The sequence below is a fragment of the Geotrypetes seraphini genome, chromosome 2 (genome assembly GCF_902459505.1).
Source record: "Geotrypetes seraphini chromosome 2, aGeoSer1.1, whole genome shotgun sequence".
Lineage (NCBI taxonomy): Eukaryota > Metazoa > Chordata > Amphibia > Gymnophiona > Dermophiidae > Geotrypetes > Geotrypetes seraphini.
In genome coordinates, this window is record NC_047085.1 from 42,807,541 (window position 1) to 42,879,629 (window position 72,089).

At 44.9% G+C, this 72,089-nt stretch overlaps 1 protein-coding gene across 1 annotated transcript; it reads left to right on the top strand.

The window, feature by feature from the left end:
- The first annotated feature begins 7,366 nt into the window (after positions 1-7,366).
- Positions 7,367-44,217, top strand: C2H8orf76 (chromosome 2 C8orf76 homolog). Its single transcript, XM_033929478.1, has 6 exons — positions 7,367-7,768; positions 15,520-15,615; positions 23,041-23,184; positions 36,926-37,398; positions 41,103-41,235; positions 43,132-44,217. Exons 1-6 carry the CDS (start codon positions 7,559-7,561, stop codon positions 43,348-43,350), a joined length of 1,275 nt encoding a protein of 424 aa, XP_033785369.1. The 5' UTR covers positions 7,367-7,558; the 3' UTR covers positions 43,351-44,217.
- The last annotated feature ends 27,872 nt before the right edge of the window (positions 44,218-72,089 follow it).

Genomic DNA, 72,089 nt, shown 5'->3' on the forward strand with positions numbered 1-72,089 from the left:
ATGTTCTTAAAATAAGCCATGCTATGTCATAGAAACATAGAAAGATGACGGCAGATAAGGGCTACAGCCCATCAAGTCTGCCCATACCATTGACCCCCTTTTAAGTCTACTGGCCCCCTTAACTCTACTGACCTGCTCTATTAAGTCTATATCCTAGCGACCCTATTCATTGGTATGACTCCCGCAGTGATCCCACATAGGTATCCCATTTATTCTTGAAGTCTGGGATACTGCGGGCCTCGATCACCTGTACTGGAAGCTTGTTCCAATGCTCTATCACTCGTTCCGTGAAGAAGTACTTCCTGACGTCTCCACGAAACTTCCCTCCCCTGAGTTTGAGCGGATGTCCTCTTGTGTTCGAGGGTCCTTTGAGAAGAAAGATATCATCTTCCACCTCGACCCGTCCCGTGATGTACTTAAATGTCTCAATCATGTCTCCCCTCTCCCTACGCTCCTCGAGAGTATAGAGCTGCAATTTGTTCAGTCTCTCTTCGTACGAGAAACCCTTTAGCCCCAAAACCATCCTGGTGGCCATCCGCTGAACCGACTCAATTCTGAGCACATCTTTACAGTAATGTGGCCTCCAAAATTGCACACAGTATTCTAGATGAGGTCTCACCATGTCTCTGTATAATGGCATCATGACCTCAGGCTTCCTGTTGACGAAACTTCTCTTGATACAACCCATCATCTGCCGTGCCTTAGATGAAGCCTTCTCCACTTGTCAAGCCAAGTTCCTTGGGCAGTCTGCATCATAAGTAGCTGGCAAATACCAAAGAGTAGATCATATTTTTCACAGTTGATCTGAAGCAATGTGATGGCTTTTACTGGTCTTTTCATTCAGCCATCTCCGTTCTGTTCTCCATACTCTCTCTCTTGTTTGTTCTCCTCTGCTTGGGTTATCGGTCCCAATCCTAACTCTTACCCCACTGGTTCAAATTGCCACCTTTCCAATCTTATTCCTCCTATTCCTCCTCTCTTTCTCATGTACCCTGTGAAAAGTCTTTTGTCTCCAACAAGTTTTCCTACATTCATCTTTCTCTCTCATACTTACCAACTTCCAGAGCAATGAACTACTTCTACTAAAAAGACAATGCAGAAAGAAAATGGAGGAAAAACAGTTAAGATTCCACAACCATGATAAAACAACTACAAACAATACAAAACACAGCCCTAAGACTGGTCTACTCACTGAAGAAATTCGACCACATCACAGAGGCATACCACGACTCACATTGGCTCCCAATGCAAGCGAGAATACACTTCAAATTTTCCTGCCTACTATTTAAAGCAATAAATGGAGACAGCCCAGCCTATTGGAACAATCGACTAGTTCAATCCACCTCAACCAGACAAAGGAGAACCCACACACCATTCACACACCCTCCAACCAAAAACATCAAAAGAAAAAAATTGTACGAGAACCTCCTAGCTACTCGAGCTGCAACACTTGACCCCCAACTCTACAACCTATTCACCTCGACCACAGACTACAAACCTTAAAAAAAGAAATAAAAACCCTTCTATTCAAAAAAAATACATAAAACCGAACTAAATCAGAAATGTCCTAAGGATCACCTGTAACTACTCCATATGTACTTCTAATGTCATGACATTTCAGACATAATTTATGTTATGTTATGTTTGGAATAATGGTTACATATATGAGGTTCAATAAAAGAAAATTTTCACTGCCTGTTTCTATTTATTCCGTTTCATGGTTATTACCAAAAATATTTGTTTACATGGGGGGGAGGTCAAAAAATGATGGGCCCCGGGTGCCACATACCCTAGGTATGCCACTGGTTATAAGGATTGCAATGCATCAGGGAAAGATCATTCTGGTTAATCCAGACTAGCCGCGCAGGCTGTGGTAAGCGGATCTGGTGTGTCTTCGGACGGGTCCTACTCTCAGGCTACAAGTGCAACTGGACCTACTTTCCCAGAGTCCAGTAGCTTGGAGTGTGCATAAGGTGATCCTAGGCATTTTATTTTTCCATAAAAATCTCTTTTGAGTTTTTATTTGGTGGGTTACAATATTCCTTTGCGCATAGACCACTCAAATCTGCCTCTTTCTCACCCTTCTTCTTTTTAAATTTTCAGCTACCCCTGAATTCTCCATCTTCTCTGTCCCTAGCTCTCCCATTTCCCATCTCACTCCTTTCCCAGCCTCCTATTTCCTTCTATCTACTCCCCATTATCACAGTCCTACCACTATACTCACTGTTCTCTCACTAATCATCTCCCTTTTGACCTCATCCACATGGCTCACCACTGGTCAGGCTAAATCATTACCTTTCTCTCATCCCCCATCCCCCATGCAGAACCTCGATGACCCATCCCTGCACAGCACCTTGCCATCTCTCCCTCCCATCCCCCACGTGCAGCAGAACCCTGATGACCCATCCCCCTGCACACCTTTCCATCTCTCCCTCCCATCCCCCACTTGTAGCAGAACCCCGAAGACCCTCTGATGAGGCCCCAACATACCTCTGTTCTGAAAAGCGCAGTGGCAGCAGCACTGAACAGGCTGCTTAACTGTCTTCTCCACCAGGGCCTTCCTTCTACCGCTGCATCACTAATGATGTTATCAGTGACATGGTGGCAGACAGAAGGTCCAGGGGAAGGCAGTGAAACAACCTGTTCAGTGCTGCCGCCACTGCGCTTTTCAGAACAGAGGTGGGATAGGAAGGAGGGATGGATACTGTTGCGGCCCAACTGTCAGACAGTCGTGGCTGGGAAGGAGGGATGGATACTCTCGTGGCCCAGCTCTCAGATGGCTACAGCCTGCTAGTGGGCTGCGGACTGGGGGTTGGGGACCCCTGCTCTAGAGTAGTGTATAGCAAACTGTGCCTCCTGAGATTCCAGGTGTGCCGCAGCACACTGAGGAGGAAGAGAGGCGCTGGCCAGCTGACTTGCCTACAGGACGTGTCTCACCACAAGAGGCACGTCCTGTAGGGCCAGAGGTTCTCAACACACAGTACATTGCCAGCGCTGCATGTCTAGCAACTTCCTGCTGCTATCACGTATCTCCCGAGACTCCTGCCTTCCTCATTTTCTCTTTCCATCCCCAGACCAGCAGCAGCTCGGTGTACATTTAATTTTGCTCCATGTCCAAACTAATGCTAGCGGCAACTGTGTGGGGAAGTTAAAAGCACAGTGAGCTGCCACTAGAGAGAGAGGTACTACTGGACATGGGAGGAGGGAAGGAGAAGGGGTATTGCTGGACATGGGAGGAGAGAAAGGGAAGAGAGGTACTGCTGGACTTTATTTTTCTGTGCTTTTAACTATGTTTCCATTGCCAACTTATCCATTGACTGCTTTTCTCTCCTCCTTCACTTTCTGCCTTGCATCCATCTTTTCATTATAGTTGTTTCATTATAGTCAGTTTGTTCTTGATCTATCCTTGCATCCATCTTTGGCATTAATTTAACATTCAATTTTTCTGCTTTCTTCTCAAAATCTACTTTTCCATGTCTTCCCTTCCCTCCCCGTTTCCATTGTCTGACTTCTCTCTCCTTCCCTCCTCCTCTCCCCCCAGTAGTCCAACATTTATTTATTTAAAAATTTATATATCATATATTAACTGTGTGATTTACAAATTACATACAAATTAACTTAAGTTCCATATACAAACAATAGTAAAACAGATGTGTAGCACAGGAAGGCATTAATAGATGCATTATTAACATGTTCTTGGAATTCATCCTCCCCACACTGTATCACAATATTCCAGGAAAGCACGAACAAACAATAGCAGGTCAGGTTTCAACAGGATTAAAACAGGAAGACATTAATAGTCGGATGCATTTTCAACATATTTTTGAAGTTCATCCTCCCAGCACAATATCATAAAATTCTCTCTCCTAATAGATCTCTCTCCTCCAAGTGGTCCAACCTCTCTGTCCTTCCTTTCTCCCCTTCCCAGTCTGGCATCTCCTCTCCTTCCCATAATTTGGCATCTCTCTCTTCTACTACTACTACTATTATTTCTATAGTGCTACCAGATTCCCCTCTTTCCCTTTCATTCCCTGGTCTGGTATCTCTCCTTTAGTCATCTTCCCCCCCCCCCTGTGTAACATTTCTCTCTCCCTCCTTTCTGCCCCTTGAAGTCTATCTCCCTTCCCTTCCTCCTTTCTGGCCCCCCTCTCAGTCCAACATTTCTCCCTCTCTTCCTTCTGCATGCTGATTCTCCTCTGGTTCTCCTTACCTCCCCCAACCAACTTATCTCCATGAGTCCAACTTTTTACTCTCTCCCTTTTCCCAGTGTGACATTTCTCCTTCCCTCCTGTCTGTTCTCCCCATCCATCTTGCCCTCTCCATGAGTCCAACACTTTATTCCTCCAGCATGCTTTCTCCTTGCCTCTTCCCTCGAGTGCCATTCCTCCTTCCCACCCACCCCAACATGCTCTCTCCCCATGCACCATTTAAGAACATAAGCCCATGGCCAAAACCCAAGGTGTAGCAATATCCCATGCTACCGATACAGGGCAAGCAGTGGCTTCCTCCGTGTCTTTCTCAATAACAGACTAATGGACTTTAACTCCAAGAGCTTGTCTAAACCTTTCTTAAAACCAGCTACACTATCCGCTATAACCACATCCTCTGTCAACGCGTTCCAGAGCTTAACTATTCTCAGAGTGAAAAAAAATTTCCTCCTATTGGTTTTAAAAGTATTTCTCTGCAACTTCGAGTGTCTCCTAGTCTTTGTAATTTTTGATGGAGTGAAAAATCGATCCACTTGTACCTGTGCTACTCCACTCAGGATTTTGTAGACTTCAATCATATCTTCTCTCAGCCGTCTCTTTTTTCCAGGCTGAAGAGCCCTAACCGTTTTAGTCTTTCCACAGTACAAATCCCCTTTACCATCTTGGTCGCTCTTCTTTGAACCTTTTCTAGCGCCACTATATCTCTCTTGAAATAAGGAGACCAGAATTGAATGCAATACTCCAGATGAGGTCGCACCATGGAGCGATACAGGGGTATGTCCATTTCTCTCATCACTCTCACTCCTGCAACAATTTTCTTCCCTTCCCCAACCCCTCACAACTAATATGATCTCACCCCTTGCACCATCTCACCCTCCCCTCCAGTGTGCAGCACCTTTCCTTTTCATCCCCTTCTGCTAGGTCCAGCAGTACCTCTTCTCCCTTCCCTTTCCCTCCCCCCTGTCTAGCAGTACCTCTCCCTCTCCCCATGTCCAGCAGCACCTCTCTTCCGTTTCTCTCCTCCCCTGTCCAGCAGTACCCATCCTCTTTCTAGTGGCAGCTGTGTGGGGAAGTTAAAAGCACAGTGAGCTGCTGCTAGCATTAGTTTAGACGTGGTTCCATCAGGCAGCATCAGGGCTTTTGCTAGGCCGGCCCGCCTCTGACAAGAGGAAGTTGCATCATCAAAGCAGACTGACCTAGCAAAGGCCCAGAAGCTTCCTGATGTAACTGCATCTAAATCAGTGGTCTCAAATTCAAACCCTTTGTGGGGCCACATTTTGGATTTGTAGGTACTTGGAGGGCCGCAGAAAAAATAGTTAATGCCTTATTAAAGAAATGACAATTTTGCATGAGGTAAAACTCTTTATAGTTTATAAAACTTTCCTTTAACAGTTAAAAGGAAAGATATATAAACTATAAAGAGTTTTACCTTATGCAAAATTGTCATTTCTTTAATAAGACATTAACTATTTTTTCTGCGGCCCTCCAAGTACTCTATTTTTTCTGCAGCCCTCACATTTAAAGTTTAATATCTTTTCTTTCTCAAAACTGACACATTTCAATCACTATATTGAAAATAAAATCATTTTCCCTACCTTTGTTGTCTGGTGACTTCATTTTTCTGTGCTTTCAACTATATTTCCAGGTCCTTCTTGTCCTTTGACTGTTTTTCTCTCCATCTTCACTTTCTGCCTTGCATCCATCTTTGTTATAGCAAATTACAGGGACTGTCTATAAACAATAGTCAGTAAAGGGCTTTGAACGGAACGATCGACTGAGCTGGCCAGACACGCTGCTGCTCCAAAAGGAAGGGAAGGGGGAAGAGAAATGCTGTTTTGATCGCGTCCAGACTGCGGGCCGCAAAATAGCACCTGGAGAGCTGCATGCGGCCCATGGGCCGCGTTTGAGACCGCTGATCTAAATTAATGCTAGCGGCAGCTTTGTAGCGAAGTTAAATGCACACTGAGCTGCCGCTGCTGGTCCGGGAGTGGGGAGAGAAGACGAGGAAGGAAGGACTCCCGAGAGATACACGATGGCAACAGGAAGGTGCTAGACATGCGTTGGCATCGTAACGCGTGCTGAGAACCTCTGGCCCTACACGACGATCTGTGAGTGGCACATCCTGTAGGCAAGTCAGCTAGCCGGCACCTCTCCCTCCTCAGTGTGCCGTGGCACAATTAGAATCTCAGGCAGCACAGTTTGCGATATCCTGCCCTAGGTTAGGGCTGTAGCTACAATGCAAATGACCTGCTTAAATAAATCTCCTTCCCTTGGGTTTATCTGGGGATGAAGTAGTTTTCCATACCACCACACAATGTCAGACAGCAACTTGGTTATCCCCTGTTGAATTGGGGGGGGGGGGGGGGGAGATGGACCACCCCGGGCACAGGCTTCCTAAAGGCACAGCCTTTCCCTGTACCTTTTTACTTCCTCAGCATAAGGTTGCTGCCATATGAGCATCAGCGCTCTATCTGACATCATTTCTGGGACCTGTGCCTAGGAAGTGATGTCAAGGGCCAGCTGACACCAACGTGGGCATGCTGTTCACACCAGAGAAGTTAAAAAGGTACAGGGAAAGAAAGGGGGGATGTGTTTGCGGCAGGAGGGGCACCACCGCCCCAGGTGCTGTTCACCCTTACTACGCCACTACCCCTATCCCAGTCTCAGGAAACTCCTGAATCCTTGTTCCAAAAACAAATGCCTTTGCTCTCCTGTGGCGGTACAGGCAGGCTGATACTTCAAAGCTGGCAGGTCAGAGGTGGAGTACCAAAGGCAATTTTGGGGTGCAAACCAGGAGCTTGTTACTTTGGAGTGTTCCTTCTGCCACTAGAGGAACATCACAAGCACAAGCACCCTCCTTCACTTCCAACAACTTCTGTAAGGGGTCTTTTCCAGATAAGCCCCGCCACTAATGCAAAAAGTGCACGGGCGAAAACTTAAGCCCCGCCACCTTATAAATTATTAAACTATTGAAGCCCTCCGAGGAAATTATTCACATGATTTTAATAATGACTCGGGGGGGGGGGGGGTCAAGGGGGGCTCCGCCCCCCCTTGTATATCACTTTCCCCAAGTATTCACTTAGCATGGTGTTAGCTAAAACTGTGTCGGGGGGTTAACTTTTTGGCGGGGCTTATCTGGAAAAGATCCTCTGTAAGTTTCCCCAACCCTTCAGAAGATTCTGGTGCTAGCAGCTTGCTTTTATTGGCAGAACCTATGACAAGATACAAGATAGACACATAGGCATTTAAAAAAAAACAAAACAACGACCCACTCCATATCTCAAATCTTTATTCAAATGCACAAAAAAAATAAAAAGCCGGCCATCTGATTACGGAATACGAACTGCAGAATGCGTAGCCAATGTGAACGGCGGAACCCCCGCGCCCGGCTCGCAGTTTCCGTGTGGAGCAGCTGCCGGCGTCCTCGTTTAGCCACCAGCACCATGGAGCCCCTGGGCTACGAGTTCGAGGAGTCGTTGTTTGCAGAAAGTGAGAAGAGAAGCCCTCCACTCACTCTTGCCCCCGCTGCCTCCTATACGGCCAAGGTCTGCGCGCCTCAGGTGAGTCGTACTCGCCGAGTTACACGAGGCGCGCCTGTCTCGAGCTAAGGCCTGTGTGGAATCCCGGGGTGTGCGCGTGCTGACTTATTTTTTTTCTTCTTCTTCTCATCTCTAGTTCACCGCAGCTAACTTTTTCAGGACGTCACAGTTTATTTGTAAGATGTCGTAATTTTTTTGCCGATGCACGTCAGCTTTATTACGGTTACACAGATGCACGTCTTCTTGATGCATTACGTTCAGGTGGAGCTGCGCTGCTGTGACGTATAGGGAAGGGGAAGGATGTTGGGTTTAGGTCCGGTGATGTGGTTGTTTTTTTCCTGGTCGTAGCTCAAGTCCACTCGCTTTTAGGTTCAGTAAGTATTTCCCTGTCCCTGGAAAGTTTACAATCTACGTTTTTGTACTTGAGGAAAAATTACTTGCTCTAAATGATACAGGAAGATAAGAAGTGGTGCGTTAGAATGGTACAAAGTAGAGAATGACACAGGAACAGATTACAAGGCTTTAGAGACTGTGGGGACAGGATTTGTCCCCATGGGTAACTGTGAGAAACCATCCTGTGTTATGAAGTTTCAACCTCAGTTCTTCTACACCAGCATTCTTCAATGCAAGGCTTGAGGGTCAGTGGCTGTGCCCAATCATACTTTGATTCTTTCCTCTCCTTGAAGAAAGGCACAGATGGTTTCTCGTGGGGACAAAGACAAATTCTGACCCCATGTCAGTCTCTAGTACAAAGTCTCCTAATCCATGTACTAAAACCCTCCAACCAAAATAAAACTTTTTTGGTGACATCTAAATTTATTTTTGTTTTAGGGGAAGGAACCAAAACCCACCCCTTTGCTCTTTAATCTCTCTGCTCCTCCATCTTCACCTTTTCCTACATATCCTTGCTTCTCCCACAGTCCTTGCATCTGACTACAGTCCCTTTATCAGTCACCAGCCCTTGTATCTAATCTCAGACCCTGTGTTCTGTGAGCCTTCTGCCTACCCCAACATCGGACCCCTTCTGCCACACCTACCTTCTGCCTTTGTAGTCGTCCTTTCCATAGCCTATGCCCTTTTTATCCCAATAACAAATGGTATGTAAGTTGCAGGATTTTTAAAACTTGCACTGACAAAAAAACTGCACATTGGCTCCATGAGTAAAATATCTCCCTTTGTTGGTTAAGGAGATCACTTAGTTTAGGAAATATTCAATATCTTCACAAACCATCTGAATATCCCACAAACTCCATAATCAATCTTGTCAATTATACCTTCTTAGGCAAATCATTTAGCTTAGGAAATATTCAATATCTTCACAGATCATCCGAATATCCTTTCTTAGTGCACGAGTGAGGATTGTTTTTGCATTGACAAGGAGGGATATGTTTAAACAAGAACTGGACTAACTGATCTCTGCCCTGTCCCTTAATTGCACCCTGCAAACATTCCAACCCCCTCTCCCCGGGATCCTCAACACACTCCTCAAAAATTCCTTAGTGGCATAGTGGACCTTAACACTCTCAAATCCCCCTTGGACCTCCCCCTGGTCCAAGGCACCTTGGGTTAGGGCACTCCAGGCATAGGACTGCCCAGCGAGCCTTTGTAATAATGGACCAGGCCCCACCAGACCAATTATGCTTACCAGGTCTGTGGGAGCATCCATTGGCATCCCTTCACTCTGCTATCTTGGAAAATATCAGAATGCTACCCCTAGTACTGCATCAAGATGCCTTTCTGGGAGCAGCCTGCTAAATAAGGGAAGCGCTCCCTTATTTGGAAAACTGATTCTTGAAGGTGAGTCCTGAAGCATTTTGGAAAATGGCAGTACCAGAGAAAGGGTGTCAGCAGATCCACTTGGCCCACAAGGTTTCTGTATATGGGGGTCAGGACGAGTGTGAGGTGCAAGTTGCCTTCTGGGCCACCAAGGTTTTTTTGTGGGAGAGGGCAAGGGGGTAGGAAGTGCAAGGAAGAGACTTTGGCCTCCAGGGAGATTTTGGAGGGTGGGAGTGGTCCATCCTGGAGTTTTTTTGTGGGGGGTCCAAAAGTGTACTTGAGCCACCAGAGATATTGATTCATCTGAAGTGAAGGGCTGCACTTCACCTCAGATGACCCTTTTGATATAATGCTGCATCTTTTCCTCCAACTCTGAGCCAGAGTAAAGAATCATGCTACAATAAAAACTTGTTAAATTTTGGTAGTTTTTATGTTGGGATCAATTTGACATTCAGTTTTGGATATATTCTACATGACCACTGCAATAACCTGTAAAAATCACATGATTTTTTTGAATTTAGATATACACGGTCGAGTCACATTATTATGACCACCTCTGACATCAGAGATGCACAGCCAATGAACAAATTCACATGTCATACACAGACTTCATATGTATGTATATAAGGTGGGATGTCAGCAATTGCCAAAATAGCAACCATGGCTGTCATGGGGAAAAAGCGCAATTTATTAGACATTGAAAAGGCATGATCATTGGCTACTGGGCCAAGGGCTGATACCAAACGCACAATCCAATCCCTGAACCCCAAGGGCTCAAAATCTGATACTATCTCCCCATTCATATTAAAATAATACTTCCATATATTTGGCCCTCTCATTCACATAGTGATTACCACAAGCCTTACCTCAGGTACATTGCCTAGGGACTGGAAACATTCAACAATCCATCCAAAAATCAAGGGCTTTAAGGAAAAAAAAAATAACAGAAAAATCCAATTACTGACCAATTGCAAACTTCCTAGCAAAATTAACTGAAAAAATTAGTTTTCAACCTGGTCTCTGATTTCATTGAAAAAATGAATGTCTTACATCCAAACCAAATGGAATTTAGGTAACACCACTCTACAGAACACTCTCTAATAGGACTCACAACGACTATCCTATACCGCCTAGACCAGTGGTTTCCAACGGGCACGCTACCGCCCACCAGTGAGCGCTGAGAATTATAAGGGGGCGTTTTGTGTCCAAATCATAATGAAGGAGCATTGAGGACCAGCCGCCGCACCCTTGAGCAATTGGCGAATCCAATGGCCACTGATGGCAGCACTATCGTCTTTGTTTTGATTCTTCAACTTTTGACGCTTTAACTTTTTGCCGCCACGGCATCATTCTCACCAAGTCCCGTGCGACTGCCCCAAAGCTTCTTCTCTGATGCAAGCTGCCCAGGCGGAAACAGGAAGTGCATCAGAGGAGAAGCTTTAGGACAGTCGCGCGGAACTTGGTGAGAATATTGCCGCATCCAGAGACATCAGAAAGCGAAAACTGTGAAGAGCATTCACAAAGGTGAGGGGAAGGAAGGAAGGTGGCCTGATGAAGGGAAGAGGTTGAGTGGTACTGAAGGGAAGTGAGGGAGGAGAGAGAGGGAAGCAGACGCTGAAGGGAAGTGGAGAGAGAGGAAGGAGCAGAAGCTGGATGGAATTTTTGTATTGAGACTGCCCCATACGCCAGAAATGAAGCATTTAGTAAACATCATATGTTGCTATGACACAGGGAATGGGGGAAAGAAATTAAAATGCAAAAAAAAGAAGCAGGGGTTGTGCCCTCCCAGACAGAGAGATGCTAGATTGGGTGGAAGGGGGATGGACAGAGAAAGGAACATAGAAAAAAGAGAAAGCTGGCATTTCAGGTTTGCATGTAATCTCCTGTCACCAGGCTAGGATGGTTGATGTCAGGCTTCACTTTGTTCTGCTTCCACTGGTCCCTCTTTCTGGCAGCACTAGTGGTGACAGCTCTAAATGCAAGCCGGCACTCCAGCATGATGACGTTCTTGAGGAAGACCATCATGCCAAGGGGCTGGCATATCTTGGGTGGAGGATAGGAGGACAGTGCTTTATTGGGGAGAAGCCACAGATTTTTGTTTTATTATTTTACTTAATATACTGCTTTTGGGGGGATACAATTCTACCAAGTTACAAATAAGTAATACTATACTATAAACCAATAAAAACAGGGCAAAGGAGTACAGAAATTAAACAGATTACCATTAGGTGGCACTATGAATCAAAAGGACAGGACAAAAAGGGAAACCTGGAAGCAGAATTAAATAAAAAGTAACAAAAGATTCATCAGTAGCAACAACTAAGGGCCTCTTCTATTAAACTGCGCTAGTAGTTTTCTAGCACGGGGAGCCATAATGAATGGCCCGCTCTGCTCTGCTCTGCTCCTGACGTTCATAGAGTTCCTATGAGTGTCGGGAGCAGTGCGGGCCATTCAGCGCGGCTCTCTGAGCTATAAACTGCTAGCGCAGTTTAATAGAAGAGGGGGCAACTGTCCATCCTTAGATCCATAGCGCTAGTCGGCCAGAAAGGCTGATGAGGATAGTCTTTAATCTCATCTTGAAGTTCTTAAAATTAGTCTCTTGTCTAAGGTATAAAGACAGAATATTCAAAAGAGGCAAGGAAGAAAAAAGGCTGTGTTTCTAGTGGAGTCAAATCCAACCATAGCTAAGCAGTGACAGAATAGCAAGAGGATGTTGCTCATGAGAACGCAGACATCTTTTTGGAACATACAGAATCAAATGGCCAAACAAGTAGTGGGAGAGACCTGTATAGAAGGCTTTATGTACTTTTCATTCACATCTTATGGGGCGGGAGGGGGGATCAGTGATCACAGGGGGAGTAAGGTGGGATCATGCCTTCATCCCTCCAGTGGTCATCTGGTTAATCTGGCCACCTTCTAGGCACTTACTTGTTATGAAAAATGTCTAGCCTCGTATGTCCAAATTGTGCCCTGGACAATGTTTCATTATTGCAGAAAAATGTCCAGATCATAAGCCCGCCCTAGTCCCACCCAAAACACGCCTCTAGCATGCACCCTTGAGATTTCAAATGGGTTTTGAAAATAGTGATTTGGAAGGTTTGGTGAGAAAAACATCCGCCTGCCAATTTATGCTACTTTATGGACATTTTTCTTTTTTGAAAATAAGCCCCATAGTTACTTAGACCATGCTTTTCTTCTTACACAGTTTGCTTCATTGTAGCAGTTCTCTGTCTCCTAAGAACAGGGGTGTCAAACTCAACTACATAAGGGGCCAAAATCTAAAACATAGGCTAAGTTGCGGGCTGAATTTTTTATAAAGATACTTAAGCGTCCTTTTATTAAGGTACAATAACTGATTTAGCGTGCTCTAAATGCGCACCTTAATAAAAGGACCCCTTAGTCTTAGTAGAAGAATAGGGTTGCAACCTCTCCAACCCCACGCCGGCTCAGTGAGGTAAACAAAATAAATAAAAAAAGACTTTTCCTGTCTCTTTTAGGTCCTAGTTCATGCCTGCTGTCTAACACCAGCTCTGGCAGGATACACATTTAAATCTGACATATTGTAATCACAAAACAGAAAATAAAATTATTTTTTCTACCTTTTGTTGTCTGGTGATTATTCAAATCATGTAGTCCCAGGCTCTGGTTGTCTTCTGATAACTTGCTTGCCAGGGTCTCCTTTCTTCTTCCTTTCCGTTTCTCTTCCCTCCCCCGGAGGTCTGCCATTTTTCCTTTTGGCCTGAGATTTGGCTCTCTGTTCCTTCCCTCCTTCCATTCCAGCTTCAGAGAAGGGGCGGGACCGCGGCAGAGAGAAGAGAGCTCCAAAGCCGTACAGCAGCTTGCAAAGATCGCTAGTGCCAACGATCTTATTGCAGGCTGCTGAAATTAGGAAAATTCATTCCGGGAGGCCAGGGGGAACACGCAGGCCTTCCGGGGAGGAGGGGGAGGGTACAGGCCTTCAGAGGAGATAGACAGGCTGGCCTTCGGGGGAGATGCAGGCCTTCAAAGAGGTGGGACAGGCAGGCAGGCCTTCGGGAGGGAGATGCAGGTCTTCAAAGGGGGGGACAGGCAGGCAGGCCTTCGAGGGGAGATGCAGATCTTCAAAGGGGGGGACAGGCAGGCAGGCAGGTCTTCGGGGGGATGTAGGCGTTCAAGGGGGGGGACAGGCCTTCAGGGGAGGTGCAGGCCTTCAAGGGGGGGACAGACCAGGGGACGGGGGGGGCTCTGGTGTAGAAGTACACAGAAGGAGGGAAGGGAGGGGGTTCAAAGAGATGTGCATATGCCAGACTTTGGAGGGGGAAGAAATAATGGATCTGAAAATAGAGAAGAGGGAGAGAGATAATAGACCATGGGATTTAGGAAGGGAAGGAACAGAAAGGGAGAGAAGTTGGACACAAGGGATGGTGTAGAGGGGGGGATAGAGATACTGGATAGGAGGGTAGTTGGGAAAAGAAAGGGAGAGATGGTGGACCCCGGGGTGGTGGGGAAGGAGGGAGAGATGCTGGATGAAAGAGTAGTTAAAAAAAGGTGGATCTGTGGAGGGAGATGAAGAAAAGGAAAGATGCCAGACCTCCTGGGGAGGGAAGGGGAGGACAGAGATGGCAGATGGATGGTTGGCAAGAAGAAAGAAGGAGACCCTGGCAAGCAAGTTATCAGAAGATAATCAGAGCTTGGGACCAACAAGATTTGAATAATGATCAGACAACAAAAGGTAGAAAAACTAATTTTATTTTCTGTTTTGTGATTACAATATGTCAGATTTGAAACTTGTATCCTGCCAGAGCTGGTGTTAGACCGCAAACGTGAGCTAGGATTTAACAGAGAGGAAAAGTATTTTTTGTTTGTTTATTTTGTTTACACCATAGTGCCAGTGTGGTTAGAAGAAGGCAAAGGGGGTGAAGAGGCTATAAAAGAAACCCACCAGGATGTTTGAAAAAAAAACACCCAATTGGGCAGGAAAATCAAATCGAATCGAAAAACCAATTCAGTAAGCTGAATCAAATCGAATCAAATTTTTTTTTTCCTGAATCGGGCAGCACTAGAATGTATTGCTGAGGCTACGGCAGCCTGCTCGGATCGCTACAGCTGATCAGCGATCCTCTCTGCAGGCTGCTTTAATGTGAGACTGGGAAGCCACGTGAACCTACAGCTGATGTAGCGCTTGCACCTGATTGAGTTAAAAAAATGTCTGACAGCGAGCCAGCTTAAGTGCAAATTTGTAATTGACTGGCGGGCCAAATTTTATTGCACTGCAGGCTAAATTTGGCCTGCGGGCCAGAGTTTGATAAGTCTGCCTTAGAACTTCATTATTATTACTATTACTATAACATCCCTTGCAGTTCATATTCTAGTTATGAAAGACAGACAGGATCTACAGACAAAAATAACAGACCTAACACTAAAACAGTGAGGCTGTGAAAGAAAGATTAATTGATGAAGGGGCAGTTTTAATTGAATTTAAGTCTTAAAAAGGAACTGGACATTTAGCAGTTTATACAAGAAAATTACCAGTGTGTGTGGGGAGAGGTAAGATGGGAAATAAAATCAGAAAAATGAACATTTCTCTCCTTAATCCTGTAACATAAATGCTAGAATTTCAGAAAGCCATGCAGGAAACATTGATTGTATATTTCTGTATGGGGTCCTTTTATCAAGCCACTCTAGCGGGGTTAGCGCATGGGACATTTCATCACGCACTAATCCCTGCGGCCGGCCAAAAAACTAACGCCTGCTCAATGCAGGTGTTAGTGGCTAGCACGGCAGGCGGTTTAATGTGTGGTATTACGCACGTTAAACCCCTACCGCAGCTTGATAAAAGGACCCTTATGTGTTGTGAGGGAAGACAGGGATTTGGAATTAAAATCTAATATGAAGGTATAGAAGGGGTTTCTATGTATTTTCAATTTGAAATGCTCTGTTTTGCTGCTGAACAGCTTGGTTATCTGTTGCAGCTTCTGAAATATCTTTTCATTAATTATGATTTTATTTATTTGCAGTGGTTTTTTGGGGAAAAAAGGAGCGAAGATTATGCTGAGGTTCTGACAGCTAAAAAATTCAGCGGGGATTTGGCATACAGACGACAAAACTTTCAGGTGCATTTTAGTTTGTTTTTTTCCATTTCGTTTGTTCCTGTGCAGCACTTTGCCTAGTACAAGATTTTGCTGTACACTTCTCCCTCCAAATCCGCTGTTTCAGTATCTGCGGATTTGGTTATTCACGATTTTTTATTAAAAAAAGAAGAAGCGAATTCCGTACCTTCCTCGCCTTCCTCTCGCCTCCTTCCCAGTATCCCAGACCTTACCTGGTGGTCTAGCAGGCTTTCAGAGCAGGAGCGATCTTCCTACGCTACTGCCTCGTGCAGATCACTCATAGAAAATGGCTGCCGTGAGTTCCCGTCATAGTCTTGAGAGACGACGGGAACTCATGGCATCCATTTGCTATGAGTCATCTGCATGGGGCAGGAGAGTAGGAAGATCGCTCCTGCCCCGAAAGCCCACTAGACCACCAGGTAAGGTCTGGGATGCTGGGAGGGAGGTGGGAAGGTCTGGAATGAGGCGGGGGTGGGTCAGAGCCGCCGAAAACTTATTCGCGATTTTTCACACTTCGCGGTCCAGCTCTGCACCCAACTCCATGAATACCGAAGGAGAAGTGTTTAGCCTAGGAGCTGGAGTGCATCTTTTTCATAAGACTTTGTGTCAAATATATTTCTGTTTATAACTGGTCATCAGCTAATCTGGTTATAAAATTTGTTCTGGGTGGCCTTTATGAGCCATTGTTTTATGCCTTATTTTTTGGCCAGAGAATTTTCTTCCTTAGCATTAGTGAAGTTTTTTTTCTCTCTGGTCTGTTTCTGGAGCGAACCTACGATTGCCAATTAGACTCTTTAATGAAGTTGTGTACTTTGAGAGCATTCATACTTTTGGATTTTGAGGTCCACTTTATAGCGCTTGGTTTAGCTCAGTGGTCCATCTAGTGCTAAAGAGTTGAGAGATACTTAGGTGTTTTTGTTTTACAGTTGAGTTTCCTTAGCGCCGGCAGCAGATGAATCCAGAGATCGTGGGATAGCACATACCTACCAGCAGGTGGAGATAGAGCCCTGATTTTCAGGAGTATATCTGGATGGAACTCCCTCTTGCCAATCAGTATGCCCTATCTCCAGCAGGTTAGATGGTGTCTATCATTCTGGTTCCTGGTTGCTGCTCCTGAGGACGAAGGGCTTGCTGCTCCTGTTGCTGTGGCTTCAGTTGAGCCTTGGAGAGTTGGCTGGGCTGGGCCAACCCGGGTCCCTTCCCCACCGTCCCTATCATTGCGAAGAAGCTGAGGGGGTCTGAGGTTCCTTTCCCATATTTAAAAAAAAAAAAATCCGACCTTGGGTGCCGGCATCCATAGGCCGCTGCAGCACAAGCTTCTCCCTTTTGCCTTCCGGTAAGATGAGGAGCACGTGAGTACTTTGAGTCTTTCTTGTTGGTTTTGTTTGTGCCGGATTGTGAGCCGAAAGGGGCGCATTTGGCAGCGGAGGCAGTTAAGCGATGTTCCCGCTGTGGGAAGGGAAAGACGCTGGCGGGAATTTGTGTGGCTGGTTGTGCGGGGGACGCGGGGTTGAATTTGGCAGCGCCAGAAGGCGCGTCTTTTTCCCACGCGTCCAACACAGCTGCTGCGGTTTTGAAAGCTCCGTTGCAGGAGCAGGCCTCTTCGGAGATGGTTGTTAGCCTGAGCGAGTCCGATGGTGGGGGGGGGGAGAGGAGGGAAGGTACAGAGCGAACCGGGGTTGATAGGTTGGCAGCCTGATTCTTTGCTTTTCTCCCCAAAGTTTATCTTTGCAATGCACAAAGCCTTTTTATTACAGAAGGCAAACTCCAGTAAAGAGGGAGAAGGAGCAGGGGACGCCTCGGTTCCGGCGCTGCAGGTCCGACCTTTAATGCAGGGGAAGACAGGGCCAAGAGGCGCAAAATTGTGCTAGACACAGAGGAAGAGCAGGATTCTCACCCTAATCTAGCTCTCACTTTGTTTGGGGCAGTACTCCAGATCGGGCAATGGTACGCCTGCATCTGGAGTACCTCGTCCTTTGTGGTTGTTCCATAAAGAGGAACTGTCGGCATTTATTTCTAAGGCCTTGGAGTGCCTTCACATTTCTCAGGCAGACCCAGGGGTGGCAACAACACCCAACCCCTTAATGGTGGGCACTAGGAGGCCTCCTAGATCGTTTCTAGTGCATGAGGCCATGCAGGAATTAATTGCTGCAGAATGGGTCACACCAGAGTATGGGCTCAGGGTAGCCAAGGCTATGAGACAATTGTATCTGGTAGCTCAGGAAGATTTAGTGAACTTCGGGCTGCCCAGGGTGGATGCACTAATAGCAGCCATAGCTAGGAAGACCACTCTGCCTGTAGAAGGTTGAGTGGCACTTAGAGATCCTCAGGATAAGAGAAGTTTCTTCTGCTTCTGTCAGCGGCGCATATTGCGGGTAAGGACAACATTCAAGCAGCCTTCCTCAGCAGGAATCGGTTGGATCCTGGGGAATGGGAGCTGTCTCGACAAGCATTCTAGCTCATTGTTTACAAGTGGGGGCTCCCAGAGATAGATCTTATGGCCTCGGGCTGCAACGCCAAAGTTCCCAGGTTTTTCAGCAGGCGCAGATATCAGAGTTCAGAAGGGATAGATGCTTTGGTTCTTCCATGGCCTCCGCACAGTCTGCTATATGCATTTCCTCCTTGGTCGATGATAGGCCAGGTATTAGATCAGATTGCACACTTCCCGGGATCAGTGATGTTCATTGCCCCGGATTGGCCGTGTCGTCCGTGGTATGCGGATCTGATGAAGCTGTCACAGGGCCCTCCACTTTGGTTCCCAGTGACACCAGACTTACTCACACAAGGACCAGTGCAGATGGAAGATCCCTCCTGCTTTGGTCTTACAGCCTGGCTATTGAAAGGTCAAGGCTGAAGTGGAAGGGGTATTCCGAGCAGGTTATTTCTACTCTGCTGCAGGCAAAGAAAAAGTCTACTTCTACGGCTTATGCTAGGGTCTGGCGAGTATTTGACTCTTGGTGTTGTAGAATGGGGATTTTGCCTTTTCAGGCTTCCTTATCTCATATTCTCTCTTTTTTTGCAAGAAGGGGTTTCCAAAGGATGAGCGTGCAATTCCCTTCGAGTGCAAGTGGTGGCTATTGCCTGTTACAGAAGTAAGGTGTCTAATACTTCTTTAGGGTCTCAGCCAGATGTCATGAGGTTCCTTAAGGGGGTCAACAGGATTAGGCTGCTGCTGCGGAAGCCTGTCCAGATTGGAGTTTGAAGGTGGTTCTTGGGTGGGTTGATTGGAGCTCCTTTTGAATCTTTGAGTACGGCGACGATCAAGGATGTTACCTTAAAGACAATTTTTCTGGTGACTATGGCCTTGGCAAGGCAGGTGTCAGAGTTGCAAGCTCTGTCTTGCAGGGATCCGTTCTTACATTTTTTGGACTCATGGGTCTCGATTTGGACGGTTCCTTCTTTTCTGCCTAAGGTAGTTTCGTCTTTTCACGTCAATCAGGCTCTCTTCCTTCCGGCCTTCAGGGAAGAAGAGTGGGGGTCTCAATTTCAGTCTTTACATTTGCTGGATGTGCGTAGAATTCTCTTGCACTATCTTCAGGTTGCTAATGACTTTCGGAAGTCAGATCATCTCTTTGTTCTATTTTCAGGACCGAGTAAAGGCCTGGTGGCCTCAAAAGCTTCAGTAGCTCGGTGGGTCTGAGAGGCTATTACTTCTACTTATTTGGTAGCAGGCAAATGGCTACCGGAAGCCCTCCATGCTCACTCGATCAGGGCAATGGCTATGTCCTGGTCTGAGTCCAGGGCTGGAGAGGGCTTCAATGGCTGGGAGGGTTTAGATGGGATGGAGTAGGTTTTAACAGAGATTTTGGCAGTTGGAACCCAAGCACAGTACCAGGTAGAGCTTTGGATTCTTGCCCAGAAATAGCTAAGAAAAAAAAAAAAAAAATTTAAATTGAATCAGGTTGGGCAGTCTGGATGGACCATTCGGGTCTTTATCTGCTGTCATCTACTATATTACTATGTAAGATTTGCAGGGCGGCCACTTGGTCCTCCTCTAGCAATTTCTCTAGACAGAGGCGTCTTTTGAGGTTTCTGTCATTGCAGAGGCTGTAACTTAGCCCCACCCAGTATGAATTGGCTTTGCTACATCCCACTGGTCTCTGGATTCATCTGCTGCCAGTGCTAAGGAATGTAAAATTATGTCCTACCTGTTAATTTTCTTTTCTTTAGATGCAGCAGATGAATCCAGAGCCCCACCCAGGCTAGATTCTGCGGTGTCCCCCTGCAGGGAGGGGAGAGTACTGGGGTTGGTTTTACATTGGCTATTGACTATTGTTCTTGTATGGGAAATTTTTCTTGAGCTGCAACTGCATTGTCCCGGATGCTTGGCAAGAGCAGTACTGATTGGCAAGAGGGAGTTCCTTCCAGATATACTCCTGAAAATCAAGGCTCTGTCTCCACCTGCTGGTAGGTATGTGCTATCCCACTGGTCTCTGGATTCATCTGCTGCGTCTAAAAGAAAGAAAATTAACCGGTAGGACATAATTTTACAATTTGTGTCTTCCCCTCCTTAGATTTTTTGATAGTTGGATATAAAATCATGTTAACATTTATGAAAAAAAAAACCCTGCATCCCCCTTCTCTTTTTCTAGTAAGGGTAAGAACGTGTGTATAGCAATGATGTCTAGATTGTGCATCAAACATGTCCACTTGCTCTGAGCCACAGCCATTGTGAGTAGGGTTTCTCTTCATATTTTCTTAAACTTTATGAATGAAGTGGTTGCTGTCCCCCTCCCTCTTTCCTGAAACTGAAATGGGATACAAGGCTGTATGAGAGCTTCAGATTAGAGAATGATACGGGGAAAAAAATTGTCCCTGTCACCGCCTCGTCCCCGCGACCACTGTCCCCGCAGCATCCATACAAGCCTGCAATATTTAGCTTATTCCTTCCTTATAAATCAGAGTTCTGGCTGCTGAACTAGAGAAAGAGATGTTCAGCGGGCAAGGCTTTGTTTATAAATTTTTATCAACACAACTAATATACTACTTTATCCTAAAGCAAAAAAAGAAAATAAATATACATTTTTTTTTCTACCTTTGTTGTCTGGTTTCTGTTTTTCTCATCTTCTCCTCATTCAATTCCTTCCATCCACTGTCTGCCTTCTCTCTGCGTCTTCCATTTGCTCTGTTACTGTGCCTCTCCCTTCCATCTCTCCCTCCACCCCACCTCCAATTAGTCTGGCACCCATCTTCTTCCCTCTGCTCCCCCCATAGTCTGGCATCTCTGTCTTTTTCCCTTCCAGCGGTTTCTCCCCACACTCTCTGTTCCCCATTTCCCTTCAGTGTCTTCTCCCCACACTCTCTGTTCCCCATTTCCCTTCAGCGTCTTCTCCCCACTCTCTCTTCACCATTTCCTTTCAGCGTCTGTTCCTCTCCACCCCCTTCAGTGTTTGTTCCTTTCCACCACCACCACCCATCCCTCTCGCTACCCCCATTCAACGTCTGTTCCTTTCCACCACCCTTCAGCACCCCTCACGCGGTCCGAGCATCTCCCTCCCTCTTACCTTTGTGGCGCATTTTACTTTAATGTGTAATTTTTTTCAAGCCGCCGGAGCCTGCCTGAAGCCGTCTGCGTCTGCAGGCGGAAGCTTCTCTCTGATGCGACATGATAGAGAATTACAAGATCATGAATGGCATAGAAAAAATGGAGAAGGACAGATTCTCCATACTCTTGACAACTACAAGAACGAGAGGGCATTTGGAAAAATTAAGAGGGACCAGATTCAGAACCAATGCTAGGAAGTTCTTCTTCACCCAAAGGGTGGTGGACACCTGGAATGCGCTTCCGGAGGGTGTGATAGGACAGAGTACGGTATTGGGGTTCAAGAAAGGATTAGATGATTTCCTGAAGGAAAAGGGGATAGAGGGATATAGATAGAGGATTACTATATAGGTCCTAGACCTGATGGGCCACCATATGAGCGGACTGCTGGGCGTGATGGACCTCTAGTCTGACCCAGCAGAGGCATTGCTTATGTGCTTATGTTACTATGCGTGTGATTTTATCACGTCACATCTGCGCATACTCTGAGGCCTTCCAGACATGGCCCAGAGCTTGGGGAAGAAGAAACGAGGTCTCTGTGTGGCGGGGCTGGGGCACAATGGGGCATGACTAGGGGGCAGAACGGGGTGTGGTCACATGGTCTCTTTTTTTAAAATGGAGAAATCTGGTAACCCTAATAAAGGCCAAATGGCCCATCCAGTCTGTGCATACGCAGCATCCACTGTCTCCTCCTCATTTGAAACATATCCCCTCTTTTATAAAGCTGCGCAGCAACAGCCCCAAAGCCCTTTAAATCTCTATGGGCTTCGGGGCCGTTACTGCGCGGCAGCCGCTAGCTCGACTTTATAAAAGAGGGGGATAGTTTCAAATAAGTAATCTTTTTTAAAATTTTTTTATTGAAATTTAACAAATTCAACAAGATAAACTCTTGCACAAGAAATACAGAAAGAAAATCAAAATAATTAAGGAAATCTTCAATTAACATAAAAATTGCTATCTTCCTTATACCCCAATAATAAGGAGGACAGATCTTGGTAAAGAGAAGAGAATCACATTTAAGACCCCAAAAGAAAAGGAAAAAGGCTTAATGGAAGGTCCCAATATCCAAAAGAGTGGTTCTTAATCTCTCCCAAACATTCACGTCACCAACTTCTTCATATCCAAGAATGTTCTCAGTTGTTCTGGTGCATAGAAGACGTATTTCATTCCCAAGTACTTAATCATACACTTGCATGGGTATGCCAAAAGTCAAATAAGTAATCTTGACATATTTCCTGTTGAAAAACACCTGTGAGTTGGACATCCTTTTTGGATGTTGTGACCCAAAAGTCCCTATTCTGATTTGGATTTATTTTTGAAAATCCCAACACGACTTTGTGCCAATGGCTTAGGTATGCCCTTAAGCTATTACAGAACTGGTATTAAGCACACCTCTTCAGGGTTCTTAAAATACAGTGATACCTTGGAATCCAAACTTAATCTGTTCCAGAACCCCGTTCGAGTTCCAAGACAATTTTTCCCATTGAAAATAATAGAAACTGGATTAATCCGTTCCTGGGTCCCACAAACTCAGATTTTAACAGGAAAAACACTGGATTTTAAGGTAAAATATTAACAAATATTCCAAAATAGCATTCAGATTCTGGGGCACAAACACACACATACAATGTGCAGGGCGTTCGGATTCCAAGACAAAATTTACTAAAAAAAAAAGTTTGGATTCCAAGTTGTTCGAGTTCTGGGGCGTTTGTATTCCGAGGTACCACTGTAAGGCACAATTTATGGAATTGCCACCATAATCTTGATCAGATGAATGTTCCATTTTGTAGTTTTCTACCCATGGTTTATTTGTTTGCAAGGTATGATTATGCAGTCTTTTTTTTTCTGTTATTTTTGCATGCTTTATTCAGTTTCTTCATTTTCAGGTGGCACTTCAAGAATATTCAAGTTGCTTGCTGCTCCTGCCTGCTTCTAATACTTCCATGAAAAGAGATGTGCAGGAGAGTCAAGCTCGCTGTTTACTTCACTTAGGAAGGCAAGAGGAAGCTTTAGGAATTGTACAGAAACTGGTCAGTATGTCCAATAGTCTTAAGAGAAAATGTGGACTGTTCTTGAACATGTTGAAATGTTTATGTTTTATTAACATTTGATATACCGCTTAAACATATTACAGATCTAAGCGGTTTCCAATAAAATACAGGTACTTAGAACTTCCCTTTCTGTCCCGAAGGCTCACAATAAAGACACAATGGCAAAGCAAAAAAAGAACCAACAAAACCTGCAGTGAAGATGCAGAGCAAAAACCAAACCAAAACTGCAGGGAAATGTACAAGGCATAGGAATTTATTAAAAATGACACAAATCTTAAACATAGATGACATATATAAAACAAAAACATAAGCTGCAATGGTGATATCCAAACAATTGGTCCTAATATCCTTGTAGACCTGACCCGACATGGTTTGTGTTTCGAAGAAACACTTCTTCTTCAGGGGTCCCAGATATTAGTACGTAGAATATCAAAAAACCAGATTGGATAAAATAACCAGAATCAAAAATACAGATATTAGGACCAGTTGAGGAAGAGCTAAACCAAGATGGAGGCTTGAGGTCTGCAGGGGAATGTCGGCGCGGTCTTTTAAGAATAATTTCTCTGCTGCTTAAAAGGTGAAGCGCAAATCAAAGCTTCAGGTTTTCCTGGAGGAGTCAGTGTTGCACAGACTGAGCCGGTGGATCTCTTTGTGGAGCAGGGAGCCCGTACGACACAACCGGCGGATTTTGCCTCAGCTGGAGTGAGCACGCAGGCTGAAGCGTACGAATTCTCCTTCGAGGGAGCCACACTGTTCCCAGATGAGCGGAACCCGCCTACTTGTCCTGTAACGTCGGAGGAGCTGCTGTTGGCTGAACTGACTCAGGACACTCTCTTGTTAATCCAACAGGGAGGATTGGTTGTCCCTGAACGGAGCTTCAGTTACCAACAGTGCAGTTAGCGGGGAGATTGGAACAAGCTCAAGGAATCCTGATGCCTATTTCAGCGATTGATACTGCAGCAAGAGATACTGTTGTTTCCATGATAGGGCCCAGAACTGAGCTTGCCCCTTTACGGAGACCTAAGGTCTTTAATATGGAGTCTCTCTGGGAGGCAATTTCTGGCCTACAAATGTCTTTGGGGAATCAGATAGAACAGTTATCTTTAAAGTGTACTACAATGCTTTCTGAAAACCTGGAATTGAAGACTAAAATAACCAGTTCGGAAAATAAATCGGATGATATAGAAACTAGGATAAAAACTTTGGAGACACAAGCTTTGACTTGGGTCAAAGATAGTGCAAGTTTGCATTTTAAACAAGAAATGATGGAGAATTCTATCAGGAAGTGTAATCTTTGGATTATTAACTTTCCAAAAAAATTTCCGACAACTGCACTAGCTATGTTTAAAAGATATTTGAATGAAGTTTTGAAAGTACCAGAGACCTCGCATCCCCCTCTCTCCAAAGTATATTATTTACCTAGACGAATTAAGTCTGAAAGTCCTAATCAACAGAACTTATCTGTTGATAGTTTGGACTAGTGCTGCCCGATTCAGAAAAAAAAAATTCGATTCAATTCAGCCTATTGAATCGATTTTCCGATTCGATTCAATTTTCCTGCCCAATTGAGTTGTTTTTTCCAAACATCCTGGTGGGTTTATTTTATAGCCTCTGCACCCCCTTTGCCCTCTCCTACCCACACTGGTCCTGTGGTGTAAACAAAATAAGCAAACAAAAATACTTTTCCTCTCTCTATTAAATCCTAGCTCACGTTTACGATCTGGAAGGATACACATTTCAAATCTGACATATTGTAATCACAAAACAGAAAATAAAATTATTTTTCCTACCTTTTGTTGTCTGGTCATTTTTCCAGTTGTGTTGGTCCCATGTTGGTCTGGTTGTCTTCTGATCAGGCTTTCCTTCTTTCTTCTTTCTCCGTGCTAACCATCTATCTTCCATCTCTGTCCTCCCCTTCTGTTTCCCTTTCCTCCCCTGGAGGTCTGGCATCTTTCCTTTTTTTCATTTCCATCCCCCCCCCCCCACCCCGCAGCTGCAGCGATGGACCCCACCACCCACAGATCCACCATCTCTCCTTTTCTCATCTACCCTTTCATCCAGCATCTCTCTTCTGTGTCCCTGTTTCTATGCTCCCTCCATGCCCAGCATCTTATCTCTCCCCATATCCAGCTTCTTCTTTCTCTCTTCCTTACCTCCTGTATCCCCTTCCCCAGGTACAGGCTTTCTCCTACTATTGCTCCTGCCATCCTGCACCTTGCCCACCTACTTTAGAACAGTATCTGTCCCTCTTGTACCCTTCCCCTTGTGGTCTTGCATTTCTCTCTCCCTCTCTCCATTAGTTCAGCACCTCTCCTCTGCTTTCCTCCTCCCTCTTTTTGATCTCTCTCTTCCCTTCACCTCAGGTCTGGCATCTCCCCTCTCTTACTCCTTCCTCCTCCTCCCTCTGCACAGGCCTGCCTCCCTGTCCTGAAGGCCTGCTCCCCACCACGAAGACCTGTTCCCCCCACGAAGGCCTGCTCCCCCCAGGAAGGCACTTTCTCCCTTCCTCCCCGCGCGAAGGCCTGCTCCCCTCCCCCCTCACAAAGGCACATTTTCTCCTCCTCCCTACCGCGAAGGCCTGCTCCTGCTGCGAAAGCCTGCTCCCCCCTGCTGTAAACGAATGCCTGCTCCCCCCGCCGCGAAGACACATTTTCTCCTCCCCCCACCGTGAACAAACGCCTTCTCCCTCTGCAGCCTGCACCTTCCCCGCTCTTACCTCCTTACCACTAATAGGGCAGCTTGCAGGCTCGCTGGTGTTAAAGTGATCCCTACAGCTGCCCGTGATCCTCAGCGGCACGTTTTCTCTGCCGCGATCCTGCCCCTGACGTCAGAGCAGGGGCAGGACGTAGCAGGAAGAACGTGCCGCTGAGGACCACGGGCAGCTGTAGGGATCGCTATAACACTAACGAGCCTGCAAGCTGCCCTATTAGCGGTAAGGAGGTAAGAGCGGGGAAGCTGGGGGAGGTAAGAGCAGGGAGGCAAGAGCGGACAAGCTGGGGGATGCCTTTCTGACCGACCCTCCCCCCTCAAGCAGGAGCAGCAGCGGATGGCCAGCAAGAGGCAGCGCTGCAGCTCCTGCTTTAGGAAGGCACGGGGGAAGGGTCGGCCATTGAAACGGGAGGCCAATTTTTTTTTTTTTTTTTAATTGAATTGATTCGAATCAATTCACCTGATTTGAATCGGCAGCACTAGTTTGGACGTATCTAATTTCCAGGAGAAGTCAGATGCAGAGGTCCAGGTTGCGGCTACACTATTGGTACAATTTACTCTAGACTCGGATAGGGAATAGATGCTCAAACTGTTTTTTCAAACATAAAGATGTTCCCTTTTTGTCCAATGTGATAAGAATGTATCCAGATGTATCTCGTCCTACCCAAAGGAGAAGAAAGCAGTTTTTGATTATGAGATCTCAGGTTCTTTGTTCTGAGGTACCCTTGTAAATGTGTTTTGGTATTTAAGGAAAACAGATATGTTTTTTATGAGCCACAGCAACTATCCAGATTTATTTCCGCGATAGTCTCATCTTTAGTTTACCTTATTTTCTTTATCTGATGTTAAATTTCAGCTCCTCTTCCATATATGGTGGACTAACTACAATCTGCAAATTTAAAGTATTGTTTCTTTTTTGGAATAACGAGTAGACAATGTAATACATTGTATTGATATGTTTTTCTATTGCAGACTGTTTTTCCTTTTTTTGACTTGTAAAATTGTCAATAGTTGAAAAATCATAAATAAAGAATTAAAAAAAACAAACAAACAAACATGGTAAGATTAATCAATTTTTCCTGGAAGTGTTTTAGAAGTACATTATGGTAGAAATGGAGTCAGAGAAATTTGTCAAAGAGATAAGTTTTGATTGACTTCCTAAAAGTTTGGTAAGAAAGAGTGTTTGAGATAAAGTTGGTTATTCCATTTGCCTGCTTGGAATGATAGTGTTCTATCGAGGAATCTCTTGTAGATACAGCCCTTCAAGGATGGGAAAGCAAACAAGTAGGCACTACGGCCCTGATTCTGCAAAGTGCGTCCTGATTGTAGGCAGCTGTAGGCATCCTACAGCTGTCTAATCAGCCAATCGGGAGGCACATTTTCTAAAACAATGCTCCCCAGGCAGGCCGCCTATTTTGAAGGCGCCTCTGGGAGCCTAGGGAGGCCCGTAAGCTCGCCTAAAGCTAGGCGGTAGCATTAGGCGAACCTAGGCGGCCCTACACATCTCCCTAGCAGAGCGGGAGACGCTTACAATGTAGGCTAGCAAAATGCTGGCCTACATGGTAAATAGACGTGGCTGCTATAATTAATCGCGGCAAGGTGCTCAACCCTTCCTGCCGACAGAACTGCCCTCCTTGAAGATCGCCGGCAGGGGGATACCCAACCCCTCCTACTGCCCCCCCCCCCACAATCCCCCAAACCCCCTATAGCGGGAGGGGTCTTAGGCACCTGGGCCAATCAGGCCCTAGGATCCTGTGGGTTGGGCAGGGGAGGGGCGAGCCCGCCTCATTTGGACGGAGGCGGGCCTGCCGGCCAGACGGTGCAAGGACCCATCCGGCCAACTTGCAGGTAAGCCCGAGGGGGGTTCTGGGGGGAGGGTTGTTGGGGGGGAGTCCGGCAGGAGGGGTTGGGCACCCTCCTGCCGGTGATCTTCAGGGGGGCCGTTGGGGGAGTCTAGCAGGAGGGGTTGGGCACCCTCCTGCCGGTGATCTTCAGGGGCGCCGTTGGGGGTTCCGGCAGAAGGGGTTGGGCACCCTCCTGCTGGCGATCTTCAGTGGGTCATTGGGGGGGTCCGGGGAGGGGGGTTGGGACATTTTGTTTGGGGGGTCATTGGAGGGGTCCAGCAGGAGGTGTTGGGTATCCTCCTGCCGGCGATTTTAGGGGGGCGGGTTCTGTCGGCAGGAGGTGTTAGGCACCCTTCTGCCGCGATTATCGGGGGTGGGGAGGGGAGATCCCTTGCCGCGATTAAGTATAGTGGCCGCGTCTAAACAAACCCAATTTTGTAACCGGCATCTGCAATATGGACGTCGGTTACAGAATTGAGTTTACTTTGGGAGGGTTTTGTTCCGATTCTGTATAGGATGCCCTCATGCTTCCTACAGTCCAGACATGAGTCCACCAGACTTCAACCTTTTTCCAAAGTTGAATCAACCTATGCGTGAATTTCGTTTTGCATCTCTGGAAGAGCTTTCTTCTTCCGGTACCCGAGCCATTCTGCAATTGAACAAAATGGATGGAATAATGAAGCTTCCTGGACGTTGGGACTTGGGCATTGCAAAGCAGGTTGACTATATTGAAGGATTGTAAAGAAATACTTGAAAAAAACCCAAACAAACATGTAAATTTTAAAACATAGTGTGCATTATTTATGAAATGACACTCATATATCAGGTCAATGGTGAATAAAAACTATATAAATGAAAACTTAATATGATATGAATGTCTGAAAAATAAGGTATTGTCATATCCGGTGGATGGCGCTCTCATGACAACAAAAAAAACTAGACAAACATGTATAATTAAAATTTTAAAAAGTACAACTTGAACAAAGATTACAGCCTGAAATGCTCCCTCGGATTATTTACTGTTCTGAGTTTTGAAGAAATCTCTCAGTGGAAAGCGATTTTCAAGTGATGAAGAATTATTTTCAAAGGGGTTAAAGTCATTGCAGGAAAAATGGATGAAGTGTATGGAGCTATAAGGGAGACTTTATTGAAAAATAAAACAATGTTTTGAAAATTCTTTTCTTTCCTACTGAGATATAAATTATATTGAACGCCCCTCGAATCGCATTTAGGATTGCTGTGGAGGAGTATATTACTGTTAGAGCAGTAATCCTCCATGGCCTTTCGGTATTAGATAGTATGGACTAAATTCACTAAGCAAATTGATCGGTTTGCGACCCGATTCACTAACCTGTGTACCAATCCGATTCTGATCCGTGTATGCAAATGAGGGGAAAGGCATGCAAAGTAGGCAGGGATGCGATTCACAAAAAAAAAAAAAAAAAGAGGGACACCGACTGGGCTGACCGATCCAAAATAAGCAACTGCTGAGGACCAGTCGCTCAGGTCCTATCCAACTGCCCTGCCTTCAGCTCTGATCTGCTGCCTGCCCCGATCTCCTGCTCTCGCCCCAAATCTCTCCTACCGCCCCGACTCTCCTGCCCTTCCCAGGTTTAGTAGGTACTTTCATGGTTCCAGAGGATTTAAGGCTAGATTCACTAACCTTCGATCTGTGTCCATTTGCATGCAGGCCTTTAGTGAATTTGTCGGCCTGCATGCAAACGGACACAGATCGAAGATTAGTGAATCTAGCCCTAAATCCTCTGGAACCATTAAAGTACCTACTGAACCTGAATGCAATTCATCTTGAGCTACTGAGAAAGGTGTGAGCTAAATCCAGTTCCTTTTGACTAGCCTTTGTGGGGAGAGTGTGGCACAGTAGTTAAAAGCTACAGCCTCGGAGGAAGTGACGTCATCGCCGTGGATGGGAGCTTGAGCTGAGAGCTCCGTTCGGGCCCGGCGTACTAACTATTTAAAGTTGTGTAAACGGCGCAATTTTTCTCTTCCCGGGTGGTGGTGAGGCGTGTGAAGGAACGGGGAACCCCATGGCAACGTGCAAAAAATTGCCCGGCGATAAACCCAGCCAGCGCACGATGGAGCAAGCGCTGGGCCGGGCTGCACGTGGCAGCGCGGGCCCGGAGACCAGTAGCGGGGAGGCGGCAAGATTGAGCGGCGCAATTGCGGCAGTCACCGATATGGTGGCAGAGCCCATGCAGGAATGTGCCTCGCCAGAACCGCTTACGAAAGCGGATATGCAGCGCTGGATTACGGAGGTAAAATCTGAAATATCGGCAGTGGCTGTACAAGTCCGGGAAGCGGTGCAGGAGCTGTGCACTGACCTGGTGGAGGTAGGCACAAGGGTGGAAGTGGTGGAGATGCGGCTGGAAAGCTGTGAGGAAAATGTGACTGGAGTGCAAAGATCTCTGGAAACTGCCTCTGCTGACTACCAACTCCTCATGGATAAGGTCGAGGACCTGGAGAACCGCACCCGGCGTAAAAACTTGAGGGTGCGGGGCCTACCGGATCTGCCAGAGAATAAAGATGTTCGTGCTACCACTATCAAGCTGATTCGCTGGCTTCTACAGGATAACAATCTAGAGCCGGGTCTTAAGCGTGCACACCGGGCTCTGGGACCCTGGACCACTGATCAACCCAAAGATATTGTGCTTTGCCTTCAGAGCTTTGTGCTTAAGGAGCAGATCTTCCGCAGAGCCCGGGAGTTGGGCACGGTTACTTGGGAAGGCCACCGGTTGGAGTTCTATCAGGACCTGGCTGCAGGCACGCTCCAGAAACGCCGGGCATTCAGGAAAGTGACAAAAGCTCTGCAGCGTAGCAATTTGCACTACCGCTGGACTTATCCTTTTGGGGTGGTCATTTCCATCAATGGAGTACACACTAAGGTTACCACCGTTCGGGAGGCCCGTGGTTTGCTGGAACAAGCGGGTATTGAGATCCCGGAGGAAGCTGTTCCTGCAGTGGGAGTGGTGTCCAACCGAGTGGGGACTCCCGCCTCCTCCCGATGGCAGAGAGTGGATCCAGGAGCGGACGGGGAGGCCGAGGGGGAGGACTCCCTCCTCGAGCTACTGCCTCTTCCTCGAGTGGCCCCCCATGAGGGTTGACTGACTGTGTTTGTTTTGTTCTTGTTTCTTCTGTACCCTTCATACTTCTGTGGGGTGTTTCTGGACTCACCCCTTGATGTGGTATTTCTGGGTCCTGAGTCTTGGGTGGGAGTCTTGTGGGGGCTGCCCATGGCCTGGTTTTGGGGTGTGGTGGGAGGGGGGGCCGGGAGGTTGCATCTGTGCTATGTGGGGATGCAGTGAAGTGTTTGGGGGGGAGTGAGAATTGTTGTTGGGGGGGCTTGTGGGGTTGGTAGGGTTTGCTTATGGGGATTGTTGCGAGCACTGTGTTGATAGTTAGCATTTGGTTGTGGGGTTTGAGTAAGGGGCCATGGGGATGGTTCACTTCCTTGTATGTTGGTGGGAGATCTGTGGACTCTCACTCTGGGGGAGGGGGGTGGAGGGATGGGGTGGTGGGGGGGAGAGGGGGATATGGGGACACATATGGAGGGGTTGGGTCTGCATTGTTCTTGTTTTATTTGGATTATGGAGGGGTTTAGGTTGGTTTCTTATAACATCCGGGGTCTTAATTCCCCCAACAAGAGACGGGCTTTTTATAGAGAACTGCTTCGTCTCCGGGCGGATGTCTGTTTTGTCCAGGAAACTCATCTACTTCAGTCCCATGAATCCCTGGTTAAAGATACTAGGTTCCCCCAGGCCTTTTGGGCCTCCCGGGTTGGTACTTCCAAGAGGGGAGGGGTGGGCATTCTCATTCGTAAGGGGATTCGTTGTGAAGTGCATAGGGTGGTGCGGGACCCTCAGGGTAGATATATAATGTTGGAGGCTCTGATTGAGGGGGTCTTGTACTCCCTGGTTAATATCTATGCCCCTAATGACGGTCAGGGGGCCTTCTTTCGTGAGTTGGTGCCTCAAATTCTCAGGTTTAAGGGGGGTGCCCTGGTTCTGGGTGGGGATTTCAATTTTACTGTGACCCCTCATTTGGATAATTCGGGGAGGATGGATCTGTATGGGAGAAAGGATCGCAAACTGTTGCGGGAGGCACTGACTACCCTTAATGTGGTGGATTGTTGGCGGTGGATGCATCCATCGGTCAGAGACTATACTTACTTTTCGGGGATTCATTCCTCTTACTCCAGAATTGATTGTGTATTTGTGGAGCGGGGATTGCTTCGTCGGGTGGAGTCAGCGGGGATTGAATCACTTATGTGGTCGGATCATGCTCCTGTTTGGTTACGGTTCGCGGGGGAGGGAGGTGGTTCGGGACAGAAATTCTGGCGTTTCAATGATAGTCTCCTCGATGACCCGGAGGTGGGAGCACAGATAGAGGGGTGGCTGCATGAATATTTGGATGTGAATGAGGAGTGTGGAGCATCGCTGGAAGCGGTTTGGGAGGGGTTAAAGGCTACCCTTAGGGGCAGATTGATTGCTCTGGCTTCTGCCCGGCAGCGTAAACGAAGGGAAGAGGCGGTGGCTTTGTTGATTCTGATTGGCCGGTTGGAGAGCTCACATAAGCGTAGCCCTTGGGATATAGAGTTGCGTGGGCGATTGTTTCAAGCCCGCCGTGATCTACAAGCTTTGGACTTGGAGTGTTTGCAACTTAATTTGCAGCTCCTACAACAGAGATATTTTGAGTTTTCCAATAAAGCTAGTCGACTGGTGGCCCATCGTTTGAAAGTGCGGCAGACGCGCAGTCAGATTCTATCGATTCGGGCGGCTTCTGGAGAATTGTTGCAGAAAGAGGATGCTATTCGTGCACGTTTTGTGGAGTTTTACTCCCATCTTTATACTCCAGGACCTGGATGACTATTTAACTTCGGCGGCGATGCCCAAGATTGCGCAAGATGATGTGGCGCGGTTGGACCGTCCTCTCACGCTGGTTGAGGCGCGGGGAGCGCTGCGCTCTATGAAGCTTGGTAAATCGCCTGGGCTGGATGGCTTTACTGTTCGGTACTATAAACGCTTTCAGGATCTTTTGCTGCCTCCTTTGTTGCGCTTTCTTAATTCTTTGCAAGAGAATAGTGCCCTTCCCTTCTTCATGCGATTGGCGGGTGTTACAGTGTTAAGAACATAAGAACATAAGAAATGCCTCTGCTGGGTCAGACCCGAGGTCCATCGTGCCCAGCAGTTCGCTCACGCGGCGGCCTAACAGGTCCAGGACCTGTGCAGTAATCTTCTATCTATACCCCTCTATCCCCATTTCCAGTAGGAATTTGTCCAATCCTTTCTTGAACCCCAGTACCGTACTCTGCCTTATAACGTCCTCTGGAAGCGCATTCCAGGTGTCCACCACACATTGGGTAAAGAAGAACTTCCTAGCATTTGTTTTGAATCTGTCCCCTTTCAACTTTTCCGAATGCCCTCTTGTTCTCTTATTTTTCGAAAGTTCAAAGAATCTGTCCCTCTCTACTCTCTCTATGCCCTTCATGATCTTGTAAGTCTCTATCATATCCCCTCTAAGTCTCCTCTTCTCCAGGGAAAAGAGACCCAGCTTCTCCAATCTCTCAGAATATGACAGGTTTTCCATACCTATTATCAGACGTGTTGCTCTCCTTTGAACCCTCTCGACTAATGCCATATCCTTCTTAAGATACGGCGACCAATATTGGACGCAGTACTCCAAATGCGGGCGCACCATCGCCCGATACAACGGCAGGATAACTTCTTTCGTTCTGGCTGTAATACCCTTTTTGATTATACCAAGCATTCTATTCTCTCTCTTAGCGGCCGCTGCACACTGTGCCGACGGCTTCATTGTCATGTCCACCATTACCCCCAAGTCCCTTTCCTGGGTACTCTTATTCAATAACATCCCTCCCATTGTATAGTTGTACCTTGAGTTTCTAAGGAGGGGAAGGATCCCCTTCAGTGTGCTTCCTATAGGCCGATTTCGCTGTTGGGGGTTGATACTAAGATCTTTACGCGGATTTTGGCGGATAGATTGATGAGCTGGATTCCCCGGTTGATCCATCCAGATCAGTCGGGTTTTGTAGTGGGTAGGCAGGTGGGTGATAATACTCGTCGGGTCTGTAACTTGTTTGAACGGGCTAGGGGGGGGGGGGGGGCGGGAAACGGTGTTTTTATCTATCGACGCTGAGAAGGCTTTTGATAGGGTCTCCTGGACTTTTTTGTTTAGGGTCTTGGATTCTGTGGGTTTGGGTCCGCACATGCTGGACTGGATTAGGGTTCTTTATACTAGTCCTCTCGGTTGTATTAAGGTAAATGGGAGTTATTCGGAGACTTTTTCTCTAGCGTGGGGAACTCGTCAGGGGTGCCCTCTCTCCCCGCTCCTCTTTGCCCTGACGGTAGAACCCCTGGCGCAGCGGGTGCGAATGAATCGGGATATTCGGGGGGTTACTGTGCCGGGAGGTGACTATAAGTTGGCACTGTTTGCGAATGATCTCTTGTTTACAGTGGAGGAACCTGAGATTTCTTTGCCAGCTATATTACGGGAGTTGGATGATTTCGGTAAGGTGTCGGGATTTCGCGTTAATGTGGGGAAATCTGAGCTCCTTAATATTAACTTGCCCCTAGACAGAGTGACTTACCTTTGGGACTGGTTCCCATTTCGGTGGGTACAGCATTCTCTACGTTACCTCGGGGTTTATTTTGGACCGCCGGGAGTGGATCTCTATGATCTTAATTTCCCTCCGCTTTTTCGTCGCATTCGCCAGGATTTGGTTGGTTGGAAAGATCAGTACTTCTCATGGTTGGGTAGGGTGGAAATTGTGAAGATGATGATCTTACCTCGTCTCTTGTTTTTATTTCAGGTGTTGCCACTCTTTGTGAGCAGGAGCACATTGGAGGGGATTCAACGGCATATTTTTTATTTTATTTGGGCCGGTCGGCGACCAAGAGTGAGCAGGAAGGTCTTATGTATGGGGAGGAGTGACGGGGGGCTGGGGGTTCCCAATGTGGTAAAATATTATCAGGCTGCTCAGCTGCGTGCCCTGTTAGAGTGGAAGACGCAGGTACCGAAACCGTGGGTGGAGATGGAGCAGAGTTTAACTGGTGGGGTGCCTTTGTTACATCGGCCTTGGTTGCCTGGCAGGGTGCGGCCTGCGGGTGAGTTGTCTTCCATTGGCACTTCTTTCAGGGTTTGGAATCAGACCCGAGGTGGTCTATTGTTGGGCAGACGCCATTCCTGGTATACCCCGTTGAGACATAATCCGGCTTTTCTACCGGGCAGGGGGGAGGGAGTTTTTGCTACTTGGGAGTCTCGTGGCTTGGTTTGTGTGGGTCAATTGTGGGATCCGGTTTTGGGCCGGATTCGACCCTTTGCAGAGCTCAGGGGCAAGTTTGGCTTTGGGGTCCGAGATCTGTTTCCTTACCTACAAGTTGTTCATTATATCCGGACCTCGGGCCTTCTGGGGGACTTGGGGGGGTAGGACCCCCTTTGAGCTGTTGTTGGGTCCGGTACTTCGGAAGGGAGCTCTGTCTGCTATATATAGGTGCCTTAATTGTCAGAGGGCCCCGCATCCCTATATGGTGGCTTGGGAGGGAGATTGGGGTTCTGCTATTTCCTGGGATACCTGGGGGGACATCTGGAAAGAGGTTTCCTCGGCGGGTATTGCTGCTTTGTTGATTGAGAATGGTTATAAGGTCCTCTTTCGTTGGTACTATACTCCTCAGGCTGTGGCTCGTTGGCAGGGGGGTGCGAGTGTTCTTTGCTGGAGGGGCTGTGGGGAGGCGGGTACCTATCTTCATATGTGGTGGCAGTGTGGGCGGGTGCGTGGGTTCTGGACTGGGGTTTTCTCTCGGGTGTCCCAGATCCTTGATTTCCAGATTCCGGTTGATTGGCGACATGCCCTATTATTCTGGCACCAATTAGACCTAGCCTGGGGAGATTCTTTGTTTTGTAAGTTGGCTTTCACTGCTGCCAGGTTGGCTTTAGCCTCCTTATGGAACCAAGTGCTCCCTCCCACATGGGCAATGGTGGAGCAGCGCTTGCTTACCTGGCAACTTCTTTACCACTTAACGGCCTTACGGCATGGCAAACAACATGGCTATGCTCGTATTTGGCGTCAGTTTCGGGCTTCTGTGGGGGTTTGTGGTAGGGGGGGAACGGGGCTTTGAGTTGAGGTTGGGGCTGGACTGGGGGAGCTTGGATTGGGGGGACCCTATTACCTTATTCCCCTTCCATTCTTTTCTTTGTATGGGGTTGGATGGTTCTCGACCCTATCGGGTGCTGTAGGTATTGTGTTTCGTCCCTGGGGGGAGGGAGGGGGGGGTTTGGGTTGTGTTACTGGTGGGTATTGTAGTTTGCTATTGTTAGTGTGTCGAGATTGCACATGTTTTTCTTGTTGGCAGCACGTTTGATGGCAGAGTATTGTTCTTTGAGTTATTGTTGCTGCATCTTACATGTGTATCTTGTACTTGGTGTATATCTCAATAAAAGCTTTTATTAAAAAAAAAAAAAGCTACAGCCTCAGCACCCTGAAGTTGTGGGTTCAAACCCACGCTGCTCCTTGTAACCCTGGGCAAGTCACTTAATCCCCCCATTGCCCCAGGAACATTAGATAGATTATGAGCCTTCCTGGACAGACAGGGAAAAATGCTTGAGTACCTGAATAAATTCATGTAAACCGTTCTGAGCTCCCCTGGGAGAATAGCAAATTGAATAAATAAATAAATGTGCAGGAAAGTAGAAAGCTCCTCAGTGTTTGGTTTTTCTTTCAGTGTTACTTTTCTATCAGTATTTTTTCTTAATCTGTCCCAAAAGGCTCTGAGCACTATTCCCAAAAAAATTCCCAGCCTGAGCCAAGAAATCAACCTAGGTAGTATAGGACATTAATTTTTTAGGTCACTTGCCTTTGTCTCCACAGCAAATACTGTATAAACAAAATAGTACAGACCTGACTTGTAGAACCCTCAACCAATCAGGTTTACAGATTGTGCACACTGAATATTCATAGATAAATTTGCATGCCCTGCTCCCATTGCATGCACATTTCTCTCATGCATATTCATTGTGGATAGCCTGCCTCAAGACAGGTTTGGGATCCACCGGTATAGCCATATTGGTAATTCAGCAAATTATAGAAAATAATTTTGTTTCTTTAAAATATCTTGACTATTTATTTTTCCTTTTAGAGAAACAGAGCCACAAACATTGATCATTTTACAGCAGTGCTTAATCTCCAGATTGCTATACATAGCAGTCTGTCAAAGTGGCAGAAGGCCATCTCCTGCCTGCAACAGTTGGTTTCTTTACATCCTTTTAATCCATGTCACTGGAAGAAACTTGCGGAAGCATACATCCACCTTGCACAGACTGTCTCTGCCTCTTCTGTCCAGCAGGCCCCAAGTAAAGACCTCAGAAATTCTGGAGGCTCATTAATACAGTGTCACAAAGCAGCAACTATGAGGGAGCAGTCCTGCACTGATTATTCTGCAAAGCAAAATGGCAGGATAACATTATTCCTTAGTGATGACCAAACCAGAGAGAAGAAAGATTTCAGTGGCATTGCACATGATAGAACAAAGCCTCTTGCATTTGGATCACAAATACAGGAGAATAGAAAAGAACTAGAGTTAACTGCATATGCTTCATTTGTGAGATCTAGGTAAGTACACAACTGCAATAATATGAAACTCTTACCTTTGAGCATATAAGCAATTGGCCATATGAATGAAGGCATAAAAGGTTTTATTTTATAAGAGGGATGTTTAGGTGAGAAGTCCAAAAAGGTGTCACTTTTCAGCCTTTTTTACACAGGCAACCTAGACAGCTATGTGTCTTTTTATAAAATAGGCTCCCAATAGCATACAAATTCTGGTTGGCCCAGGCGCCTAAGGTCCCTCCTGTGGGCGGGGCCTTTGGTGCATGATCCAATCAGGCCCTAAGGCCGCCATTCTACAGATGGCGGGCCTGCCAGGTGGACGGGCTTGGAACCCGTCCAACCGGCCAATTTCTTTTAGGTAAGGAGGGGTGTCGGGGGTGGGGGTAGGGTATCGCGGGGTCAGCGGTGGGTGTCGTGGGGTCGGTGGTTGGGAGGGGTTCAGGGGGGCCAATCGGGGGTTCGGGGGGGGTGTCATGGGCAGGAGAGCCTGGGATCACTCCTGCCCGTTCCTTAGTGGGGGTGGGGTTGGGAGTGGGGGGAGCGCCGGGGCAGGAGGGGTTGGGCTCCCTCCTGCCCGGATGGTATCGGGGGGGGGGTTTCGCCGGGGCAGGAGGGGTTGGGCTCCCTCCTGCCTGATCTGATTGGGGGGGTGGGGGGACTGGCCCCTCCTTCGCCTAAAAGGTCTGGTTTTGGACGTTTGGGACTTAAGCTGTTTTTTGGGTTGATAATGTGTTGTAAGTGTAGACGTAGTGGTGGTCTGGGTATTTAAACAGCTGAAAGTAGAGGTAGGCCATTCTCAAAAAAACCCTCATTTTGGACGCTTTTTTTGAGAATGGACATTTTCCCTGCTTCTACTTTAAACGTTTAGGGCCTAGGCCAAAAGGGGACTTAGACGTTTTTTTTTTATTATGCCCCTCCATGGCTTCAGCAATAAATAGAATTAACACATGAATAATTGTGTTTTCAAAATTTTCTTAAAATTCAGTCTCCCATTGCAAAATCGCAGAATACCAGGCAGCGCATTCCAAAGATTGGCACCTGCTAAAGACAGCATTTTTGCCCCATTCCTAACATGAGAGACTAACATCTTACCACATGTGCATACTTGATCTTGGTTTGTCCTTCTATTTTCAGGGCACAGACCATTGAAATCTGCCCATTATTGAAGCTCCATTCCAGCTCTTCCAATCTCTTTAGCCACAATCAGGGCATAGACCGGAGAAGTATTCCCAGCACTGGCCTATCTGAACAGCCATGATCAGGGCACAGATTGTATGGCACAGACTGTAGAAGTCTGCCCAGTACTAGCCTTGTTCTCCAACTCCTGAAGCTGAATCTGTCAAACCATGATCAGGACATAAACCATAGTAGTCTGCCCACCACTGGCTTTGCCTCTTAATCACTGGTGTTGCCATCTAACCACTACTAAGCTTGTTTGGTTCCATGCCTTCCATACAGGATTCCTTTGTGTTTATCCTACACATTTCTGTTACCATTTTCATTTCTATCGTCTCCTGTGGGAGGGCATCTACCACCCTCTCCATTAAAAAATACTTCTTGATATTATTCCTAAATGCATGTCATCTAATTCTACCATCTTCTTTCCTCTGGAAAAGGTTTGTTTGTAGATTAATACTTTTCAAATATTTGAGTGTCTGTATCATATCTCTCCTTTCCTCCAAGGTGTACATCTTGTAGTGCAAACCCCATACTATATTCATTGCTTTTCTCTGAACCACTTTGAGTCCTTAGCAAGATGCGGCCTCCAATATTGAACAAAGTACTCCAAGTTTGATCTCACCAATGACATATACTGTATAGGAAATAGGCAAGCAGAAGAGCCCCTTGCCTTGGGCTATAAACAAAACAGCACGGAAAGACAAGGGGGCTGTCTTTACAACCAAAAATGTTTTTATTGGAAACAGCAGGTCCCAACAAGGATCCCAGATTCAGTGTGTGGAAGACACCTTCTTCAGGGTACACTTTGTTGAAATGATGCAGATTCAAAATAGCTGCTTGAGCAGTAAAAACTATGCTGTGCTAGAACGCTGTGAAAGCAAAATACTCATTTTAGTCAGAATTTTCTGATGCTTTTTTTTTAACACATAGATACCTATAGGACTCATTTTCAAAACACAGACATGCAAAGTACCACAGATTACTGTGTCAAAGTGCTTTGAAAATGAGCCTCTTGTATCTTTATAAAATAACCTGAAAATAGGTACCTACTTGGCCTTCTGACTTAGGTGACCAGTTATAAAATTACCCTTGATGTTCCATCAGTATCTATTTCCTTAGTTCTTGTTTTCTAAGAGCCTCAGTGTATCAATCTTAATTTTGAATTAATATTTTTAATAAAGATCTTGTATTATTTAATTTTATTCCAGAATATTTTCTTGTGAGTAAGCACACTTTTAATATAGAATACCTATATCATTGCAGTCTGAGCACAAGCTGATGCTGATCCATCTGACCTTCAAGAGTCAGAAAATTCATAAACCTCGTCACCTTCTCATATGCAATATCCTTCTTTAAAAATAGCTAAAATAAAAACCGATGTGCATACTATATTAAACGCTAGAGGACACCTATAGTAACAGGAATTGAGAGCCAAGAATATTGCTGATTTGATATTTTACTCCCTCTTTTACGAAACTGTGATAGCAGTTTCTAGCACGGGGAGCCACACCGAATGGCCCGTGCTGCTCCCGACGCTCATAGGAACTCAATGAGGGTCGGGAGCAGCACAGACCATTCAGCGCGGCTCCCCCACGCAGTTTCGTAAAAGGAGGCCTTAGGGCTTCTTTTACTAAGCTGCGGTAGCGTTTTTACCGCGCGCTGCAGATTAGCGCGTGCTGCCCCCCGCTACTTGGAAAAACTAACGCTAGCTCAATTGAAGCGTTAGCGTCTAGCGCGTGCGGCATTGCAGCGTGCGCTAAAATGGCTAACACAGCTTAGTAAAAGAAGCCTTTCGTGTTTATTCAAATTGATACGCAGTCACATTTCTTCATAAAATTACTTTTGTATGTTTTTTCTAGGACTGAATTTTGATCAAAATTTTAATCACATGATTAAAGGTATTTTTTCCCCCATTGCATCTCTTTATGACCCTAGGCCATTAATCACACAATTAAAGGTATGTTATTTATTTATTTTTGTCTCCACTGCAGCTTTTTGTGACTAGGCAAGTCACTTAACCCTCCATTGCCAATAGTCACAAGGAGCTGCAGTGGGAAAAAAAGAAATAACATACTTTTAATTGCGTAATTAGTTGCAGTTACAGATTTTAATCTAAATGCAACCCTAAAAAATTAAAGATTTAAAAGTAATGAAAAGTTAAGAAAAGCAATTGCACATTGCCTAAAACATCTTGACAACTGATCCACTTATCTCTTTCCTCTCAATAGCGACCTACTGTCCTTTTGATCACTTTTCTCCTCAACAATGAATTTCTTGTCTAATTACTTCTCTTTCCTCTTCCCCTCTTGAAGTCAGTCAATTTGTACCTTTGCTTAATCTTTTGTAAACCGCATAGAACTTCACAGTATTGCGGTATATAAGCTGTTATTATTATTATTATTATTGCTAAATTGCAAATTAAAAGAATCTAAAACAGCATGCAGAATGACTATAAACAGCCTTACAGTTTTCACAGCCTACTTCAGAAAAGCAAGTCTACCATTTTCACAAGGACTTTCTATTCCCAGGCTCTTACTGCAGCTTATGCAGTCTCAGCAGGCTTCCTTCGTTTTGGAGAACAACATAAAGACTCAGCAGGAAATTGAAGAAAAATTAAAAAGCTTTGCATTAGATGAAGAAACATTGAGCTGGATTACGGAGGTGAATGTGCACTCATATTTTTCAGTTTGTGTGGGTTTGTGTAGCACTTTCAGTTTAAATGTTAGTTTGGTTAGAATAAATAAATGTTTTAAGTTACTGATGTGCTCAGTTTTAATTTTGAAGATTCTCAAAAGCAGTTGCATATGTAACCTTTCTTTTATTTAATGAAATTATATTTGAACATACAGTTCAGTAAATAGTTTCCTTTGTTCTCTCTTTGAAGGCTTGCTCCCTTTTTCCTTTTAGTCCTTTTATTTTTTTGGGGGGGTGGGGACCTGGCTGTTTCCTCCTGTTTATTTGGGCTTTCAATACACAGGGGAAGTAATCAATGGGGTGTGCCAGTTAAGATGGGTTATTTTACTGTTTGCAATGATTTCTATTAACTAGGGAGTTCTTTTAATAAAGGGCGTTAAGTACTTAGGAGAGAATTCTATAAATGGTGCCCAAAGTTAGGCACAGGGAAGATTCGTGCTAAACTAGTATTCATAAGAACATAAGAATTGCCACTGCTGGGTAAGGGCCACTGCTCACGCGGTGGCCCTTAGGTCAAAGACCAGTGCCCTATTTGAGTCTAGCCTTACCTGCATATGTTCTGGTCCAGCAGGAACTTATCTAACCTTTTCTTGAATCCCTGAAGGGTGCTTTCCCCTATAACAGCCTCCGGAAGAGCATTCCAGATTTCTACCACTCTCTGGGTGAAGAAGAACTTCCTTACGTTTGTACGTAATCTATCCCTTTTTAACTTTATTGAGTGTCCTCTTGTTCTCTTCACCTTGGAGAGGGTGAACAATCTCTTTCTCTACTAAGTCAATTCCCTTCAATATCTTGAATGTTTCGATCATGTCCCCTCTCAGTTTCCTCTTTTCAAGGAGAAGAGGCCCAGTTTCTTTAGCCTCTCATTGTACTGCAACTCCTCCAGTCCCTTGACCATTTTTGTCGCTCTTCTCTGGACCCTTTCGAGTAGTACTATGTCCTTTTTCGTGTACGGCGACCATTGTTGGACGCAGTATTCCAGGTGAGAGCATACCATGGCCTAATACTGCGGCATGATAAACTTCTTAGATCTGTTTGTTATCCCTTTCTTAATCATTCCTTAGCATTCTGTATGCAAAGGGTGCTCTATGCAGAGTGTCCTGCTCTTTGGCTGGTGTAAGTGCAGGCATCTAAATGTAAGGCGTGTCAATACCAGGTTATTCTAGTATTCTGTAATGGAATCGAGGAGCCCCTTTTATAAAGCAGCGGTAATGAGTCCCGGCGCGGCAAATGTGATGCAACTTGTAGGAATTGAATGGGTTGCGTTGCATTTGACATGCAGGAATCATTTCTGCAGCTTTGTAAAAGGGGCCCTAGATTCCTTTATGAAATAGCTTTCAATGGCACAACTTGGGGTGCTTAAATTAGGGGCTCCTGTTACAAAGGTGCACTAAGCATTTTAGCGGGGGCTAAATCAATGCGTGCGCTAACCGCTAACACGTCCATAGGATAACATGCACGCGTTAAAAAGCATAGCACACCTTTGTAAACGAGGGGGCAAGTTGCTGCTATAGCACCACTGAATATACGAATGATTTGAAAACAGAATTGGTTTTTTAAAAAAATCTTTATTTTTTAAAATATTTATAACATAAACACAATCAATGGCATGATAAACTAGTAACCACATACCAATTGGAACATTATATATCATAGAGAATAGAGTATCTCGGTTCAAGTGATCTGAAATTCTGATAATAGAAGAGGCAGCAATACAAAGTTCCACTTTAAAGAGTACCATTTTCCAAAGGAATTTTATTAAACATTGGGCTCATTGTTTTCAAATTCTGTTTTCTTTCATAGCTCTTAAGTTATTGATTTAAGAATTGATGTTGATTTTTTTTTTTTTTTAATTTCTTTTAGATCATGGGGGAGGATCTTACGCCAGAAAGAATGAAAGAAGAAATCCAGGTGGAGGGGCAATGCGGAGGATGTACTGTACTACCGGCCTCTGTAATTATATCAGATGTAGAATTCACCAACAGATGGTTCAGGAAAACAAAAGATGGTTTCTCCCACTGTGCAACGTCTCTTGGTCAAACACAGACACCAGAATCTAGGTCAAGCTGCAAGCCAGACTAAAGAAAATCGCTTGGTTTGCTGAAATCTGATTTATGAACATGATGTCACTTCAAATGGAGGCTTGAAACTAAAACTCTTTGCTGTTTCAGAAGTGATACGTGAGCACTTCAGTTTGGTTTTAGCCAGATTAGCATTGCTGAGCTGGTTGGCTAAATCATCATGTTGAACGTCACACATGCCATTCTTGCTTGTGGTATTCTTTTGCAGTTACTGGAAGCTTCTCAGCATAATTAATAGAGACATTCCTTCAAAAAAAAAGTCACAATCTTCACTGTCCTATAAGTGCAGACCATTCATACTCTTCACTGAGAGTATTCTTGGAAAGTAATTTCATAACATGATGCCTGGGTAGAAAACGTACATTGGCGTATCTGTTGTGCTTATTTTACAAAGTCAATAAGCTGTTTTGTATATTTGTATAGCATTATTTAAAGAAATGAGTTACATATATTGGGGAAAATATTGAGCCCATACTAATAACTAACATATAAGCTGTTTCCAGCCACAGGTTGACAAATATTCAGTGTCAGGCTATAGATGGCTTCCAGCTTTGAATAACTTATTATGTCTGCTGATGTAGAAGTTTAACCAGGGATATCAGATAAGTGCTGGCTTTTTCTGTGCAGTTTATAATACAACACTTAATATCAAAGGTTTTTTTGGCCTAAGAGTACAGTACTGTGGTCTGTCTCTTTTACTGAGGCCTTTTTCCTCCATAAAGAATATTTACTGCTTATTTTTGACCAATAAGACTATTATATTGTACTAGTGTTTAAGCCCGTTACATTAACAGGTGCTAGTAAAGCCTCCTTTCCTCACATGTCCCCTATTTTCAGCCCCAGCTCCAGCTCCAAACCCATTTTTACCCCCCCGGCCCCCTTCTCCCATATTTTCCCTTTCAGCCCCAGCCCCTTTTCTCACCAGCAGCATTTCCCTCCCCCACCCCACTTCCCTGTGTAGTAGCAGCAGCATTTCCCTCCCTCACCCCACTTCCCTGTGCAACAGCACCTCTTCCATGCTCCCCCTGTCCCTCTTACCTGCTCCCCCTGTCCCTCTTCCCTGCTCCTCCGGTCCCACTTTCCTGCTCCCCCGATCCAGCATCACCTCTTCCCTGCTCCCCCGATCCAGCAGCACCTCTTCCCTTCTCCCCCTGTTCCTCTTCCCTTCTCCCCTGGTCCAGCAGCACCCCTTACCTGCTCCCCTGGGTCCTGCTCCCCCTGTCCCAATTCCTTGCTCCTCCTGATCCAGTAGCACCTCTTCCCTGCTCCCCCGGTCCAGCAGCACCCCTTACCTGCTCCCTCGGGTCCTGCTCCCCCTGTCCCTCTTCCTTGCTCCCCCCGGTCCAGTAGCACCTCTTCACTGCTCCCCCTGTCCCTCTTCCTTGCTCCCCCGGTCCCTTCCCTATTACAATATTTATATGCATTATTAGTATATTTGAAACAGAAGCTATTGTGTACACTATATTTATAGAATTGTAATTAAATGAAAGCACGTGGCGGCTGTGATGAGTACAGAAATGCACAGAAAAATAGATATGTGGTCTCCCATTGTTCATTATGTATTAGCTATAATTTTTGCTAACATTTTAAGAAATTTAGAGATAATTCAGATAATTGGGCATCTCTTTGCTTTTTATGGATGATAGCTATTGTAGAATTAGAAAATAGTGAGACCCTACTTTTATCACTTCTTTGCAATGGTTCAACATAGCCTCTGAAAAGCACGCGATAGATATGCATACAATGGAGTTAGTACATGCAGGTTTCTTATGCATATTCATTGTGGGTATCCTGATACTCTGACTTGCTGGGTCCTAGGTTGAGAATATCTGCTCTGGAGATGGTCTGTGTGATTACTGGTAATATGCTTACCAGTTTATGAAGAGGCTTTGTCAGTAATTTATTTGTAAAATAATTTAACCGGGAGCTCTTATTCAGAAAGAAAAGGCTGCACAATTATTTTCTTTTAAATTTTAGCAAGTATTATGACCCATACATATGAATTAAATATACAAAGATTAATAGGCTCCCTTGAGTGCATCAGTCACCAAATGGTAGTGGAATGTGCTGCAGATACAGGTCTTTTCTGGATAGGATGCTAACATTTCAAGCAAGTAAACAACAGTCCTGGTTAGGCAATATATTAGTGGAACAATGCAATCTTACTGCGCATTTCTAAAAGAGATTAAGACTGTACTATTTGATAAATTTATTTCTTAACTAAAGTTTTATTCATAACAAAAATTTTATACTGTATATACTCTAGGTAAATATGTTGTATTTTTGCTACCAATATTTTGTACTTCGCTGATTGTCCAGTTTCTCTTCTGTGTAAACCGCCTAGAAGTCGTTCGATTATTGGCAGTATAGAAGAATAAAGTTATGTTATGTTATTTCTTCCCTGGTCCAGCAGCACCCCTTCCCTTCTCCCCCTGCCCCTCTTCCCTTCTCCCCTGGTCCAGCAGCACCCCTTACCTGCTCCCCCGGGTCCTGCTCCCCCTGTCCCTCTTCCTTGCTCCCCTGGTCCAGCAGCACCTCTTCCCTTCTCCCCCTATCCCTCTTCCCTTCTCCCCTGGTCCAGCAGCACCCCTTACCTGCTCCCCTTGGTCCTGCTCTCCCTGTCCCTCTTCCTTGCTCCCCCCAGTCCAGTAGCACCTCTTCCCTTCTCCCCCTGTCCCTCTTCCCTTCTCCCCTGGTCCAACAGCACCCCTTACCTGCTCCCTCGGGTCCTGCTCCCCCTTCCTTGCTCCCCCCAGTCCAGTAGCACCTCTTTCCTGCTCCCCCGGTCCAGCAGCACCCCTTACCTGCTCCCCCGGTCCAGCATGGTCGTTTGCAGCCTGGTGAGGATCGTGGCTGGCTTTTGCAAACCTCGCAGGCCGCTCTGCATCTCGATAGCATGTCCCTCTGACACGATCGAGTACATCAGAGGAAACGTGCTACTGAGGTGTTGTGCGGCCTGCGAAGTTTGCTACAGCCAGCCCCGATCCTCACCAGGCTCCTTTGAAGGCGTTGGCAGCGGTTGGTGAGTGAGGGCGGGAGGGGACGCTCCGGAGTGTTCCCTGCCACCGTGTTCTAAAATAGAATTTGACAGGGAACAGAAAACACGGCGGCAGAGATCACAAAACCCTAAGTGCGCATGCACCCTTAGGGTTTTATTATTATTGATAGGAATATATCTGTTGTGGATCCTATCCCTTCTATTTCTGATTTATACTGCCCCTAACCTAGCCAGCTGGGGGATATTCACCAGTAAAGTGCCGTAGAATACTGGTATTTCTTTGGTAAATTTTTTTGTCTGTACTTAAATATTTTTATACTAAATGTCATTAGACTAAGTGTGTTTTTATGTAATGATCTGAGTTGTTATCTGCCTTGAGCCACTGCAGTGGTTAAGTGGAATATAAATGCAAGATTAAATTAGATTTTATTAAATAAATGAGCTGTGCCTTTTATAAAATTAGACAGAGAAAGTAGATTCACAAATTTACACCTACTTCAAGATTGCATGTATGTTTCAAAAAGAATAGGCATAAGTTCTAGTTCCATCTCTTCTTCTTTCCTGGTTATATTGTTGAAGAAACATTCATGGTGATTGAAAGATGGATGAAGTAATTTAAATTGAAGCTCAATCCTGAGAAAACAAAATTTTTCTTTAGTTTGCATCTCCTCATCTAAATCAATCTGAAACTTCTTTGACTTTGAATTTCATATAGTATCCTATTCATCCTTCTGTTAAAATCCTAGGTGTCAAGGAGGTCTGTCGGAGCCAGAGACTAGTGCTGGAGCGGCTCTAAAACAAATTCTCATATTGACGATATTTTTGTAATTTGATGAATTCAAGGTCTGCAAACCATCCGGTCGGCGTTCCTCATTTCCGTCTCTAATTCCAGAATCTTATTGCCCAAACTGTGGGCATTAACGTACATAGCCCTACATACCTTATGTTTGCTATGTCTCTGTGTAGATATTCCTGCTTGAGCTAATTGGACTCCTATAATACCGTTTGCAATGTGTGTACTTACCTCTGACTCGGAAATGCAGTGTATACTTACCTCAGACTCAGAAATGGATTGGCAACTTACCTCGCCAAGTTGGTTACTTGCACCAGCACGTGAGTGGGTACCATCCCCCAACTTACCTAGTTTAAAGCCCTACGAAGTAGGCGGGCTAGTCGGTGTCCAAAGACGTTCTTTCCCCTTCTGGTCAGGTGAAGTCCGTCAGGTCCCTGTGGTCCTTGCAGCGCCTCTCCATGGTTCAGGAATCCGAAGTTCATCTCCCTGCACCATCCATGCAGCCAGTCGTTTGTCCTCTGGATACAATCCTCCCTGGCTCTCCCCTTGCCTCTCACTGGGAGGATCGAGGAGAAGACCACCTGCGCTTCCATCCTCCTCAACTTCTCACCCAGGGCTCCAAAGTCTACAGATATGTTCTCCGTGGTGTTCCTGGCAGTGTCGTCGTTCCAACGTGGATGAGAAGCATGGGGAAGTGGTCATGTGACTTGATAAGTCTGTCTAGGCAGGCGGTTACATCTCGGATCCTGGCTCCTGGCAGACAGCAAACCTCTCTTGATTGCATATCCGGTCTGCAAATTGGTCCCTCGGTGCCCCTCAGCAGGGAATCCCCAATGACTACCACTCTGCGCTTCTTTGAGGGGAGCTGATCTGTTGTCTCCGGAACCGGAATCGTCTGGTGGACAACTTCCTGTACCTCATTGGCAGGTTCCCCCTGTAACAGCTGGAATCTGTTCCTCAAGGTGATTAGTGGGGTCGATGTTAAACTGCCCTGTGAACGAGAGAAAAAGACAGAAGAAGAGGAAGGTCTTCTACATTTGCCGGTGGAGGAAGTTACCAGCTGCCAGGAGTCAGCGTCTCCAGCCTCTTCTTGTACCCCAATCGTTGGTTTCAGGGTGCAGGTTCGGACAGTTTGGGCGTCCTGAGGATGGTCTTGTCTGGCTCCTGCTCAGTGACCTGGGACAACTCCTGGATGACTCCGTCGATGAAGGCCTCGTCCTCTCGGATTCTTCTCAAGCGCTTTACCTCCTCTCTCAGGCTCCTCAGCTTCTGCAAGATGTCTCCGTCTAGCTGATCCATCTCTTCTGTCTGTGTGGAGACTGTAGTTGGTCTGTACAGAGACCTCGGTCTGTACAGAGACCTCTGTCCTCCGTCCTGGCTCTCCTTCCGTCTGTACATGGACCATGGCCACCCCCTGGATCCCTTCGGTGACTGGGCTGCCGGTCTTGATTGTAGCCCTGTTGCTTCTTGTTCTTCCTGCCATTTTCAAATTTTTTTATTTATTTATTAGTTTAGATATTTGTTAGTTAGTTATGTCTGCCTGATCGTTAGTGAGCTAGAAAAGTCTGCCTGTTAGATAGTATGAAAGTCTGCCTGTCAGAGTTTGAAAGTGAAAGGATAGAGGTAGTTAGTTAATTGTTAGTTTAGTCTGCCTGTTTGTTAGTTGGCTAGAAAGGGCTGCCTGTTAAATAGTTTGAAAGTTTGAAGGATAGAGTGACTGGTAAGGTCTGGCTGTTGCTTAGTTAGAGAGGTCTGCCTGCTTGTTAGCTAGATAGAAAGGTCTGCCTGGTTTGAAAGTTGGATAGAAAGTTTAAAAGATAGTCTAAAAGTTAAATAGCTAGTTGTATGTGCCTGGTGGTTGTACTCCGCCTTGTTATGTGTTAAAACCTTACCTTGGTGGTTATCTGGAGCCTTTCCTTGAGGCCCTTCGCAAAGGCGCTCTCCCTAAGGCTGCGCGCCGTTGGCTCGTCCCCTTTTATGTGGGGAGTTTGGCTGGTGACGTCGGGGGTGAGCGGAGTTAGCTCTCGCCTCTTCCCCTGCTAGCACCGCCTTCTCTGCTCCTCTCTCCGCTCCTTCCTGCTAGCACACTCTCTGCTCCCTGCTCCGCTCACTGTTCTGCCATGTGCTCAGGACTAGGCACAGCTCCTACAGTCTCCCTTCGGCTGGCCTTGCACTGTGGACTCTCTTCTGTTGGATCGTCCCCTTTTATGGGGGGGAGTTTGGCTGGTGACGTCGAGGGTGGGCAGAGTTAGCTCACTCCTCTTCCCCTGTTAGCACCGCCTTCTCTGCTCCTCTCTTCGCTCCTTCCTGCTAGCACAGTCTCTGCTCCCTGCTCCGCTCACTGTTCTGCCATGTGCTCAGGACTGTTCTACCATGTGCTCAGGACTAGGCACAGCTCCCACAGTCTCCCTTCGGCTGGCCTTCTACTTGGAATGATTTTTCTTTCCAAACTGTATAAGATCCTCCAGAAATATAAGTATTAAAGAATTTGACTTTCCCCAAATTGTTCTCATTTCTCTGAAATTAAGAACTTGACGATGGTAGTCACTCCACCTCCTTTCCCAGAGGCCCTAACTTGCTCACGTACCTCTGGGAAAGAAAGTGGAGTGACTACCATCGTCAAGACCTCCACCATACCAAAACTGATAAGCTCTATCAACATTCCCATCCTAGAAGCTCTTGCTTTCACCATAGGCCACAAACACAAAATCACCTTCATACTACTTTAGACAGCCCCCAACTCCCCAGCAGAAACCCTAGAGTCCCTCCTCAAATTCATCACCGAACTATCCATCTCCCACAAACACGTGACCATCCTGGGAGACTTCAACTTCCCAGACTACCACAACACCTCAGGACAAAGTGACAGCTTCCTCTCCTCCCTCACCGACCTGGGATTTCACCAAGCTGTAACCACCCCTACTCACTCAGCAGGCAACATCCTAGACTTAATCTTCACCCTTAGAGACCCGACTGCAGAGCCTCAACAAACAATCTGCACCACTACACGTGTCCCATGGTCAGACCACTACCTCATTGAATTCCAACTCCCACTTGAACTACCCCAGTTCCACGAAAAGACCCTATCCCACCCACCTGACGCCAACTCCCTAATTCAGTCAACCCTTCAGCTATGGCTGCAAGCATTTTTAATCTAAACAAAACCTGCACCCAACATCCCCCCTCCATGGACCTAGCAGCCTCCAAGTGGCACTCCAACATCCAATCCCTCTATAACAGCCTCACTCAGACAAAAATAACACGAATAACCACCAACAAAACACCTGCTCCCTGGTACACCAATGACCTCTGATCCATAAAAAGATCACTGAGGAAAGCAGAAAGAAACTGGATCAAACACCAAAATTCAGAAACCAAAGCCCACTGGGAAAACACATCTGTCACCTACAAAGCTGCCATCCTAAAAGCGAAGAAAGCCTAGTACTCTCACATCCTACAGATAGCCCCAGCTAGATCCAAACAATTGTTTGCCCTCACAAACCAACTCTTCACCAACGCCCAAGGAAAAAGCCATAACAACCCAACAGAACTTGAGAGTGAGACTCTCAGACTTCTTCCAGTCCAAAGTACAAACCATCCGCAATAATCTTGACACCAATACCAACCCCCTCCAGCAAACCCCCAGCCTAACCCAAGTACCCCATCCTTCACCACTCTCCCCCAACTTCATATGGCCACCCATGCTGAGGTTCTTGAAACCCTGAGAGAACTCAAGCCCTCCAGCACCATCCTCGACCCCTGCCCATCCAGCCAACTACTGTCCACAGAAGACGCCATGGCAGAATCTATCCTCCCCATCATTAACTCCTCCCTCTCCACAAGGACAGTACCTCTCAGCTGGAAGTCGGCTATTATCAAACCCACTCTCAAAAAACCCATTCTCGACCCCAATGAACCCGGCAACTACCGCCCAGTCTCCATCCTCCCATTTGCCTCCAAACTCCTAGAATGAATAGTGCTCCGCCGATTACACCCTTTCATCGAAGAACAAGTTGCCCTGTCCCTGCTCAATCCGGCTTCCGAACAGGCCACAGCACAGAGTTAGTATTCCTGGATATCATCGATGATAGCTGGTCGAAACTCGACAAAGGCAGTGATGCCTTACTAGTCCTACTTGACCTCAGCGCTGCCTTTGACACTATCGACCACCACCTCCTCATATCTAGACTCTATGACCTTGGAATCAAGGACTCTGTCCTCCAGTAGTTCACCTCCTTCCTTCACTAAAGAACCCAAACAATCCTACTAGGGACGCACAAATATAACCTCAAGCCTATCAAATACGGCGTTCCCCAAGGGGCCCTTCTATCCCCCTCCTATTTAACCTCTACATCAGACCTGTATTGATATAGCCCAGAAGTACAATATTAGAATCAACTCCTACGCCGATGACATCCAGCTGCTCCTCCCACTAGGCGAAAACTGATCATCCCAAATTACCAACCTCCAACACTGCCTCTCTGACATGAAAACCTGGATGACAAACAACAAACTACAGCTGAATGCCTCCAAGACCAAACTTTTATGGATCAGGAAAAGAAGTACCAAATACACCCGTCCAACACTATCTTGGGACTCCACCTTACTAACTGCAGCAGACCAAGTACGCAGCCTAAGAGTAACGTTAGATGGCCACCTGTCCCTGTCCACTCACATATCTCAAGTAGTCTCTACCTCCTTCTACTACCTCCGCCAACTGAGAAGGATCAAACCCTACATCTCCACACCTGACCTAGCCCAACTCCTCTACGCCTATGTCCTCTCCAGGATGGATTACTGCAACTCCCTATTTAATGGAGTAGCCAAAAAAGATCTTGAGCGCCTCCAGCGAGTGCAAAATGCAGCAATCCGCCTCTTATACAGCCTCAATTACCACGATCCCATCTCTCCAGCCTTCCGCGCTGAACACTGGCTTCCAATTAACCAACGCTGTGCATTCAAGGCCCTAGTAATAGCGCATAAAAGAATTTACGCCACCATCCCTACCTACATAAAATCCAAGCTAACCCTGTACACCCCCTCCGCTCAGAAATGGAGAAACGCCTATGCATCCCCCAGGAAGGTCCCTCCTGTCAGAAACCACCTGCAAATGCTCCTACAGCCATTTCATCCCCCAACTCTGGAACAAACTCCCCCCACAAATCAGACTACAGAACTCATTGATGACCTTCCAGAAAGTGATAAAGACCCTCCTCTTCAACTAAAATTCAACCACAGTCTGCGCCTCACCCCCCCTAAACCCCCCTCCCCTCTAACCTCTCTTCCCCATTCGAAACTTCTACTTAAATTGCTGTACAGTCCATTCTTAACCTGTACTTAAATTACTGTATAGTCTTTGTATTGTCCAAATGTATTTAAACTACTGTATAGTCTTTATATTGCCCAAATGTACTCCACTGTGAATGTTTGCTTGTAGACCGTTCTGAGCTACTGGGAAGAAGGGATAAAAATCTAAATAAATAAATAAACTTTTTTTAAAAAAGATGACAATAGACTCAATTATAGGTACATGGAATTTTTGGCCTTCTGAAATCTAAAAATGAACTGTATCCCCTGTTCATACCCTTCCCCCATTCAAACTCCAATATCCCCACCCTTTCTATAAAGGATAAAAGCCACATAGATATTATCAATGATAACTGGGTTGATCTTGGACTAGCAACAGCTTGCTCTTGGTTGCTGTGTCTCTGCATGCACAAACTGAGCCTCAGGGACTAATCGCTGCCCCTTTCAGTATGTGTTCACCAGGCTCTGCAAGAATACAAAACAACAGTGTAATCATTATTGCCAGAAGAATGCAGATAATTAGTGGAATGAGAGAAGCTGACATTCAAAACTGGTGATTTATTTAGCCTTTAATTCAAGTATAAACAAAGTAGGTCAAGTTTTACAAATATGCACAAGGAATTGATGAGGATTGTAGCAGAATCCTGGGGTTCTTTATTTTTTATTTTATTTTCTGTGTAAAATTGTTTTAACCTTTCTCTGAGGGATTTCCAGTGGTGCCTGTGGCCAAGATGACTGCACCTTGCTGAGCTTTGTCCTTCCAGGGTCCTCCTGACACTCATGAAATGAGTTCAGTGAACAGGATTTAGTGTCTGCTGGCTTAATAATAAATGGTGTGAGTAAAGAAGATAAAGACAGATGGCCCTTCCAATGCACATGGAAATAGACTGGACCTAGTACCAACAGAGAAAGAGATTGTCTGTCTGAGTCCTCCCCCAATTACAACTATGCTCACTTGCCGAACCTTCACCACAGCAGAGAGGCAGGCAATGTTGCAGTGAGCTGGCTTTGGTGAGTTTCTGACAATGCTGCATCTCCTTCCTATGAGCAGGACTCCCGGTCTGCTGCTGTGGTGGTCAGATGCACCAGGACATTCTCTGTAGATCCACTTGCAGAGGCCAGCATTTCCCTCATCCAGAATACCCTTTGAGGTGGGAGGCAACCTTTTACAGTCACTGGCTGGTGGGGACAACTTTGCTGGCCAAAGCAAATCAAGGCACGATCCTTACCTTAATTAAAAACATTTAAGCCGCTAGGCCTGCTAAGCCATCGAAGGAGGACAGGAACGTCAACAGCATAAACTACTCACAGGGCAGCATTCCACTAGCCCAGTGTCAAGTGCCAAAATACCTAGTGCAGAAGGAAATGCAAATTATGACACAATCCATCCAGTCTGCCCAACAAAATAAACTCATAAGGTATAATGTGATACCAAATATGCATACTTGATCTTGATTTGCCCTTGCCATTTTCAGAGCACAGATCATTAAAATCTGTCCATCAACTGAAGCTGTTATTGAAGTCCCATTCCAGCTCTTCCAAATCTCTTCAGCAACAATCAGGGCATAGACCGGAGAAGTATTCCCAGCACTGGCCTATCTGTCCAGCCATGATCAGGGCACAGACTGTAGAAGTTTGCCCGGTACTGGCCTTGTTCTCCAACTACTCAGCCAGTAAGGTTTTCAGGCTATCCATAATGAATATTCATGAGAGAGATTTACATGCAAATCTCTCTCATGAATATTCATTGTGAATTTCTCAAAAATACAGCTGGCTGGATTGCCTCCAGGACCGGGTTTGGAAAACATTAGTATAAGCCCTTTTGAATATTGTGTTCGTGGATTTTAGAATGTTGGTTAGATCTGGGGAACTTTGTGATTATAATGGGGGTAATTGTATAAGCAAGTTGGTAGGATTAAAGGCCATTTTTTCTCAATGAAGGAGGGTAAATAGTGGTGTACTGCAGGGATCTGTACTGAGACTGGTGCTATTTAACTTATTTATAAATGATCTGGAAATTGGAACGACAAGTGAGATGACACTAAACTGTTCAAAGCTGTTAAAACACATGTGGACTGTGAAAAACTACAGGAAAACCTTAAGAAACTGGAAGTTTGGGTGTCTAAATGGCAGATGAAATTTAATGTGGACAAATGCAAAGTGATGCACATTGGGAAGAATAACCCGAATCACAGTTACCGGATGCTAGGGTCCACCTTGGGGGTTAGCACCAAAGAAAAGGATCTGGCTGTCATCCTAGACAGTATGCTGAAACCTTCCACCCAATATGTGGCGGCGGTCAAGAAAGCAAACAAGATGCTAGGGATTATTAGAATAGGGATGGTAAACAAGACTAAGAATGTTATAGTACCTCAGTATTGCTTAATAGTGCAACCTCACCTTGAGTATTGTATTCAGTTCTGGTTGCCTTATCTCAAAAAAGATAGAGTGGAACTAGAAAAGGTTCAAAGAAGAGTGACCAAGATGATAAAGGGGATGGAACTCCTCTCGTATGAGGAAAGACTAAAGAGATTAAGGTTCTTCAACTTGGAAAAGAGACGGCTGATGGGAGATAAGGATCGAAGTCTACAAAATCCTGAGTGGTGTAAAACGGGTACAAGTGGATTGATTTTTTTTTTTTTTTTTAACTGCATCTAGATTTACAAAGACTAGGGGACACTCGAAGTTACAGAGTAATATTTTTAAAACTAATAGGAGGAAATATTTTTCACTCAGAGAATAGTTAAGCTCTCAAATGCGTTGCCAGAGAATGTGATAAGAGCGGTTAATATAGCTCATTTTTTTAAAAAAAGGTTTGGACAAGTTCCTGGAGAAAAAGTCCATAGTCTGCTGTTGAGACAGACATGGAAGAAGCCACTGCTTGTCCTGGATTGATGGCATGGAATGCTGCTAGTATTTGGGTTTTTGCCAAGAACTTGTGACTTGGATTGGCCTCCATGAAGACAGGATACTGGGCTTGATGGACCATTGGTCTATTCCAGTGAGGCTATTCTTATGTTCTTATGTATCTATAAAATTGCCTAGGTGTGTATGCAAATAAAAGGAGGAATTCGGAAAATTTGTGATATACATGTAGATATTCCTATGGGCAAAGAACTGGCAGACAGGCAATAGAATTATACTGTATATAGGTAGTTAAAAATATGCATGGATGCAACAATTTCTTTTGGTCATAGATAGAATGGGGTGAGCCACTGGTGTCATGGACCCTACCAATATTTTGCCCGACCCAGCATCAGCAAAAAGGAAATTTGGAGGAGGGTTTGGAGATTGGATTGTTTGCCCTACCAACAAAAATGGTGTTCCATTAGCACTGATACTGGCACATACAGTATACTCTTGTCTTGGAGTAGGCTGTTTTATAAAGGCACATAAGTACATACAGTATATTGCTTTTTATAAAATAGGCACAACTTATGCCTATGTGCCTCCTGCCTAAGCATCTTGTTATAAAATCACCCTCAATATGATTACTGAAATATTGAACATCCTGCAATTATTATATAACCTGAGTGGAGCTTCTGTGAAATTTCAGAGCCTAAGAGTAAAAATAATTCCATATTCTCAACATTAAAGCATAAATTTTAAAGAATTTACATACTTGCATGTTCTAAATTTTACAGAGTTTATTTCTGAGGGATACAGAACTCTTCTAAGTGAAGATTAAGTGAAGTCCATGTTGAATCCAAGCTCAGTGCCAGTGACTGGACTGTTAAGTAGCCAAAACATTTGGTCCATCATTAGGATTTGTAGGCCATATGGATGTCGTGCAAACCCTTTCAATTTGCCTAATGGGAGATCTCAGATATTCAAATTAATCAGGACATGTAAACTTTTTAAAGTAGGTTATTTATAATTACTTAATAGAAAAACATTTTTTTTTAATTAACAAGGCTTGAGGGCCAGGGAGTTGTTTTTATTTTAGGAAAGCATGAATGTTCCTGCCAGGGTCTGTAGTCACTGTAATTATCCATTTGTAAACACAATATGTTTGTCTAGATGAGGCTTTTGCTAAATAACCCCTGATTGTTGTTTAGGAAAAAAACATCCCATAAAATTTATATGGGAATGGCAAGCATCCACATATCACAACTTGAATAAAGATATTCAAAGGATGTGTTGGCAACATAGACACTTCATTAATGCTCTGTGCTCTGCCTCAGCCTGTCACACATGGCATTATTCACCTCACATACTTGCCTGGATTTTATTAAACTCTCAGAGGACTTCACCAACATCACATTTACTACTGTAATACTTATGACAGGAATAAATCCAAGTTGCCTCCCAGTTCACATTGTATGTTATGGGATGAGATTTGTCAAATTTATTTTCATTTCTTTAAATTAAAAATTGCGGGGTCTTTGTGTTCCACCTTCTCTCCTAGTGCAGCACAGCTCACACTGGCACAAGAGTTTCCAAATGGTCACCATTTTGACAACCTTTCTTAATGCTTTTTAAAAAAACAAACAAACAAAAAATACCAGCACAGCTTTCTCCTTTTATTTCTTTATCAAGCTCCTCCTTGGGTGCACCAAAGTTAAAAAGTGCAGAGTGTACTCAAAAATCACTTATCTTCAATTAGAAGTCTACTTGCAATTCCCCTGCCAGGACTCATCTATCTCCTTTTTGGAGGATTTGGTGTCCATTACATCAGTGGTACCCAAACCCTGTCCTGGGGGACCCCCAGCCAGTCGGGTTTTCAAGATATCCCTAATGAATATGCATGAGAGAGATTTGCATATAATGGTTCCCTCCTTTCTTCCTAAGGTGGTGTCTTTGTTTCACATGAACCAGGGATCTGTTTGCCTTCTTTTCCAGTCAAGGGTTCCAATTTCTTGGATTACAAACGCCAGAAGTTGGGTGATTGGATGATGTTGCTCCGCTACTTAGAAAATAGAGAAATGTGTCTTCCTTGGGGGGCGCGGTGGGTTCTTCGCCTTTTACGGAATTGGTGGGTAACCCTAAGTTTCCTGCTGGTTCGTTACATGCATTTTTTGCCTCAGCTCGGACGTCTGGGTGTAGTTTTGTGGGGCAGGTTGCTGAAGTGGGGTCGGGATCGGTTCCCTCTTTTCTGGCATGTCGGGACCGCTGGGGTTGGACCGTAGGGTCTATGTTTGCGTACCTGCAGATGCGTAGTTATTGTTTGGCGCTCCGTTCGCCGGAGGACAGCTTGCCCACTTTCACTTCCTTGGATCAACAGTTTTTGTCCGCCCCATCTGAATTTAACACGCTCTCGGAGTGGTATAAAGTGGGGAGGGAAAGATGGTCTGATAGGTTTCTTGATGCTATGGCAACGGATTGGACCTCAGCTTTGGGAGAGCAGATCACTGCTGATGAATTAGTTCTGTGTTTTCAGTAATGTGCCTCTGCCTCCCCTAATGTGAGTTTGCGGGAAGTACATCTGCAGATTCTGCATCAATCTTATTTAACGAGATGTAAGGGACGAACGATGGGGTTATGGCCTGATGACTGCTGCCCCCGTTGTCCGGCTCGTCGGGACACCTTGGTACATCACTTTTTGGAGTGTTCACATGTAGGGCCCCTGTGGATTTTTGTGCTTCGGGAGCTGGAGAAAGTTATAGGATTATCTATAGACTGGTCTTATAAGACATTGCTGTTGGGTGTTACAGGTCCCCTGGTGGAAGCGGGTGTTAGCGATCCTGGAAGGCGCTTTCTTTTAGTGACCTTAGGAATCACAAAGAAACTAATTCTTCGCCACTGGATTGGTACCACGCGGCCAACAGTGCAACAGTGGCAGGCTAATATGTCTCTGATGGCTGGGTGGGAGTGGCAGCACCGCCGGGGGGCTGCGAGCTGGAAATCTAGGACCTATTTGGATATTGGAGTTCCTTTTAGGGCTGGTTAGAGACCATGGGTGCACAGGGTGGGGGGGAGGGGTTGTAGGGGAGGGTTTCATTCAAAAATTGGATCTGCATGGGGGATGATATGCTGTGGATTTATCTACGTTTGTTTATTCTTTAACTGCACCCTTGATTATTGTACATGATGTCTTTCTTGTATGGTCATAATTTGTATTTTCTCGTATGCATTGATCCTTTAATAAACATATTTTCAAAAAAAAAGAAAACAGAGAAATGTGATAGCAGATAAAAACCAAAATGGCCCAACCAGGCTGCCTATCTGCATCATCTACTATCTCCTACTCTCCCTAAGAGATACCACGTGCCTGTCCCACACATTCTTGAATTCAAACACAGTCTTTGTCTCAACCACCTCTACAGGGAGACTGTTCCACGCATCTACCACCCTTTCTGTAAAAAAAGTATTTCCATAGATTACTCCTGAGCCTATCTCCTCTTTAACTTCATTCCATGCACTCTCATTCTGGAGCTTCCTTTTAAATGAAACAGACTCTCCTTATGCACATTTACACCACATAGGTATGTAAACATCTCTATCATATCTCCCCTCTCCCGCCTATCCTATACATATTGAAATCTTTAAGTCTGTTCCATATACCTTATTATAAAGATCACCAACCATTTTAATAGCCTTCCTCTGAACTGACTTCATCCTGTTTATATCTTTTTGAAGGTGCAGTCTCCAGAATTATACACAATATTCTAAATGAGGTCTCACCAGAGTCTTATACAGGGGCATCAATACCTCCTTTTTCCTACTGGCCATATCTCTACCTATGCGCCCAAGCATCCTTCTAGCTTTGGCTGTCACCTTTTCAACCTGTTTGGCCAACTTAAGATAATCACATACTATCACACCCAAGTCATGACCCTCTTTTGTGCACAAAATTCTTCACCCCATAAACTGTACTGTTCCTTTAGGTTTTTGCAGCTCAAACGCATGACCTTGCATTTCTTAGCATTAAATCTTAGCTGCCAAATTTCAGACCTAGTTTCACTCTATCCTTCTACTACTAGTATATATTATTTCTAAAACGCTACCAAATGCACGTAGCACTGTACATTAAACATGCAAGAGACAATCCCTGTTTGAAAGAGCTTACAATCGAGAGAAATGCAACATCAAGAGAAATTGAGAAGTTTTTAAACTAGGAAGAAGGGGAAAGCCGACAGTCAATCGAAAGTCGATGGTTCGGGAACCGGTATTCCCAGAGGATATCGTTCAAGAAGTTAGAAGGGAAGACTCAGCGGATCATGGACAGGACAGAAATCCGGATGGATTGAAAGGGACGCAAGAGGGAAGAAAGTGCAAGAAAGTAACAAACTCAAGTGTATATACACGAATGCAAGGAGTCTAAGGAACAAGATGGGTGAATTAGAAACTATGGAACAAAAAGAGAACTTTGACATCATAGGCATCACGGAAATATGGTGAAACGAGGAAAACATCTGGGACACTATGCAACCGGGATACAAGCTATACCACAGAGATAGAGTGGGTCAAAAAGGTGGGGGCATTGCCCTGTACATCAAAGAGGGAATAGAGTCTGCCGGAGAGAACATGCCGGAAACAAAGAATAAGTTAGAATCTCTATGGGTCAAAATTCCAGGAACAAATGGAACGGAAATGAAGATCGGCATCTACTACCGACCCCAGGGCAGTCCGAAGAAATTGATGAAGAAATGACGACTGAGATTAAACACAACTGCAAGGGAAGAAATGCAGTTATCATGGGTGACTTCAATTACCCAGGAATAGACTGGAACCTAGGCACCTCCGGCTGCAGTAGGAAAACCAAGTTCCTGGATGCAGTGGGCGATTGCTTCCTGGAACAACTTGTCAAGGAAGACACGAGAGGAAATGCAATTCTGGACTTAATTCTAAATGGACTACGAGTACCAGAGGAAGATGTAGAAGTAGAAGGGACGCTGGGAAGTAGTGATCACAATAAGACCTGCTTCAACCTGGACACGGGGGCGAAACAATGATTCAGAACAACGCTGAACTTCTGAAAAGGGAATTACGAAGGGATGAGACTCATGGTGGGGAAGAAGAGAATAGGTGCTGTAAAAACGCTAGAGCAAGTATGGTCCCTTTTTAAGGACACAGTCACAGAGGCGCAAAATCTATATATACTGCGTATCAACAAGGGATCCAAGAGGAAAAAGAACAAGGAACCAGCGTAGCTCACTGTAGCAGTGAAAGAAGTGATCAGAGACAAGAAGACTTCTTTTAAAGTATGGAAAAGGTCAAAAACAGATGAAAACTGGAAAAAGCACAAGCCAAAAGGGACTACGAGGAAAAAATTGCCAAGGAGGCGAAAAACTTCAAGCCGTTCTTTCGATACATTAAGGGGAAACGACCCGCGAAGGAAGCAGTGGGGCCGTTGGATGACCATGGAATAAAGGGAGTGCTAAAAGAGGACAAAGCCATTGTCGACAAACTGAACAAGTTTTTTGCATCTCTGTTTACAGAAGAAGATATACACAACATACTGGAAACTGAGAGGCTATACCTAGGAAACGAAGACAGGAAACTGACTGGTTTGACAGTCAGTCTAGAAGAGGTATGCAGGCAGATTGACAGGCTTAAAAATGACAAATCCCCTGGACCGGATTTTATCCATCCGAGGGTAATCAAGGAACTGAAAAGGGTTATAGCTGAACTGCTTCAACTAATAACCAATCTGTCGATCAAATCGGGAAGGATTCCGGAAGACGGGAAAGTGGCGAATGTTATGCTGATCTTCAAGAAAGGTTTGAGGGGAGATCCGGGAAACTACATTCTGTGTCATTCTCTTTAGGCATGGAGACCAATGTTGGATGCAGTACTCCAAGTGTGGTCTGACCATCGCTCTATAAAGCAGCATTATTACTTTCTCCGATCTACTCGTGATTCCCTTCTTTATCGTTACTAGCATTCTATTCATGTTCTTCGCTACCGCCGCACATTGCGCCGATGGCTTCAGAGTCCTATCGATTAATTTGCCCAGGTCCCTTTCCTGTTTGGTTTTTCCCAGAGTTGCACCTGACATACTATACTTGTGTTCCTTATTTTTTCTGCCTAAGTGCATCACTTTGCATTTTTCCACATTAAACTTCATCTGCCATTTATCTGCCCAATTCTCCAATCGGCTCAAGTCACTCTAGAGTTCCTCACTGTCCTTCTGCGATTTGATTGCCCGTCATAGCTTTGTGTCATCTGCAAACTTGATGATCTCACTGGATGTTCCATCCTCTAGGTCATTGATGAAAATATTAAATAAGATGGGTCCTAGTACCGAGCCCTGGGCACACCGCTAGTCACATTCTCCCAGTCTGAGAACTTCCCATTTATGCCCACTCTCTGCCTTCTGTTCTCCAGCCATTTGCCTATCCATCTTAGTATATCTCCTTCTATTCCATGGCCTTGCAGTTTCCTGAGGAGTCTTACATGTGGAACCTTGTCGAACGCTTTCAGAAAATCCAAGTATATAATATCCACCGGTTCTCCATTATCAATTTGTCTGTTCACTGTCTCAAAAAATTGAAGTAGGTTCGTCAAACATGACTTCCCTTTCCTGAATCCATGTTGGCTGGCTCTCATCAGGTCGTGTGTGTCTAAGTGCAGGGTTATGCTATCCTTGATCAGCGCCTCAACCATCTTCCCAGGGACCGACGTGAGACTCACAGGTCTATATTTGCCCGGTACTCCTCTTGATCCTTTTTTAAATATCGGCGTGACCTTCGCTATCTTCCAGTCATCCGGTATCTGTCCTGTTTTGATTGACAGGTTGGCAAGTTTTTGCAATAAGTGCTCAGAAGTTAAAGTAAGGCATTTTTGTGGGGCCACAAATAAGAGAATTGTTAAGAGACAGGCACTTTGATGAAGTCTGCAAGGATGTGAGAAAAGTGCATGGATAGTATTGAAGAATGTAATCGAGAATTTTCTGGGGAATAGGAAGGCATCAGACTATCTCCAAATGGCGGAGACGATGCTTAAAGCATTCTGTGATCGCAAATGCAACATGTCACTAAAAATTCATTTTCTCCACTCGCATCTGGAAAAAATCTGTCCCCGTCACTGCCCCTTCACCGGACTATCATCCCCTTCACAGCCCCATCCCCGCCGTCCCCTTCACCGCCCCGTCCCCATCCCCACTGTCCCCTTCACCGCCCCATCCCCACAGCATCCACCCTTCCCTCTCGCCACCTCACTGCCCTTCAGCGGCCTGAGAATCTCCCTCCCTCCCCCTAACTTTCGCAGCGCGTTAGTAAAGAATTGAAACTTAAGGGAGGGAAGGTGCGTGGTCACCGATCACGCACGGCCCCATCCCTCCCTCTTTCCCTACCTACGGCCAAATCTATCGCCCTAAAGCCCTACAGCCATTCTCCTGCCCTTATCCACAGCACAATTTCCTGTCTCCCTCCCTTCCTGCACAGCTTTAGATTTTGAGGGATCAGTGCAATCAATCACTGCTTAACATAAAAAGGAAGAAAAATAGAAAAGAAAAACAATTATCCTCCTCCTTTCCCCGCCCCAGAACGAGTCCGACCAATCGGTAACAGAGGAGGAGTATATTCTTCCTCCTTCCCCCTCCACCACAGAGAAAGATATAGGGGAAGAAAGTCATATCGCATCCAGCAAGTAAGTTCCACGTTTTCACAAAATCTATCTCCCTCCCTCCCTCCCCCTTACCTTCACAGTGCTTTTGTAAAAACTTACTGAAGCCGGCAAAGCCTCCCTGCCTGCAGTTGCATGTGTGTGGGTGGAAGCTTCTCCTCTGACGCAACCGGAAGTTGCATCAGAGGAGAAGCTTCCGTCCACACACATGCGACTGCAGGCAGTCAGGCTTCGCCGACTTCAGTAAGTTTTTTACGAAAGTGCCATGAAGGTAAGGGGAATGAGGGAGGGAGATAGATTTGGCCGTAGGGAGGGAGGGAGGGAGGAAGGGGGCCCCACGCGATTGGTGACCGCACACCTTCCCTCTCTTAACTGCAGGGACAAGGCCATTCACCTCTCCATGGGGCGGTGGATGGCCTTGTTCCCGTGCCCACAGTGAGCACTTTTCCCCCCCACCGTTTCGGCGGGTTAGCCGCGGATAACTGCTACCGTGTCATTCTCTACTCTCAAGTCAATTTTGCTTTACCCCTTACATAGAAACATGAAACATAAACATGATGGCAGATAAAGGCCAAATGGCCCATCCAGTCTGTTCATCCGCAGCAACCACTCTCTTCCTCTCTCTAAGAGATCCCACGTGCCTATCCCACACTTTCTTGAATTCAGACACGCCCTAAGCCACTAGGATGGGTATCATTTTAATTTTAAATTCTCTCTGCCAGGACATCATTCACACATGCTGTTTTTGTCAGCAGGCACTCTTAGTAGCCAAAGGGACTTTCAGCAGCATCGATTTAATATAAAGTCATGTCAGTTTAATTAATTTTTGACTTACTCAAGCCCTTTAATCAATCTTTAACCCTAGAGAGCCTATTAATTTCGCGTCAGTTCTCCTAATAATTACTGCTGTCACTCACTTTCCTGAATTTGCTTCAGACTCGCCAGACAAGCTGGTAAATATTCACTTGCATACAGGTCTGTCACACAGAAGTTAAAGATACAAATGGGTGTGTGTGTGATATATATATTTGTTATAGGTTACAATTTTGATTAAATTTAAGTGCTTTTATAGTGTAATATGATTGTATAATATGTTGCACTTATGGCTTTAAAATGAATAAAGATATTTAAAAAAAAAGATTCAAAATTCTATCAATCCTGTTTCCATTTCAACCTTTCTAACTCATATTCTGCAGCATGCACCCTGTATGTTGAACCTAAGGGGCTCATTTGTCTAACTGGACTTTCTATATGTTTTTCTGGTCTTTTTGGGACGGAATCTGTATAGGACGCCCGGTCGCAGAAGCCGCCTAAGTGGCTTTTGAGAATCGTACACGGGCGTCCTATAGAGAATGGTATCTGTACTCACAGACAGACGCCTAAGTCTGCCTAATAATCCGATTCTCTAACCGGCGTCCATTTCACTATTGTAGAAGTTGGATTGAGATAGATTTAGTGGAATGAGCTCCCATGTGAGATAAGTGGATTGGTTTTTTTAGTGTGGTTTTCAGTATTCACTGAATTAGTACTGTAGAATTAATGTTGATAGTACCTTCACAAGTTCAATTGGATGATTGTGGAGGGTTTTTTTTTTTTTTTTTTTGAGAACCCTATGATAGTTTGATGGCATTTTATGAGGTGCTTTTACTGGAAGATTGGTCCACGACCTGGCAGCTGGGCTTCAACGCGAAAAAATGTAAGATCATGCACCTTGGCAACAATAATCCGTGCAGAACATACACACTAAATGGCGAGACCTTGGCTAGGACTGCTGCAGAGCGGGATTTAGGGGTGATCATTAGTAGAGACATGAAAGCAGCCATTCAAGTGGAAAAGGCTTCATCCAGGGCTAGACAAATGCTGGGTTGTATCCGTAGAAGCTTTGTTAGCCGGAAGCCGGAGGTCATAATGCTATTGTACAGGACCATGGTGAGACCTCACCTGGAGTACTGTGTGCATTCTAGAGGCCACACTACCGTAAAGATGTGCTGAGAGTTGAGTCGGTTCAACGCATGGCCACCAGGATGATCTTGGGGCTCAAAGATTTCTCATACGAAGAAAGGCTGCACAAACTGAGGCTATACTCTCTCGAAGAGCGTAGGGAAAGGGGAGATATGATTGAGACATTTAAGTACATCACTGGTCGCATAGAGGTGGAAGACGACATTTTCTTTCTCAAAGGTCCCTCGGCCACAAGAGGACATCCGCTGAAGATCAAGGGCGGGAAATTTCATGGGGATACCAGGAAGTACTTTTTCACAGAAAGGGTGGTGGACCATTGGAACGAACTCCCGGAGCAGGTGATCGTGGCCAGCAGCATACAAGATTTTAAGAAAAAATGGGATGCCCACATCGGATCTCTACGAGGGTAGTGTAGAGGTGATGCTACCTGTGAGTGACCCCCTGGAGGGTAGTTTGGGTGGGTTAATAGAGTGGGCAGACTTGATGGGCCATGGCCCTTTTCTGCCGTCATCTTTCTATGTTTCTATGTTATTTTCTCCCCTTGCTTCTTAAGGCCAAAAATGCAAACAGGATGCTAGAAATTATTAGAAAAGGGATGGTAAATAAAACTAAGAATATTATAATGCCATGGTATGATCTCAGCTTGAGTATTGCCTTCAGTTCTGGTTGCTGTATCTCCAAAAAGATATAGAAGAATTAGAAAAGTTCAAAGGAGAGCAACCAAAATGATACAGGGGATGGAACTCCTCTCGTACGAGGAAAGACTAAAGAGGTTAGGGCTAAGGGGAGATATGATTGTATAACGGGGAATATAATATAAATATATGTTTATTTGGGGAAGGCACTACTTACTTATAACTTAGCTCTACGAGGTGCTGCCCAAAAGTTAAGGGAATGTGAACAGCGCATAAGAACTGGATATAGTATGCCCTTCTGTCGCTAGAGGTGTCTACAGTATGCTTTGTGAATCAGTGTGCCAATGGGTGTGCAGCTGAGTGGTCGCGTTGTTTTGTTCTGTGCGATTTTGCAAGGTTGTATTTTAGTGACTTATCAGACTTCAATATGATGGATTTTACTGAGCAAAGAATCTACATCAAATTTTGTTTCAAACTGTAAAAAACTGCTGCAGAAACCCATCGTATGCTCCAGGAAGCCTTTGGAGATAATGCCATGTGCCAAAGCAAAACCTTTCTTTGGTACAAATGTTTCAAGAATGGACGAACATTTTTCCACGACGATGACTTTACTGGACGACCGTCAACAAGCACAACACCGGAAACTATAGAAAAAGTTCATGAGATTATCCTTGTAAATCATAGTCAAACTATCCACAATGTTTGTGAGATAGTAAAACAGTCATACGGGACAGTTCAACGAATTTTGTCGGATGAATTGAACATGAGACACATTTCTGCAAAATATGTGCCAAGACTGGTAACCGGTAAACAGAAGGCCCATTGCGTTTGTCTGTTCGGAACTCAAACAACAAGTCAGAGATGACTGCAACTTCATCTCCTGTATCATAACTAGTGATGAATCATGTGTTATGATCCAGAGACTACGAAATTACAACTGAAAGGGTGCTGTTTTAACATGATTGAAGAGATCCAGGCAGAATCACAGGAGGTCCTCAAGGTACTCACCCAAGATGACTTCCATAGATGCATGGGAAAAATGCTGGGATCGCTGTATACATTTTCAAGGGGACTACTTCGAAGGATACGGTGGAAACTAGAAGTTTAGGTAAGCAATTTTTTTTTTTTCTTTTACTATTGAATTCCCCTAACTTTTGGGTCACACCTCGTATGTAATATTTAAGAACATTAATTTAGAACATTAAGGAAGAACTAGGATCTGATTTTACAGAGCAAGTTTATTTACAATATTATGCAGGCAATGCAGTGATTTCAGCTATCAATTGAGTGATCTTTACACAAAGAGAATGTGCCACAAGATAAAATATTGTTAGAAAAGCAGAATAATTAATTAAGCTGGATGAAAATAACTTTGGTAATGGAGATCATATGTCTGCAGAGGATAGCTTGAGTTGATGATGGCCCTTTGCTGAAAGAAAAGTTCTTCAGTTGCAGAATGGCTGGGAGTGGTACATGCAGACTTAGATGCAGAGGAGATGTCCAGCAAGGTGTGTTGCAGGTCCAGCAGCAATCCCAAGAGGAAGGATCTTAGGTGAATCTGCCCTTTTTGTATTGGCTACAAGAGCTGGGGTCAGGTGGTACATTTAGCAGTCCAATCAAAATTCAGGTATAGTTCAAAATTGATTTCTTGCTAGTTCTGGTGATGCCATCTGGTTTGGCTGGTCGCATGCTTCCTAGCTGGGCAGAGACCTGACGGGATTAAAGAGAGTCATTGTCTGGGAATGTCAAGTGGCTTTTGTTTCATTCCAGCCTCTGATTGCTAAGTATTGTCCATGGAGATTGGAGTTGTTAACACTTCTTCTTTGGTTGTTGTGCATATCTTGGAGACTGAAGATCAGTTGCAGTGGTTGATGTCCTTTTATTGTGTATATCTTGGAGAGTAGAATTCTGTTTCACACTGGTACACCACCCTGCCATCCTTTGTCCTCTATAGATTGGGTAATTAACATCTTTTGTTTTAGGCTTTCAGTGTTCTGAAGATAGATGGTTAGTCTTTCAGAGGTCAGCCCAAGAAATACATTTTATATTCCTAATATCCAGAGTTCAAGCCATACTTTTCTAGTTCTTAGATCAAGCAAAATTAATTATATCAGGCTACAATTGAAGTCTACAAAATCCTGAGTGGTGTAGAATTGGATACAAGAGAATCTATTTTTTTACTCCATCAAAACTTACAAAGACTAGGGGATACCCAATGAAGTTACAGAGAAATACCATTAAAACCAATAGGAGCCACTTGGTTTACTTCCTTTTGAAGCCATGACCATTGCCATTGGAGTGACTCCTGTTTTTTTTCTCAGACTGGTCAACAACACCTTGCCAATAGCGATAGCATATCAGCTCTCCCTTTGTAATTCCTGTGATCTTCTTCTTTCAATGTACCTCCTTTCCAATATGTTATTATTTCCTCTGTAAAACTGCCTACTTCTGTCCCTTAGATTGAATCTGTAGGTTCTTTACTGAATTCTTATAGTGTCACTTTGCTCTGGAACATTTGCAACAACTTTTACTGCTGTTTTTCCTATTGCTCCTGAAACTGCTTCTGTCCATGTAACTTACATAATTTATAATTATAATTCATACAACATTTTATTTAAGCTTTCTATGTGAGACATCAGATTAGATTCTGCACTGGTTCTTGGCACTGTCACCTCATTGTTTCTTATTAACAATCTAGGTCTCTCTTCTGTCTCAGCTGCTCACCTTCTCCCGACCATCATATGGAAGCTTGTAACAGCTCTGGATATGTTGAACTCTGGAACTTGTTGCCAGTGGATGTGATAACAGCAGTTAATGTAAATGGGTATAAAAAAAGGTTGGATAAGTTCCTTGAGGAAAATTCCATTGTCTGCTATTGAGACAGACATGGGGGAAGCCACTGCTTGCCCTGGGATTGGTAGTATGGAATGTTGCTTGTGATCTGGACACTGCACTTAACGGACCTTTGGTCTGACCCAGTATGGCTATTCTTATGTCCTATGTTCTCCATAATTTTTGAGCCTTTGATGGCATAATGTGAAGGGGTATAACCAATTGATTGTATTGGCTGCCACTATGTTGAATATTTTCCATATAAAGCAGCTGGTAAATCTTTAATCCATTCACTATTAATAACTAAAATCTAAAATTTTTATTAAGCCTTCAGAATGTGCCACCACCAGCCAATTGATTCTTCAGCTGAGCTGTTTCATGGCACGTTCATCCTCATCAGAGTTGTTTTATTACCATGTATAATTGTGCTCATACATGTCTAAAGTGCCTTCATTGTGCAATAAATAAGCTTCTAAAATTATTCTTATTCAAAAGTTCAAATTTTCAATTTTCAAATATTTAAAGAAACTTGTTACTTAGCTTTCATGCTGACTGATTGCACAAGTCGCTATTAGTTGATCTTAAAACGGCGGGTAGGGACTTATCTGCTCCGACATGTTTCGCCAAAGGCTTTATCAAAAAGAAGTCCCCTGGTCAGGATGCAGCGGTTCAATACTGAAGGGGGGACTTCTACTTGATAAAGCCTTTGGCGAAACATGTCGGAGCAGATAAGTCCCTACCCACCGTTTTAAGATCAACTAATAGCAACTCGTGCAATCAGTCAGCATGAAAGCTAAGTAACAAGTTTCTTTAAATATTTGAAAATTGAAAATTTGAACTTTTGAATAAGAATAATTTTAGAAGCTTAATTATTGCACAATGAAGGCACTTTAGACACGTATGAGCACAATTATACATGGTAATAAAACAACTCTGATGAGGATGAACGTGCCATGAAACAGCTCAGCATTTATTATTTACACCATCACTTTGCCTTTGTATGGAGTGATTAGAGTATTGGCCACTTTGATATATGATGGCAAAAAGGCCAAATCAGTACTTTTCCTCATGATTTGAGAGGCTGGATTTTCTTGTAGCTTGATACATCTTCCCAGTACCATAGATTTGGTTAAGGGTGGCAAGACAGTTTTGCTCCTTTCTATTAGTTTTACAAAGTCATATGTTTCCTTCTTTCAGGTCGGAAAAGGCAACCAGATCAGGAAAAAAGGAAGACATATGTTCCAAAAATGCTGGTAGATCCAAAAAAACAAAAAAGATGGAACAAAGTCTCTGGATGTCACAGGAGTCGTTTGGTGATGAAAGTTTCTTAACATAAAAATTCAGATATAAATACTAAAACATCCATATAATACCAATTGCCCGTGCAGGTAGCAATGTATAATGTATAAATCGAGCCTTGGTATTATATGGATCCTTCTCGCAAGTCTTCATTTTCTTCCAAATTTTGTAGATTTCTCCTTTCTTTGCTTAGTCTTTAGCCAATGTCATCCCAACTAACTCTTGCAACACACTCATGCTAAGTATTTCTGGCATGGAGCTCAGAGAATTATAATTTATGTAATCTTGCCCTATTACAATACAACATTGCATGATGATCTGTTCAAGACAGGTCCCATCTGCTTCTACACAGCCATTAATATAAGAGAGCTTCACATATGCCACATCTTCAAATGTAACTAAGTACATATTCAAAATATTCAGAAAAGTAGCTGGTTACGATCATGGATACATCAGACTGTGTGTCTATAGGACATTTGACTGGAATGTTACCAATCAAAACTTCTAAGATTGAACTATTCCTAAATGCCTTTCTCTTCTCATATTCTTGCCTTTTTCTTTTGTATTTTTGAAGTCACATAGTAGAGATAGAATGCTTCACTGGCTGTTCTATCTCAGTTACTTGGCTCACTTTCTTTGGAAGCCATGACTATTGCCACTGGAGTGACTCCTGTTTCTTTTTGCGGATTGGTCAACACTGCCCTCCCAATAGTGATAGCATATCAACTCTCCCCCTGTAATTCCTAAAAAGGAATCTTTTTCTCTCAGTGTACCTTCTTTCCACAATTTTATTTCCTCTGTAAAACTGCCTACTCCTGTCCCTTGTAGAAGCTGTAGGTTCCTCAAAGAATTCTTATAGTGTCACTTTGCTCTGGAACATTTGCAACAACTTTTGCTGCTGCCTTTCCTGTTGCTCTTGAAACTGCTCCTGTCCCTGTAACTTACATAATTTATAATTATAATTCATACAACATTTTATTTAAGCTTTCTATGTGAGACATCAGATTATATTCTGCACTGATTCATAGCACTGTCACCTCATTCTTGTTTATTAACAATCTAGGTCTCTTCTGTCTCAGCCTGCTCATCTTCTCCTGACCATCATATGGAGGCTTGTAACAGCGCTGGGAATGTTTAGACTGGGAGCCTTCCAAATTCGCTTTTTCATTTCTCTTTATAAGTTTTCATCTCTCAGGCTCAGTACAAACTTTGCCTTCAATATCTTTTTGGGATCACAGTTTTCATCTCTTGTATTTATTCTTGATAATTTCTCTTGTATAAGCATGCATCCAGATGTCTTCTCCCATTGCCTGTTTCCGGTCATAAAATTATTTTATTTGGATAGTCACCAGTACTTGATCTCTGTACACCGGTGGTCTCCAAAGTGCAGCCCCAAGGCTGCGTGCAGCCTCTGAAGTCCTCCATTGCAGCCCTCAAACAGTTGGCTGAAATGCTCTTTAAATTGCCCACTTGATATAGTAACTAGAGAATGACACGGTGACAAAATTCATCACCGTCCCCGTCCCCACAGATAACAGCGGGAAACCATCTTCATGTTATTTTTTAAGGAGAGAGGGAAGAATTAGAGTATGAATGGCCACAGCCACTGACCCGCAAGCTTTGCTTTGAAGAATGCTGGTGTAAAAGGACTGAGGTTGAGATAGACACTAAAGAATGACAGTCTCTGGTATCATAGAAACATAGAAAGATGACGGCAGAAAAGGGCCAAGGCCCATCAAGTCTGCCCACTCTATAGACCCTCCCCTTAATACTATACAATGTTTTACCCTGACCCACTTAGGGATCCCACATGGGCGTCCCATTTATTCTTAAAATCTGGCACGCTGCTGGCCTCGATCACCTGTACTGGAAGCTTGTTCCATTGATCAATCACTCGCTCCGTGAAGAAATACTTTCTGGTGTCACCGTGAAATTTTCCGCCCTTGAGTTTGAGCGGGTGCCCCCTTGTGGTTGAGGGGCCTCTGAGAAGGAAAATGTTATCTTCCACTTCTATATGTCCGGTGACGTATTTAAACGTCTCAATCATGTCTCCCCTCTCCCTGCGTTCCTCGAGAGTGTAGAGCTGCAAATTGTTTAGTCTTGCCTCGTACGAGAGACCTTTAAGCCCTGAGACCATTCTGGTGGCCATCCTTTGGACCGACTCGACCCTCTGCATGTCTTTGCGATAATGTGGCCTCCAGAATTGCACGCAGTATTCCAGATGAGGTCTCACCATGGTCCTGTATAATGGCATTATGACTGCAGGCTTTCTGCTGACGAAACTTCTACGGATGCAACCCAGCATCTGTCTTGCCCTTGAGGAAGCCTTCTCCACCTGATTGGCAGATTTCATGTCTGCACTAATGATTACTCCTAAATCTCGTTCTGCTGTAGTGCTGGTCAAG

Bases quoted from the DNA above. Each gene is read 5' to 3' on its own strand.
- C2H8orf76 (XM_033929478.1), top strand. From the start codon at position 7,559: ATGCGTAGCCAATGTGAACGGCGGAACCCCCGCGCCCGGCTCGCAGTT. The intron at 37,399-41,102 runs GTAAGTACACAA...TTCTATTCCCAG, and splicing joins GCTTCATTTGTGAGATCTAG to GCTCTTACTGCAGCTTATGC. The intron at 41,236-43,131 runs GTGAATGTGCAC...AATTTCTTTTAG, and splicing joins CATTGAGCTGGATTACGGAG to ATCATGGGGGAGGATCTTAC.